We start from the raw sequence: 60,948 nt of genomic DNA on the forward strand, positions 1-60,948 counted from the left end.
GGCACCTCTGTTTGTGGTATATGGCCAATATACCACAGCTAAGGGCTGTATCCAGGCACTCCGTGTTGTGTGGTGCCTAAGAACAGCCATGGGCCGTGGTATGTTGGCCATATAACACACCCCATCGGGCCTTATTGCTTAAATAACACATTCTCAATGACCAGCTCTCTGGCCAAAAATGTCAGCCTCTTAATCGTGATAAATGAGTTAATGGATGGTTGAAATAGCCCAGACAGAAACAAAAGGACAGCCTATCCAAAGGCTAATTTCTCAGAATGTTCCCTCTGTCTGTCTGTCTGAGTTCTGTTGTGACTCTGTCAACATCCGTTCCTGGTCCTGGTCAGTGGGAAGGGCAGTGATAAGGCCGTCTAATCTCAGGGGAGTACTATTGTATTACTGACTCACCACCACAGACACAGTGACATAGACACAGAACTATATCAACACATGTTCCCTAGCAACAACAGAGGTGAAGGTGGAGACAGACCTGGGTCAAATATGTGTGATTTCTGAGTGGACACAAGGAGCCATTTTGTCAACAAGTCTGAACGTGATCACATGCCCACATCCTCATCTCGTAACTAGACATGACACTGACATGATATCCACGTCCCACTTGCACACAAAGGTCACTACCCCTTAGACAACCACTCATTTATTCTCGGTCCTATGTGTCAATCGATGGCAACAGTGTTTCCAAACAAGAGGGGGTGTGGGGGGGGATATGTGTTTTTCCATTCACCACCCCCCCAAACCCTCCCTTCCATGACATTGAGCTCCACACACAAACACAAGTGCACACACACTGATAAGGATTTCACAGTGGGCCAGCCAACACTTGGAGCTCCCATTTCTTCTGCATGACTCACAGCTCTCTGAATCTCTCCAGAAGTAAACTGCTCCAATAGCTCAGTCTGTTCTGTTCATAAAGATAGATTGAGGAGTCTGTCCCCAGTATACGTCAAGTAGGACGATGGAAAGAGCTCTTAAAGAAAGACAGACTCACTTCATCCCTCCCTATAAGCCCGCAGACCGCCCTTAAAAAGTAGTGAGCCCCAAGTTGCAAAATATGGTTACATTCATAGTCATTTGGAGAGTCACACAGTACTTCTGCCAATTGGAAAGAGGGTCTGGGAAAGGGTTATGAGCTCTCTCTCTCTCTCTCTCTCTCTCTCTCGCTCTCTCGCTCTCTCGCTCTCTTTCTCTGTAACAACAACACAATGAGGTGTGGAGATGGGTGATAGGTACCCTAGCAGTTAAGAGCGTTGGGCCAGTAACTGAAAGGTCGCTGGCTTGAATCCCCAAAATCTGGTTTGAAATATGTTGATGTGCCCTCGAGCAAGGCACTTACCCCTAACTGCTCTTGTAAAGTCGCTCTGGATAAATGACCAAAATGTAAAATGTGTAAGGCAGGGAGGTACAGTTTTGCCTCCACTGGAGACAATGTTGCTTCCCTCACAGCCAGCCGGTCAGTCAGACACACTACATTGCCTAATTAGGATCTACTCCGCAGTCAGCTGGAAGGCTAGTGAGCGTGCTGTATCATTATTTCATAAGCTCCACTCATCTACACATACTTCAAATCACATTTGAATTGTCACATGCGCCGAATACAACAGGTGTAGACCTTACAGTGAAATGCTTACTTACAAGCCCCTTAACCAACAAGTACACATAGGCGCAAGCCTACACACACACACACACACACACACAGTGAGAGCAAACAGAGGACACTAATGCTCCAGAGGCTGTCTTCTTGGGCAGAAGGCCAGGTGTCCCTGGGACTGATGTGGACCATACAGGAAACACAAGGCCCTCCAGTAGCTGAGCCCTCTGATCTAACATAATCAATGTCACAATGTGTTCCAATGGGCATTATGTCTGCAAACATTGGGTCCTGCTGCTATTGCTGGTGTGCCACGCTGGTATTTCATTATATGACTGGTTGATCAGATTAAACTTTGCATGAACACATTCTTCACGAAGGCACAAATGCTCACATGGACTGAAACAGGACTGAATCAATTAGTCTGGTTAGAGACAATGAGTGTACTGTAAAGTACCATATAATGAATGTACCATATTATGAAAAGTTATGGGCACTGAACCCAATCCAAACAAAAAATAGTTTGGGCTTTTATTGCCTAAAATGGTGATGTCATTGGCACAATGAGAGCCAGTCACACTAGAGGAGGAGGGGCCTTCCCAGGTGTTCTGAAGCTGCTGCTGGGAGAAAATGACATCATACATTTGGCTTGGCAGCTGGCTTAACCAGTAAAGTGTAGCAGGGCTGAGGGCAACCTATTGTACAGTGTGTTTTGTAAAGCGTTTTTGGGCTGACCTTGAATAACCCGCTGGTGGGAGGTAGGCTTCTGTTGTTATGGTATTCTTGAGCACTGTTGATGTAGACATGGGGTCAGGGCCCTATTCAATTAATACTGGATACCACATTTTGACTATTGGATATGTCCAAAACAACATTATATACAATACAGTTTTTTGTGAGTCCCATTGTACACAATATTTTGCTTGAGGAAGACAAATGCTGCTTTTGACTTATGCCAGAAAGCTGGTTTCAGGGTTTGATTGAATAGATTACATCATCAGTGTACAGAACACAATAAAATGTAAATAAAATGGTTTTCAGTTAGTTATTTTTCCATATGTCAGTAAACTTTAAAACTTGAAATTAAAAGCACTAGTAAATGTACCAAACGGCTCATTTTAAACCATTAAAACTGACCACATAGGCTTCAGTATTTTACCAAGCCACACAATAACCATATGCATATAGACACTCACACATCTTTAGTTTTATCTGAAAATCTATACATTTTCAGTCTACAAAATGTACTGCAACAGCTTCTTAAAAAAATATACTTGAGATGAATAATTGCCAATAGGCTAAAATGCACTAAGAATAAAAACATCACATGCCTTCAGGGATGGGACTTTAGTTCATATCACTGACTATTCAAATTCCAGCCTTCCTTATCAGACCTCTTTAAAGCAACTGGTGCCAACTACGTGGAATTTAATTATGTACACCAGCATTCAATGTGCCCAAATGCACCTTGTGTCCGTTTTTTGTTGTTGCTTGGACCCAAAGTCAGAATTGAATAAAAACACAACAAATGTGATTTAAACATTTACTCATGTCATAGACATAAAGGGGAGTAAAGAAATATATAACAAAAAAAGTCAAACTTTTTCGCATAAACAGTCTGGTCCGCTGGAATTTTCCCAGTCAAAGATAAACTTTATCCCAACACTAAAAACGAATATTACTAGGTTTGAAGTTGTTTTTTAATTCTCAAAATGTAATTTGACTCACCTATCTCCAAGCGTAAAATATGCAACCTCCTCTCTCCACAGTGATGCGTCCAACAGTAAGTTTTTAGCCGAGGTACCAGACGCGCCGTTGACGCTCCTTAAAAAGCAAGTGGAGCTCAGAAGAAAAAAAACACAGCAGGATATGATCCAAACCTCTATGTTAATATCAACAATGACCTCATCCAGGAATTTATAAGATGTAGCTGTTAGGATCTCAACTTCTCACTCGTTAACACTGGAGGTCATGGAAGCAATACTGTAGAATTCAAAAGCATCAAGAAAGGGCTTCTGCTTATCAACATGCTGCTCTTTGAGATCAGGTATATGAATCAAGCAATCGCAATATAAGTTTGTAATGTTTTAGTATGGTGTGCAACTCTTAGCGTAGCCTAAGCTATTTTCATTACATATATCGATTTAATTGCATTCAGAGGAGGATGTCTTGTGCTGTCCAGAAAATGTATTTAGGATGGAGATGTTTGACGTGACATTTATATGTCATCTATGTTATCCATATGTATGCTAAGTATTCCCCAGTGCATGCTCACCTCCTTCTTTGGTAATGAATATCGTTTGCTGAGAGAGATTGCAACAAGATGAGTCACACTAAACCAAAAGTAAATACAGTACTTGTATCCATACTCACCCTCCTTAAGCCTGCAACTGTTACTACTAAGGAATAACACAGGTAAATAATATTGATGATACATTAAAACCACAGACGTTGTATCTTATCAAACTGTAAGGTGTCAATGACATAAGAATAACCATATTTTCTATTATTTTATATCAAAAGCACAATTCTAGCAACAAAGATCGAAATGGCTTGGCTATACCATTGGCATAACTAACAGTACATGGATGGGAAATCCCTGTTGAGCAGACACCCCTCTCCCAGTGGGGAAATGTTGGGTGACCACATGTCCCGGATTTTGCGGACAGTCCCGCATTTTGTCCCTTTGTCCCAAAAACAAACAAACATGTCCCGCATTATATCAACAAATTCAAACACCACTCATTTAGAAAAAAGGTCGATTTGTTCCGTATTTCAGACAACCAACCTGTCTCTTGCGGTCAAGTTTCGCGAATGAAAACATATATCATAAGGATGTGGTAGTTTCTCATTCAACATCTTTGCTGCTACTTCACTCAAACTCAATCTTGTTTGAAAAGTCTCCCTTTCCAACTATTTGACATTCCCTGAGACCAAACAGAAATGTTTCCTTGGCCAAATATTCCCCGATTTTCATAAAACGTCCACACCTTGGAAGATCACATAATGATTCATTAGTATTCCACAAAACATAACCAAATATTAGCATAATATAACGTTGCTGTAACATCAAAAACACCACCTAATTTCCTCTGAGATTTTAGGATGTTTAGATGAATAGTTCCAAAAAAATCTCGCGCGGCCAAAAATCAAAACAGAGTGCAGCTAAGCAGAATGTGCTTTGATTGAAACAAAACACAGGAAGGCTCAACCATTTTTTAATACCATCTGCTCTAATTTGCTCACGAAACAGTAATTCAAGAAGATGTAAATGCATATTCCCATGAAAGTGATGGAGATCAAATGTTCACCAATCACTGGGGGATTTTAAGAATGTGAAATGTCAGAATAATAGTAGAGAGAATAATTTATTTCAGCTTCTATTTCTTTCATCACATTCCACTGGAAGTCTACAAACACTCAATTAGTATTTGGTAGCATAGCTTTTAAATTGTTTAACTTGGGTCAAACGTTTCGGGTAGCCTTCCACAAGCTTCCCACAATAAATTGGGTGAATTTTGTCCCATTCCTCCTGACAGAGTTGGTGTAACTGAGTCAGGTTTGTAGGCCTCCTTGCTCGCACACGCTTTTTCAGTTCTGCCCACAAATTTTCTATGGGATTGAGGTCAGGGCTTTGTGATGGCCACTCCAAAACCTTGACTTTGTTGTCCTTAAGCCATTTTGCAACAACTTTGGAAGTATGCTTGGGGTCATTGTCCATTTGGAAGACCCATTTGTGACCAAGCTTTAACTTCCTGACTGATGTCTTGAGATGTTGCTTCAATACATCCACATCATTTTCCGTCCTCATGATGCCATCTATTTTGTGAAGTGCACCAGTCCCTCCTGCAGCAAAGCACCCCTACAACATGATGCTGCCAACCCCCGTGCTTCACGGTTGGGATGGTGTTCTTCGTCTTGCAAACATCCCCCTTTTTCCTCCAAACATAACGATGGTCATCATGGCCAAACAGTTCTATTTTTGTTTCATCATACCAGAGGACATTTCGCAAAAAAGTATGATCTTTGTACCCATGTGGAGTTGCAAACCGTAGTCTGGATCTTTTTATGGCGGTTTTGGACCAGTGGCTTCTTCCTTGCTGAGCAGCCTTTCAGGTTATGTCGATATAGGACTCGTTTCACTGTGGATATATGTATACTTTTGTACCTGTTTCCTCCAGCATCTTCACAGAGTCCTTTGCTGTTGTTCTGGGATTGATTTGCACTTTTCACACCAAAGTACGTTCATCTCTAGGAGACAAAACGCATCTCCTTCCTGAGCGGTATGACGGCTGCGTGGTCTCATATACTTGCGTACTATTGTTTGTACAGATGAACGTGGTACTTTCAGGCATTTGGAAATTGCTCCCAAGGATGAACCAGAATTGTGGAGGTCTACAATGTTTTTTCTGAGGTCTTGGCTGATTTCTTTTGATTTTCCCATGATGTCAAGCAAAGAGGCACTGAGTTTGAAGGTAGGCCTTGAAATACATCCATAGGTATACCTCCAATTGACTCAAATGATGTCAATTAGCCTATCAGAAGCTTCTAAAGCCATGACATCATTTTCTGGAATTTTCCAAGCTGTTTAAAGGCACAGTCAACATAGTGCATGTTAACTTCTGACCCAATGGAATTGTGATACAGGGAATTATCAGTAAAATAATCTGTCTATAAACAATTGTTGGCAAAATTACTTGTGTCATGCACAAAGTAGATGTCCTAACCGACTTGCCAAAACTATAGTTTGTTAACAAGAAATGTGTGGAGTGGTTGAAAAACAAGTTTTAATGACTCCAACCTAAGTGTATGTAAACTTCCGACTTCAACTGTATAGTAACAGACATGACCTACAGCATGGTCAAGCAAGTTATTAATGTTTCCAACATTTTCAGACCACTAAACAGCTATTGATTTAGAACCACAGTAGATATGGGAGTTTATCAAAATTGGGTTTGTGGATCTATGTAATCTGAGGGAAATATGTGTCTCTAATAGTCATACATTTGGAAGCTCAGTTTCCACCTCCTTTTATGGGCAGTGTGCACATAACCTGTAAGCTGAGCTTCTCATTCATTTTTTGTTCGCCTCACAAAAGTCAACTAATTCTGTTTTTTGAATATCCATTGCGAATGATAGTTCCTCAGTATTTAAAAAAAAAACATTCCAACACTCCTGGCCTCGATAATCACCAAGCCTCGGTGTGAAAGAGCAAAATATCATGATCTGATGATCCTATATATCCAGTGGAAACGTCATAAAACATTTGTCTGTCCTGAGCTCACTGGCACAGGAAACTCTGAGGGTCCGAAATAGGCTCGTTGATACAATGATGCAAGTTCGCTAGCTACAGCTTCAGGCCGGACCCAGTTGATGATTTAATACAATGTTGCACTTCACTCGCAATAGCTCAAGTCAAAACAGATAGAAAGAGAGGCGTAGAGAGATTAATGTGGAACCAGAATTTTCATCAGGATATTTTGTACTGTTTTTATGTGTCAGCTTTAGGCCTATGTATTTTACTTAGTTGATGATGGAAGTTATAGGCCTACTGCTGCATTGGCCAATTGGCAATCTCTGAGTTCTATGCTCTCATTTCTTTAGCCTCTAATGGGTCACAGAATATTAATGTGTCCATATGACAGAGGGTAGTGCTCTTGCCATAGTTTATTTTTAACTTTTAGACTTGTATCATTTTACTTCCGACTTGTATGATTAACCACATGACAATGATTTTGAGAAACTAAAATGTAATTATTGAAATGAAACTGTTCCACGAAAATGCGTATATCAAAATAATCATAACTGGCACACAGATGGGTAGAAATGGTAAATTGCAAGCTTCCCCAAACTTGAAACTCACGAGCAGCCTATGGTCTTTGCTATTACACCCATAAAAACAAATCTAAATGCAAGCAAGTGCACACATAGGAGGGCCCGTGCAAAAACATGCCCCGCCTATGGAAATCAAAGGCCCGTCCAACTGATTCATTCTGTCGCCGGCCCTGGAACCTCGTAGTCCCAAGCACTCGTTTTGTCAGGCTTTACTAATACTAAACCCCCTTCTCTCTGGAATAACTAAAGTATCCAGAGAGACAATCATTGGCAAATAGGATAAGAATGAAATGTTCTGTCAAACAATTGTTTCATAACTTGGTTTGTTTTTGTTTATATCTCTACTCTTAAATCACTCATCTAACCATCTTTACTTTTTAGAGATTTGAGAGTCACAGATGGTGGTTGACCCTTCTGAAATGTTTACTTTTCGCTGAGAGAGAGGAGATGAGAGAGAGAGTTAGTCTACTTGAGTCTAGTCTGTAATGTTTTATAGGTGTCTGGGTCTTTCAAACCTCAGACCAGAAGTATGTGAGCTGAGCTTATGCTGAGCTGGTGTTCATTTCTACTGAAGGGGAGGGTGAAGGCTGCCACACTGATCTGGTTACTGCCGTCTCACACACACGCACGCACGCACGCACGCACGCACGCACGCACACACTCTCTCTTTCTTCCTGTCTCTCTCTGTCTCTCTCTCTTGTAAGCAGACACATTAAACACGCTATATAATGGAGAGAATGCTCCCGTCCTCTACCCTTAGAGAGATTAACATCTGAATGAATTAGTTCTAAACCAGCACCTACAGTAGTAACACAGCACATGAGAGTAAACACATATCTCCCTCTTGGCATGGCTAACAAGAAACCATGACACGTTCCTTTCATAAACTGATGATGATGAGACCCATTCATTTAGCCTCCTCTGTATGCTAATGAGGATGATGAAGGTGAGGGTATTGTCTTCCTGTATACCAAGGGCATCTGTATTGAGATTCTATAACATTTATAGCCCTAAGCATGACAGCTGTTCCTGCCATACTGCCAATTAATCCCACAAATCTAGATGCAAGAGAATCTTAGACAGGTGTGCTATGTCTTCCATTTAGGATGACACATTTAAAATACCCAAATGCAGGACAAAGGGATGATTTGACATTCACGGGACAGTGTAGCCTACATTCATAATTTTTGGGGGCAGTACCGCCTCAGTTTAATCACCTTATATATACTTTCAGTCTAATACGGCTATTTATTTACTTTTGTAGCTCTTCGTCAGAAGCATGTTTTTTTTAACTGTCCTCCAAATTTAGCTGGAATTTTGTGATTGGTATGACATTGGCCTACATCTCGCCTTACACTCCACAGAATATCAGATTTCAACAATGATTGGAGAAGTGTTTAACATCATCAGTGGCACATCCTTATGATATATAAATGATATATAAAAGAGCAACGTGACTGTAAACAGAGATCTGTATATAATGACGAGATGCTCATGTCTCCGTCCTAACAATGGGTAGTCGTTGGCCCAAAGGTGGGAAGGCAGGCGAAAATTTTAGGTCCAAAATAAGCCCATAGAAATGCAATGGGCTTATTTTGGACAAATTTTGGCGAGTGAAACCCCTCGCATCGCCTCTTCCTCTCCGCTGAATGCCTAACAAATACGGAACAAATCTACCTTTTTTGTAAATTAGTGGTGTCAGAATCTTTTGAGAAAATGCACGACAGGATTTTTTGACTTGCAGGACGTGGGACAAAGGGCCAAAATGTGGGACTGTCCTGCACAAACTGGGACATGTGGTCACCCTACTTTCATTGTCATATGAGGGTCTGGCTGGCTAGCAGAGTTGGCTAGCTGTGTTGGCTAGCTATGACATTTAGCTTTCCTGTCCCCGGTTCAACCTGGTAGGTGATGAGTAGTTGCTAAACCACTGCTCACTTTGAACACACATATACTCTCCAAATATAGGAGATACGTTTCTGTTAGAGGTGTATGTTTTTTAAATGTTTTTATTTTTTATTTCACCTTTATTTAACCAGGTAGGACAGTTGAGAACAAGTTCTCATTTACAGCTGCGACCTGGCCAAGATAAAGCAAAACAGTGTGACAAAACACACAGTTTACACATGGGATAAACAAAAGTAAAGTCAATAACACAATAGAAAAATCTAGATACAGTGTGTGCAAATGGAGTAAGGTGATAAGGCAATAAATAGGCCATAGTAGCTTAGTAATTACAATTTAGCAAATTAACACTGGAGCGATAGATGTGCAGATGATGATGTGCAAGTAGAAATACTGGTGTGCAAAAGAGCAAAAAAAGTCAATAAAAACAATATGGGGATGAGGTAGGTAGTTGGATGGGCTATTTACAGATTGGCTGTGTACAGCTGCAGTGATCGGTAAGCTGCTCAGATAGCTGATGCTTAAAGTTAGTGAGGGAGATTTAAGTCTCCAACTTCAGCAATTTTTGCAATTCGTTCCAGTCATTGGCAGCTGGAAGGAAAGGCGGCCAAAAGAGGTGTTGGCTTTGGGGATGACCAGTGAGATATACCTGCTGGAGCGCGTGCTACGGGTGGGTGTTGTTATGGTGACCAGTGAGCTGAGATAAGGCGGAGCTTTATCCTAGCAAAGTCTTATAGATGACCTGGAGCCAGTGGGTCTGGCGACGAATATGTAGCGAGGGCCAGCCGACGAGAGCATACAGGTTGCAGTGGTGGGTGGTATATGGGGCTTTGGTAACAAAACGGATGGCACTGTGATAGACTGCATCCAGTTTGCTGAGTAGTGTGTTGGAGGCTATTTTGTAAATGACATCGCCGAAGTCGAGGATCGGTAGGATAGTCAGTTTTACGAGGGTATGTTTGGCAGCGTGAGTGAAGGAGGCTTTGTTGCAAAATAGGAAGCCGATTCTAGATTTAATTTTGGATTGGAGATGCTTAATGTGAGTCTGGAAGGACAGTTTACAGTCTAGCCAGACACCTAGGTATTTGTAGTTGTCCACATAAGTCAGAACCGTCCAGAGTAGTGATGCTAGTCGGGCGGGCGGGTGGGTGCAGGCAGCGATCGGTTGAAGAGCATGCATTTAGTTTTACTAGCATTTAAGAGCAGTTGGAGGCCACGGAAGGAGTGTTGTATGGCATTGAAGCTCGTTGGGAGGTTTGTTAACACAGTGTCCAAAGAAGGGCCAGATGTATACAGAATGGTGTCGTCTGTGTAGAGGTAGATCAAGGAATCACCTGCAGCAAGAGCGACATCATTGATATATACAGAGAAAAGAGTCGGCCTGAGAATTGAACCCGGTGGTACCCCCATAGAGACTGCCAGAGGTCCGGACAACAGGCCTTCCCATGTGACACACTTAACTCTATCTGAGAAGTAGTTGGTGAACCAGGGGAGGCAGTCATTTGAGAAACCAAGGCTGTTGAGTCTGCCGATAAGAATACGGTGATTGACAGAGTCGAAAGCCTTGGCCAGGTCGATGAAGACGGCTGCACAGTACTGTCTTTTATCGATGGCGGTTATGATATCGTTTAGTACCTTGAGCGTGGCTGAGGTGCACCCGTGACCAACTCGGAAACCGGATTGCACAGCGGAGAAGGTACGGTGGGATTCGAAATGGTCAGTGATCTGTTTGTTCACTTGGCTTTCGAAGACTTTAGAAAGGCAGGGCAGGATGGACATAGGGCTGTAATGGTTTGGGTCTTGAGTGTCTCCCCCTTTGAAGAGGGGGATGACCGCGGCAACTTTCCAATCTTTAGGAATCTCGGACGATACAAAAGAGAGGTTGAACAGAATAGTAATAGGGGTTACAACAATGGGGGCAGATACATTTTGAAAATGAGGGTCCAGATTGTCTAGCCCAGCTGATTTGTATGGGTCCAGGTTTTGCAGCTCTTTCAGAACATCTACTATCTGGATTTGGTTAAAGGAGAAGCTGGGGAGGCTTGGGCAAGTAGCTGCGGGGGGTGCGGAGCTGTTGGCCGGGGTTGGGGTAGCCAGGAGGAAAGCATTGCCAACCGTAGAGAAATGCTTATTGAAATTCTCAATTATCGTGGATTTATCGGTGGTGACAGTGTTTCCTAGCCTCAGTGCAGTGGGCAGCTGGGAGGAGGTGCTCTTATTCTCCATGGACTTTTTGGAGTGAGAGCTACAGGATGCAATTTCTGTTTGAAAAAGCTAGCCTTTGCTTTCCTAACTGACTGTGTATATTGGTTCCTGACTTCCCTAGAAAGTTGCATATCGCAGGGACTATTCGATGCTAGTGCAGTACGCCACAGGATGTTTTTGTGCTGGTCGAGGGCAGTCAGGTCTGGAGTGAACCAAGGGCTAAACCTGTTCTTAGTTCAAAATTTTTTGAAAGGGGCATGCTTATTTAAGATGGTGAGGAAATTACTTTAAAAAAAAAAACAACCAGGCATCCTCTACTGACGGTATGAGGTCAATATCTTTCCAGGATACCCCGGCCAGGTCGATTTAGAAAGGCCTGCTCGCAGAAGTGTTTTAGGGAGCGTTTGACAGTGATGAGGGGTGGTCGTTTGACTGCGGACCCATAGTGGATGCAGGCAATGAGGCAGTGATCGCTGAGATCCTGATTTAAAACAGCAGAGGTGTATTTGGAGGGCAAGTTGGTCAGAATAATATCTATGAGGGTGCCCATGTTTACGGATTTAGGGTTGTACCTGGTGGGTTCCTTGATAAATTGTGTGAGATTGAGGGCATCTAGCTTAGATTGTAGGGGTGTTAAGCATATCCCAGTTTAGGTCACCTAACAGAAGATGGTGGGGCAATCAATTCACATATGGTGTCCAGGGCACAGCTGGGAGCTGAAGGGGGTCTATAACAGGTGGCAACAGTGAGAGACTTATTTCTGGAGAGATTCATTTTTAAAATTAGAAGCTCGAACTGTTTGGGCATAGACCTGGAAGTGTGTGTGTAAGTGAGTGAGTGAGAGAGAGAGAGAAATTGTGAAAGACCCTCAGGAGAACATGACGTAGTCCCAGTCGCCCTTTAAAGTTGATATTCACACCAAACAAAAAAATTTTTTTTCGAGAGTTGTGACCATATTAGGAAAATCATCTTACCAGATCTGCACTGAGGAAATGTGCTGGAGGGAGAATGCCTAACACTCCGGCGGTAAAGAGAGCTGCCTCCCATCCGAAACACATCTCCTGCCTTGAAAGGTGAATGGGAAATGTCCATCCCTAGTCAAATGGTTAGGAGTGTCCTGACAATGTGACCTAGGCAGAAAAAAAAAACTCTGGAGTCCTAGTTATTCTTTATCAGGAACAACTCCTGAACGTATAGCCAGAGAAGGAAGTACTGAACACCTCCCTATACCTACATCTGCACAGGGAGGAAACCTTACCCCACCTCAGTCTGTGTGTCAGTCCAGGTGAAGGATGGACCAGTCTCTGCTGAGAGGATCTGGAGAGGTAGGTTTGAGACTCAGGCTGTCCATCCTAGAGGGTCTTGTGATACAGCACTAAAGGAGATTTTTTATTTTTACCTTTATTTAACTAGGCAAGTCAGTTAAGAACAGATTCCTATTTTCAATGACAGCCTAGGAACAGTGGGTTAACTGCCTTGTTCAAGGGCAGGACGACAGATTTGTACCATGTCAGCTCGGGGATTCAAACTTGCAACCTTTCGGTTACTAGGCCAAGGCTGGTGGATAAATGACTGGCATGATTTAAGAGTTTTTTTTGTTCTGTTCTTATTCCAGACAAATCTTAGGGGAAGGACTGGAGAAGTCCGCATCAGAGACTTGATCTGGTTAGCTATAAGCTAACGTTACATTCTCAGAGGCCAACTAGATCGTGTCTACATCATAACGTTGATGTGAAATCAGCAAGTCAATAAGGACACGATTACAGAGGGGTTTAATCCAAAACACAGGATTCTGTTTATTGAACATTTTGCACGCAATTTGGAACAGGTGAGGAATATTTACAGAGATGTAAACAGTCAGTACCTGCAACACTGAGGGAGCACAGTGTGGCACACACACGCATTAGCAGACACACACACGCATAGGTGTAGACAACATGCGCACACACACAGCGAAGTAGCAGTATAAACACAGAGTGGACAGTCTGAAAACAGAGTACAACAAGCCCCTTTGGTCAGCTACTTCAGACTAGTGTCAACAAGTTAATTACAAGTTACCATTGACAGTTCAAAAAAAAAAATGTAACACATACTGTAAGAACAGTACTGGCAAATATAAGTAGACCTACAAGGGGCTTTTTTGACCTACAACATTAGATCTGTCAGTGGTAGACTGGTACACACTCCTGATTTTTGACCTTTTTGTTGTTGTGAAGACAGTCAATGGCATGGAAAAGGAATGAGGCAATGAGGCCAATCTTGTTTCTCTTGGTAACATAGATCAATTTATGTACAGGTTATTATGATCATATTTCACTGGATTCATGTGAATTCCTTTTCATTTCATTATATGTAATTCAAAGCCAGTTAAAAAGCAGCTCAAAAGTATGACAAAATGTCACATGCAAGACAATCGAAGCAAAATGAAACAAACGATTCTCAAAAGACAAGTGCAAAAATGCTGCAACATCCTCAATGCTTTCGCCTTATTTCCCTTCTTCATCAAGAATAAAAAATATAGAGGGAAACGGAACAGAAAATAGAGGGAAAAAAATGATTAACCGCACATTGTGTCGTCAAGAGGCATGCCTGATAAAAACGAAGAGAGAAGACACGTGCAGTCAGAGGTTCCTGCACAGCAGGAGGTAACCCTGAGGGGAAGACCAAGGCATGTCTAGTAAACTGCCTCCCTTCCTCTCCTCTTCATTCCTCCCCCCCCTCCCTTCGACTCTCCTCCACCCCAGGTGCAAAGTTAATAGCTTTGACTATAGGAAAAAATGGACACAATTCAGCTCTACCTCCCTTTCCTCAGCTCCTACCCTGCCTCATTCTCTCTCCTACTCCCTCCCTCGGCTGTAGTGTTGTCTGGCACAGTGCCTGATTCCATCCATATCAACAGTGCGTTGCCAGGCAGGTGTCAGTTCCTGCTGCACCACATTAACAGCCACCGCTGATCCCAGAACAGTCACAAGGGTAGAGCAGATGAAAGCCAGGTAGCTCAGAGGAGCTACTCACTCTGATCGCAGACCAGTCACAGGGCAGAGCCCATATAGACAAGAAGCTTAGAAGAGCTACTCAGAGGCCAGGCATCAGCTATAAAATCAGGCCAAACCCCATACAATATACAGCGAGGCATATAGGATACATTAGACTAGTGTAAGTCTAATGCAAACCGATTGTATAGTTATTTTACACAAATAAAGATTAGCACAAATTCCTTTTGTACAACCATTCTGTTTTCTTCTCGAAAGATCTATTCTGAATCATTTAATCCGAAATGTTACCCCAATTTGCCTATTCAAATTGTGAAGGGATTTCTACATACTATCCGAGACATCACAACGTCATACAGTATCAGGGACAATGTAGTCAATAGGGCAGTTAACAGTTGAACTACGGTCCAGTACATACAGTGCAACTCCAGTAGCAGCCCCTCGATCTTTTGACATGGCCATTCCCATAAATAATCCCAAATGAAGCAAATTCAATTTGAAATAGAATTGGATAAGAAATGATGAATAGATTAAACATTGTTGATCCACAAAATGTCAATTCCAGACAAATTTGACAAAAACAAAGCAAATTTGACCCTTGATCAAGAGCTACTGTAGCATGTTCCCTGTATACTACTTCAACGCAGTGAATAACCAGATAGATCTTAGCCAGTAGGAAGCAAGAGCTTAGCACAGATAGAAAGTCCACAGTAGGTTTGATAATAGTAACATCGCAGTCCCTAATATCAAATATTCACCATGTTACACATACAGTATAGTATAATTACAGTGACAATGAGTTATGTAGCTAAAGTACTTCTAGTATGTTGCAAAATACATACAAAGTATTTTGAGGCTGTCTGCACTCTTTTCATAAAATGTCAATGCAGGAGAAATGGCACTAGCTTTCACCGTACAGGAGATTTGGATCTGGTATTCAAAACGACAGCCCTTCTTTCTGCATCTGTGGTGAGTGACATCAGCTTCTAAAATAAGGTGTCAAACCCTCCCAAAGTCACAGTCTAAGGTCGTTGTGGGAAGTCCAAGACGTGTGCCAGGTTACACAGAGTGAGCGGAATTACATTGTTAGCCTGGCTAAACCAGACTGAACTCTGTCCTTCCATTGTCATTCAACCAGGCTTTAACATTGTAACAGTCCACAGCCCAACGGCTCAAACGCAGACAGCCTGTCACCCATAGAAAACGTCGCCACCCTGTGGACGGAGGAGTGTATAACTTCTAAAAGGGAAAATAAACTACAGTGGTCACTGAGGCACTTGATTGTAACCGTATTCACATAGCAACAAAATGCAACGCAGAGCCATTAAATCAAGTCAGCATGCCTTGGATCACACAGAGAAGGCAGTAACATTCAGGATCAGACCCAAAAACAAGGCTACAAACTCAAATCAGCACCTCAACCTTCTCACTCCCCACGCATAGAAAAAGGATGCACAATTTAGCATGCACAGTTAGCATGTCACCGTTATTATACACCTTGTGATACAGAGACAAACGAGCTGTTGTACTGTGACCTCCACATAGACTAATGCATGCGCATAGACTCGTATTGAGTCCTCTACAACGCTACTGTGACAAGACTGCCACGTGATTTTAGTGTGGTCCTATTAGAAGACAAACTGAGAAAAGCTATCGGCTTAACCAAGTCAAAAGAAAACATGAATAAATACTTCATATTACAGTGATGGCGACAGGAGTAAAAATGAGCAAACAAGAATGAGGTAGAGATATGGATTAGCCACTTGAGAAACTCAAAGAGGAGCGAGAGTGAGAAAGAGATGAGCGGTATGAGAGAAAAGGAGAGAGAGAGAAAGACAGTCAGAGAAAGACAGACAGGCACAGTCAGAGAGACAAACAGAGAGAGAGAGACCAGTCTCTTGCTGATCTTTGATCTCATTCCTGCAGATTAAGGTGAGCAGGAAGTAGAGTGAATTGGTCATCTGGCTAGCTGGCCTCTCTTTCGCCTCACATCCGCATACGGTGTCGGGGGTCCGCGAGGGGGGGCTCGGAGTCGTCCATGGGCAGGACCAGGCGGGTGCCCCTCATCACCAGCTCGTGGTCACCGTACGTCAGCTCGCGGTCCAGGTCGTCAGCGGAGATGACGGCGGAGGTGGTGCCCGCGGGCCCGGCGCTGGTGTGGGCGCCGCTGGCGTCCGTGCTCACCGTGATGTCACCGTAGGTCAGGCTGATGTCCCCGTCCGTCAGGATGAGGTCCGAGTCGTCGTCCTTCAGCTGGCACTCGTTCTGGTGGCAGGAAAGAGAGAAAGGAACATTTAAGACTAGGTCAACACTAGTTCTAACTGATCAAACACTCCTGTTATAACTCAACTAATTCTTTAGCTTTTATGAAATAGGCAACTCTTCATTTGAGTCCATTCGTTGATACGTGATCCATTGTGATACTCATTAAGACAAAGAAGAAAACACTACATGTCATCGCTATTACCATAATCCCCCTAACAGGGTCACAGGGTTAATAGGAACACATGGTTTGTGGGGACTGACCTCGTAGGCCTGTGGGCTGGTGAGGCATCTGGCCAGTGGTCCACAGCAGGCAGGCATGGTGACGGTAAGAGGAGGGCCGCTGTGGGTCAGGATGGGCTTCAGGTAGCTGGAGAGGGGTTATAGTCAAGGCCTCAACTGTATCACAGAGAATCAAAACTAACTGCTCAAATACGGAATGGAGATTTACTATAGGTGAACCATACTCCTCTTCCTCAATACACCAGCCTCCACTGCTGTAGGATAGTATGTTATTGCAGTAATTGCACACATACTGTATACAGTGCATTTGGAAAGTATTCAGACTACTTTACTTTTCCCACATTGTTACATTACAGCATTAGTTTTCCCCCTAATTAATCCACAAATAATAGCCCATACTGGGGGTCAAAATAATACCCCATACCCCGTACCAGTCAAAAGTTGACACACCTACTCATTCAAGAGTTTTTATTTTTACTATTTTCTACACTGTAGAATAATAGTAAGTACATCCCCCAAAAATATATACACTGCTCAAAAAAAATTAAGGGAACACTTAAACAACACAATGTAACTCCAAGTCAATCACACTTCTGTGAAATCAAACTGTCCACTTAGGAAGCAACACTGATTGACAATACATTTCACATGTTGTTGTGCAAATGGAATAGACAACAGGTGGAAATTATAGGCAATTAGCAAGACACCCCCAATAAAGGAGTGGTTCTGCAGGTGGGGACCACAGACCACTTCTCAGTTCCTATGCTTCCTGGCTGATGTTTTGGTCACTTTTGAATGCTGGCGGTGCTTTCACTCTAGTGGTAGCATGAGACGGAGTCTACAACCCACACAAGTGGCTCAGGTAGTGCAGCTCATCCAGGATGGCACATCAATGCGAGCTGTGGCAAGAAGGTTTGCTGTGTCTGTCAGCGTAGTGTCCAGAGCATGGAGGCGCTACCAGGAGACAGGCCAGTACATCAGGAGACGTGGAGGAGGCCGTAGGAGGGCAACAACCCAGCAGCAGGACCGCTACCTCCGCCTTTGTGCAAGGAGGAGCAGGAGAAGCACTGCCAAAGCCCTGCAAAATGACCTCCAGCAGGCCACAAATGTGCATGTGTCTGCTCAAAACGGTCAGAAACAGACTCCATGAGGGTGGTATGAGGGCCAGACGTCCACAGGTGGGGGTTGTGCTTACAGCCCAACACCGTGCAGGACGTTTGGCATTTGCCAGAGAACACCAAGATTGGCAAATTCGCCACTGGCGCCCTGTGCTCTTCACAGATGAAAGCAGGTTCACACTGAGCACGTGACAGATGTGACAGAGTCTGGAGATGCCGTGGAGAATGTTCTGCTGCCTGCAACATCCTCCAGCATGACCGATTTGGCAGTGGGTCAGTCATGGTGTGGGGTGGCACCATGTGCTCGCCAGAGGTAGCCTGACTGCCATTAGGTACCGAGATGAGATCCTCAGACCCCTTGTGAGACCATATGCTGGTGCGGTTGGCCCTGGGTTCCTCCTAATGCAAGACAATGCTAGACCTCATGTGGCTGGAGTGTGTCAGCAGTTCCTGCAAGAGGAAGGCATTGATGCTATGGACTGGCCCGCCCGTTCCCCAGACCTGAATCCAATTGAGCACATCTGGGACATCATGTCTCGCTCCATCCACCAACGCCACGTTGCACCACAGACTGTCCAGGAGTTGGCGGATGCTTTAGTCCAGGTCTGGGAGGAAATCCCTCAGGAGACCATCCGCCACCTCATCAGGAGCATGCCCAGGCATTGTAGGGAGGTCATACAGGCACGTGGAGGCCACACACTACTGAGCCTCATTTTGACTTGTTTTAAGGACATTACATCAAAGTTGGATCAGCCTGTAGTGTAGTTTTCCACTTTAATTTTGAGTGTGACTCCAAATCCAGACCTCCAGGTGTTGATAAATTGGATTTCCATTGATTATTTGTGTGTGATTTTGTTGTCAGCACATTCAACTATGTAAAGAAAAAAGTATTTAATAAGATTATTTCTTTCATTCAGATCTTGGATGTTGTTTTAGTGTTCCCTTTATTTTTTTGAGCTGTATATATATATATATATATATAGTGTTAAACAAATCAAAATAGATTTTATATTTGAGATTCTTCAAAGTAGCCACCCTTTGCCTTAATGACAGCTTTGCACAGTCTTGGCATTCTCACAACCAGCTTCATGAGGTAGTCACCTGAAATGCATTTCAATGAACAGGTGTGCCTCGTGTTGTGACAAGGTAGGGGCGGTACACAGAAGATAGGGCTATTTGGTAAAAGACCAAGTCCATATTATGGTAAGAACAGCTCAAATAACCAAAGAGAAACGACAGTCCATCATTACTTTAAGACATGAACGTCAGTCAATCATGGAAAATGTCAAGAACTTCGAAAGTTTTTTCAAGTGTAGTCGCAAAAACCATCAAGTGCTATGATGAAACTAGCTCTCATGAGGACCACCACAGGAAAGGAAGACCCAGAGTTACCTCTGCTGCAGAGGATAAGTTCATTAGAGTTACCAGCCTCAGAAATAGGCAATTAACTGCACCTCAGATTGCAGCCCAAATAAATTTTTCACACAGTTCAAATAACAGACACATCTCAACATCAACTGTTCAGAGGAGACTGCGTGAATCAGGCATTCATGGTCAAATTGCTGCAAAGAAACCACTACTAAAGGACACCAATAAGAAGAAGAGACTTGCTTTGGCCAAGAAACACGAACAATGGAAATTAGACTGGTGAGTCCAAATTCGAGATTTTGGGTTCCAATTGCTGTGTCTTTGTGAGACGCAGAGTAGGTGAACGAATGATCTCTGCATGTGGGATTCTCACCGTGAAGCATGGAGGAGGTGGTGTAATGGTACTTTGCTGGTGACAGTCAGTGATTTATTTAGAATTCAAGGCACACTTACAGATGAAGTCGGAAGTTTAAATATATTTGGCTAAGGTGTATTTAAACTCAGTTTCACAATTCCTGACATTTAATCCTAGTACAAATTCCCTGTTTTAGGTCAGTTAGGATCACCACTTTATTTTAAGAATGTGAAATGTCAGATTAATAGTAGAGAGAATGATTTATTTCAGCTTTTATTTCTTTCATCACATTCCCAGTGGGTCAGAAGTTTACATACACTCAATTAGTATTTGGTAGCATTGCCTTTAAATTGTTTAACTTGGGTCATACGTTTTGGGTTGCCTTCCACAAGCTTCCCACAATAAGTTGGGTGAATTTTGGCTCATTCCTCCTGACAGATCTGGTGTAATTGAGTCAGGTTTGTAGGTCTCCTTGCTCGCACATGCGTTTTCAGTTCTGCCCACAAATTTTCTATAGGATTGAGGTCAGGGTTTTGTGATGGCCACTCCAGTACCTTGACTTTGTTGTCCTTAAGCCATTTTGCCACAACTTTGGAAGTATGCTTGGGGTCATTGTCCATTTGAAAGACCCATTTGCGACCAAGCTTTAACTTCCTGACTGATGTCTTGAGATGTTGCTTCAATATATCCACATAATTTTCCGTCCTCATGATGCCATCTATTTTGTGAAGTGCACCCGTCCCTCCTGCAGCAAAGCACCCCCACAATCATCACCTTCCGGAGACACCTGAAACCCCACCTCTTTAAGGAATACCTGGGATAGGATAAAGTAATCCATCTAACCCCCCCCCAAAAGATTTAGATGCACTATTGTAAAGTGGTTGTTCCACTGGATATCATAAGGTGAATGCACCAATTTGTAAGTCGCTCTGGATAAGAGCGTCTGCTAAATGACTTAAATGTAAATGTAAATGATGCTGCCACCCCTGTGCTTGGTGGTTGGGATGGTGTTCGTCGGCTTGCAAGCCTCCTCCTTTTTCCTCCAAACAGTTCCATTTTTGCTTCATCAGACCAGAGGACATTTCTCCAAAAATTACGATCTTTGTCCCCATGTGCAGTTGCAAACCGTAGTCTGGAATTTTTATGGCGGTTTTGGAGCAGTGGCTTCTTCCTTGCTGAGCGGCCTTTCAGGTTATGTCGACATAGGACTCGTTTTACTGTGGAGCTAGAGAGAGAGATGTATGTATGTATGTATACACACACACACTTTTGTACCCGTTTACTCCAGCATCTTCACAAGGTCCTTTGCTGTTATTCTGGGATTGATTTGCACTTGTCGCACCAAAGTACGTTCATCTCTAGGAGACAGAATGCGTCTCCTTCCTGAGTGGTATGACGGCTGCGTGGTCCCATGGTGTTTATACTTGCGTACTATTGTTTGTACAGATGAACGTGGTACCTTCAGGCATTAGGAAATTGCTCCCAAGGATGAACCAGACTTGGAGGTCTACAATTTCTTTTCTGAGGTCTTGGCTGATTTCTTTTGATTTTCCCATAATGTTAAGCCAAGAGGCACTGAGTTTGAACTCCAATTGGCTCAAATGATGTCGTCTGCTAAATGACGTAAATGTAAATGTAATTAGCCTAACAGAAGCTTCTAAAGCCATGACTTCATTTTCTGGAATTTTCCAAGCTGTTTAAAAGGCACTAAGTCAACTTAGTGTATGTAAACTTCTGACCAACTGGAATAGTGATAGTGAATTATAAGTGCTTATTTCCCTCATTAAAATGCAAAGCATTTTATGACATTTTTGACATGCGTTTTTCTGGATTTTTTTGTTGTTATTCTGTCTCTCAGTGTTCAAATAAACCTACCATTAAAATTATAAGACTGATCATTTCTTTGTCAGTGGGCAAACGTACAAAATCAGCAGGGGATCAAATACTTTTCCCCCCCTCACTGTATACTGGATATTGAAATGAATGAATCTGTCACTGGAGTGCCATCTGCTGTGTGCTGATGGGAGTGACACCAAAGGATACTTGTGGTCAAAGTTGTACCAGATCCTGAAGAGCCAGGCACTCTCGTGTTTAGTGCTCCGCCGCTCTGATCCCTCTGTAATGCTCATCTGAGGAGACAGAGTCACAGAAAAGACAGATACAGAGATCCACTCAAAACAACAGCACTACATTCAATCAGATGATTACAGCATTCAAGTCAAATAACTCAATATTCATAGGCTTAATACTCACTGAGTTATCTGCATCCGAATCTACACCCACACTGTTAGAAATGCAGAAACACAAATGAGTCTACCAGATCATTGTTCACAGACGATCATACTGAAACTGGACAGACAACTCTACGTGCTGTGTATATCCTAAATTAGAATAAACATCAAAAGGTTCAGTTTGAAGGCAAAAAAAAAAAAAAGACATACACCAACAACCCCAAACTTTGACTTTCGACCCCCACGGTGGACCTACCGTATGTGCTGGCATGAAAGCATCTGGGTGGTTCCGCCTCCACAGACCCATACAGTGAAGAAGACGATGAGGAGGGTGGTTGTGAACATCATCTGACGGGCGTAGGTAGCCGTGTCCCGGATGGAGAGGGCAAAGGTCATCGCCCCACGCAACCCTAGGGAGGACAAGGAGGGGTTATTTAAGCAATAAGGCACGAGAGGGTGTGGTATATGGCCAATATACCACAGCTATGGGCTGTTCTTAAGCGCGACGCAACGCGGAGTGTCTGGTGGTTCCTTATTGCTATTATTAACTGGTTACCAATGTAATTAGAGCGGTAAGAAGAAATGTTTTGTCATACCCGTGTTATACGGTCTGATATACCACGGCTGTCAGCTGATGGGTATGGATTTCTGAACTTTAAATGTTATTAATCATTAGAGAGACCTGAGGGGTGCCATAGCTGAGGGGCTACACCAGAGGTTAATGGTTATCTGTAGGGGGAAGGTATATGGTGGGTGCAATTATGCTTGGAATGTACTGAGTATGGAAAACGATCACGTGGCAGGCATTGATAAAGGGGAGAGAGCCATGGATTAGAGATGAAGGGGGTCGAGATCAGGTCACGTTAAGGGAGAAGGAAAGGTTTCCTGCCTGTATCACTTAGTTTCCCGCCTAGCCATAAAGATACAATGTTTAGCGAGAAGGAGGAGACTCCGTCCAAAGTGGGGTACAAATACCACCACTATTGTGAACATGTTTTTGTCGATTCAGCTCTTCGATCCTTTGGGAAGAATAAAACTTGGTTTAAGATTTCACAGTGTCCGTCGAGTTCTTACTCGACTATTTAGAACCTAAACAAAGCCAATCAGCATTCAGGGCTCGAACCACCCAGTTCGTATGTGTGCGCACAAGTGACAAGCAGCGTGTCTCTCTCCACAAGTCATATCAATTAAAATAGCTTTTTGTTAGATAACGTCGCAGGTGTGGGAACTCTGTAAACAGTCTCAATCGTCATCACATGACAATCAGTTAGTACAGTTACATAGTGGTCAATACAACACGTTCTGGTATGACTTGTTTTTTCTATATTTATAGTTAATAATAATAATAATAATATTGAATCAAACTGACTGTCCTGGCGTTGCAAGCGCTTCTCTATCAACTGAGCTTCAGAAGACTAAGGATGTAATGGCAGGACAGTGACTCCTAAAAATCACTGGACACAAGAAATCAGACTCATAAATCAACATAGTTCAAAAAGTGGCAGGATATCCCAGCCTCTGCACTTTTTTAAATTTCCCCCAAAAACGTTTTAAAATAATAATAAATATAAACATTGTGGCAGATATTTCATTAATTGAAACCCAGAAACTGGACAGAAAGCGATATGTTATCATCACCTTTTCTCTTCAAGTAAATACAATGTTGTCTAATCTAGTGATTAAAAAAGGAAAAATGGTGGCGCCTGATCTCCGCCTGGCCACATTCCAATCTTTATTTCCACCAATTAGTCTTTTGACAAATTCCAACAGCTCTTTAGACAATAATTGGGAAAATGATCAGAATTGGGCTGCCTGTGGAAATGCAGTACCTGCAAACATCATCATGTGCTGGAAGTTGGAGCTGATCTTGTTCCTGCGTCCCAGGTTGAGCAGGAAGGACAGGGGGTAGATGTTGGCTGCTCTGCCCAGGAACACTGCCAGCTGGGAGTGATTGTTGTCAAGGAGAGGTCCATAGAGGGTAAAGAAACTAGCAATGTCCTGAAAAAAAACATTTCAGTCTAGTGCCTTCCCAGCATTACAAACAAATTCTGTACTTAGATGACCAGTAATGCTACTTACTCTGACTACAGTGGTTAAATAACAGTTAAATAATGCCCAGTTTGTCATTGATTATGCCATTCCCACCCAGTCTTACAGTTTAACCCCTATACTCTACTCTTAGACTAGGGTTGCCTGCTCTACTCCCATCATCTCATTGCATTATGAGGGAGGATACAAAAGCGCCCACGATGAAGGTGGGGTTGAAGATGTGGTTCTGGAAGGTGAACAGGGCCAGACCCATGTAGGAGAAGATGAAATTCTCTGCCAGGAAGTTCAGCAGCTCAAACAACTACAGGACAACACAAAAACAACCTTTTAGGGACCATGATGGAACGTCAATATTTAGCAGATGACATTGCGGTCCAGCGTAGCTCGCAGTAAATAAATGCAATGGCAAACGTGGTCCTCACCTGTTTGGTCCTGTCCTGTGATTCAGGGGACAGGTTGTTGAAGGTGTAATGAGCCTGAGTGATCCCGCAGAAAAGCACCGCCACCACACCTGCAGAGACAAACAACAACCACCAGACACACCATAATAAACTGGGTCATGAAAAATAACCTTTGGGGGGGGGGGGCGCCATGACCGGTTCAGTAAGATGATTGGTTACCTGTGAAGCCACAGGCCTCTGCCATTAAGAAGGTGCTCCAGGACATGAGGAAGAAGAGAGCCGTCTCCAGTAGCTGGAAGTCCCTCAGCTTAGTGAACTTGGTGACGTGAGGATAACAGTCAAGGAGAGAATGCGTCATGAAAACGACCACACTACACAACTCACCAAACACTGAAAAGAACAGCTTAGACTCCAGAGCAATGAGGTCAATATATAGCAACTAGCAAGTTGACAATACCAAAAACACTTTTACATTTTAGCCATTTAGCAGACGCTCTTATCCAGAGCGACTTACAAGAGCAATTAGTGCCAAGCTCAAGGTCACGTCGATAGATTGTTTCCCTCGTTGGCTCTGGGATTCAAACCAGCGACCTTTCGGTTACTGGCCCGACGCTCTTAACCGCTAGGCTAAGAATCTACTTCATCCATTCGAATACAAGACCAAAGCATTTCCATCTGTTTGTAACCTTGCTGTTACTGTAATATCAATATTTGCAAAATCTAGACACTCAAAATCACACAAAGGAAGTACATAATTGACTAAAGGATATGAGCGCCGTCATGACCCCGGTGGCCACTCCCAGGGCGAAGGATCCACTGAAGACACCAAGGAACACCCCAAAAGACTTCAACATGGCCATCACCTCAAAGGTGTGACTGTTGTCCCCCTCCGGCTGGTACGACACGATGGACCTGGTACACACACACACACACACACACACAGTCAATCCCAGAAAAGGTGCAAAATAATAGAGTAGCTCAAGCGGCCTATGTGGATGGATGAAGGGTTACGAGGGTGGAAATGGAAATTAAATACCGGTATTTACTGTATCATTTCTGGGCATGAGAAATGAACGAACCATAGATCATTAGTACGGTTAGACCTAGAGAGCTGGTTAACAAAATGTGCTTCCATCCTGAAAAAGGTTGAACCATCTTGAAAAATCCCCAATGATATCCGAACTAAGGTATGGTGTACCAGGTATATCCCTACAGACCAGGGGAGGCCTTCATACAATGACTCTGATGATCCTAATGACCCAAGAGGCACTGTACAGCACTAGCACTAACATCTGCATGCCCGGTCTGTTTGAAGTGCAGATGACTCTCTTATGCAAATATATAGTGGCTCGCTGTGTCAATATCTACAATGACTATCGTAGTTTCACATGGAAAACCCATTAAGAAATTTTACTACAGTATGTGCACATCAGTGGAGGCTGGTGGGAGGAGCTATAGGAGGATGGGCTCATTGTAACGGCTGGACTGGAATACATGGAACGGAATATGCTTTCCATGTTTCCATGTCTGATACCGTTCCATTGATTCCATTCCAGCCGTTACAATGAGCCCGTCCTCCTATAGCTCCCCCTACCAGCCTCCACTGGTGCACATATTTGTGTATGGACATCCGCTAGTAAGTACGGTCCTGTGTATGAAGTGATACCATCCTCTTAGCAGCAATGTTCTACACTGGAGGGTTCTATGGGACTACTAGCTACCCAGTCTTAAGGTATCTCTCAGTACTGACTGTAGCAGAAATACTTCCAACAGCTTTCCATTCAAGTCAGACCAGAGGGACTATTGGGCATGGGTTTTTCAACTCAGATATGGGGAACCACTCGTGAAAGATTAGCTGAAGCTTGGAATTAGTGATTCTGGATAACATGGTTAAATCCAAATTCCAATAAATCCAACCTCTTTATACAATTCCGGCTCATGCGGCAGCAAAATAAATCTGTGTTAAACTTATCAAATAAGAGGGTTATCAGTATTCCCTTAAAAATTTTACAATTCTCTTACATAACATCATTACGAGGGCATAAGTACATGGCTGAGAGAAAAGCAGTGAGTGAGAAAGCGGTTTGACCGAGAAGACAGAGAGAGGAAGGGCAAAGGGGTTAGAGCCGAGCAGCAGGACCATGCAAATTGGGGACGTAATAAACACCTGTCACCCAAACAGCAAATCACCAGGATTCTACACCACGAGAACTGGCTTCCATTTTGAATTGAGGACTCAAGAGTTGACCTAATGCATACCTCAAGATCCACAAAACAGATGCCATGAAATATAGGCTCAGCACTATATAGCTTTTAAGTTACGCAAACATCTGACACACTTTTGATGTCGGCGTGAACTATCCGCATAAGGGATGTACTTGTGCTGCCTAGCTACTATCTGGGGTGTAACGGCTGGTCATTTGCCGTGCATGTTCTGACGATGCAAAAAGAAGCCACCGCAAAAGCACTCTGAGCAAGCACACCCGTTCAGGGGAGTGTCTCGCGTCGCCGCCACGCCCTCTACCCACTGATTGGCTGATTGATTGGCTCCAGGGGCGTGCCGCACCCCCGCGCTGAGCCGACCATAATACATTAGAATTCTGAAAATAATCAGAGTTCCCGGGCAGAGGGAAGGTACTGGTTAGGGTTACCAAAGGGTCAATCTCACACAATCCACAACATTAATAACAGTTATTGGTTTAGTACAACCAGGTCACACACTGGATAATCAATACCGAAGAACATTTGGTTGAGGGTGTGTGGGGTGTTTGTGTGTGCATGTCCATGTGCGTGTGTGTGTGAGAGACTAGGACAAACCTTCCACCTTATCCAGCCCAAAATATCTAAAACAGTTCCAAAAGCACAGCTGTTCGAAAGATGAGGTTTGTCAGCCAAAGCTTCACAACAATGGATCACAAAGACAAATACCGAACTTCACAACGTGAGTGTGTCAAGGAGACAGACAGGCGGTAGACAGGTGTGTCAGGTTAAGACGGAGGACTCACGAGGACAGCACCACGGCCACGGCGTCGTTGAGAACGCTCTCTCCGAACAGCAGAGCGTACAGATCCACGTCCACCTGCAGCTCGTTGAAGATGGCCAGCACCGTCACTGCAGGACAGGAGACAGTAAAGTAAAGGCTTCCACATGCTTCAGTTCGGCTGCATACTCCCTTAACAGACCTTTGCTTGAAAAACTAGAAAAAAAAGCAGCAATAGTACTGTTTGTTCATTTTGAGACACCGTAGCCTCAAATACGTTTTTGCAGCTTGTGAATCAGGAAAACCCCCTTTGGATAACAATATATGACTAGGCATATTACTGCTGAAGCAAGCGGTTGAACCATTACCGCGTGGTCCGTTATTGAGTGTCCTAAAGAGGTGACTGAGATGAACAGGGTCTGTACCTGGGTCAGTTGCAGAGACAATGGCTCCAAACAACAGACAGTCTGTGAAGAAAAAGTCCCCGTCAAGCTGTCCCACCTGCTTCATCAGCGTGACACAGCCGTACATCAGCAACCTGCACAGAGGTAGAGATCATATTACCTCAGTTCAGCATTTCTCTGACAGGTCACACCAAGGACTAAAGGTGTATGAACACGCAAAGATGTAACGCATACATAATACAGTATAGCTGGGTGTAAACTTGCAGGTTGGCATTTGTTGTCATGAATCTTGCCCTGGAGGCAGCTCCGCAGAGTGGTCAGTAGCTGGCACAGCCACAAAGTCATAATATCAGATTTTAAACCTAAACCTAACTCTAACCTTAACCATACTGCTATCCCTAATGCCTAACCTTAAGATCAAAATGCAAATCTTTATTTTAATGAATTTTGACTTTGCAGCTGGCCCACCTAGCGGAAATCGCTCAGTTCGGCCTCCATGGCAAGACTCATGACAATAAAAGTCCAGCTGCTATGAACTCACCCAATGATGAAACATGATATGACTGTTCCCAGAAAGGCGTAGGCCAGGATGGACCCCATGTTCCTGAAGAAGTGTCTCTGAGAGATAGAGTTATGTGAAGTATTAGGCCTAAATATTACCGACAAACAAATCCGCACTGTGATATTTAACTATGGATTCAACTTTTAAACTAACCAACCACATGCCTTACCCTCTTCAGACTGTAGCCGGCATGGAAGATGATAGGGGGCAGGAGGATGTTGAAGAACACCTCAGGGTCAAAGGTCACCTGAGAAAAGAAGAAAAACTCAGAAGGGTTATATTACATCACTGTACAGTACAGTGTCCCACTGACTATAATAAAATGTGATTTTTGTTGTTGTTATAACCCAATTATAAATGCATGTAACAATAACTAACTAGGGTCCATTTTCATTTTCCATCATTGTTGTTACCTTAAGAAAACTCATGAGACCATAGGCCTACTGGTAAAAGTTACATAAGGGAGTACTCTGGGCAGCGCAAAAAAATCTATTGGTGGTACAGTAACCAAAAAAGGTTGGGAAACCACTGTCACATAGCCACAGGAAGTATGGATGCTGAGGGTCCTGCAGCACCCTCTGAAAAATCTGAAGATTTATATTATTTGTTTACATTTTCACAAAAGTAGTTGCATTGAATAACAGTGCTCTGTAGGCTACCTCGGGACAAGACTGATGACCTATGTTGTGCACCGAGTTAGACACAGTGTGCATGTGTATTAGACAGTGAGTACGTGTGGAAAATGCCTAGGGAACGATAGAAAGGAAATATGTTAAGAAAGGCAACCAATTTGTCTGAGTTGTACAAAGCCTCCCAAACAGCGGTTTAGATTTGAAGAAAAAAAACACATTTAGACAATATCCACGACTTATGTGGAAGCAGCCACTTTTCTGGTCAGTCAAGCCATCATTTCATGTTTCATAATTAATAAATGGCCACGTGTTTGGGACTCTACCTTGCGAAGCATCTCGTTGTCTTGTACATCACTGATCTCAGAGGCGCTGATCTCGCCCTTCAGCGTGTACTCGTAGAACTTGCCGCTGACGTTGACGAGCAGCGTGGGCGGGCTGGCGTTGACATGGCAACTGAGGGTGACGTTACTAATGTCACGGGGCACGTGGATACCATAGCGCAGGACCACCCCAACCAGCACGCCTGGAGGGAGAGCGAGGGAACAGAGTGAATGAACTTGGGTTAACAAATACCGAATTGCATCTATCAGTTGTCCTCTCTGCCCTTCATGCCGGAACACCACCATGCGCAATGTAAATAAATAACCAGCTAACATTCCATTGAAGAATGCAAGGTGACCTGTGGGACTTCAGGAAGTGCATGAAGTGTTCAGAGCAACTAAAGAAAAATACTTAAAGAAAAAAACACTGCTAATTAAGTTGGACCTTGCTGGGTGTGTGACATTGAACGGTATGGGTTTAGTACTAGCACACAGTAGCAAAACTGATAAGGCATAAATATTATTCCAAACACCAACAACAGAGATCTAATTTAGAGATATGGCCATTGTAGGCCTCACTATTGCCGGAGACTTGTGTTGTCCCGACAGCATCCCTATTCGAATGACAACAATGTTACCAGATTTCCAGCAAATGTCAATAAACATACAATGCGTGACCTGTAGCTACATAAACAGTATGACGTAGCTTCTATGCAACCAATAGACTTTTGACATTGTGCTGGACTCGTCAGAGACTATCGAAAGTCCAGCATTATCACAGAAGTATCTTGGTCGCATCGCAACGAAGTATGACGATAAGTAATGACGACATCATGCAGTCTCCTGACATGGAGGCCTCTCACCCATACTCACCATAGATCATAGCCAGTCCCGTTTCATGCAAAAACCTGAAACGACGGTGCTTGAATAACCATATTGTTAAAATCGTGAGGGTTAGGAGCATGATGAAAATCAGCAGGTCGGCACTGTCTTGTCTGTGGTTATCCTCAACCTTCCTCTCTGTTACCATGTTCTCCATGGCACTATCCTCTGCCCTGCAAACACAGATGCAGAACGACAAACAGGCTAGAACAGTCAGAGCTAACGTCTTCGACATCTTCCGAGTAGCGTTGACTCGGAATTTATTGTAACCCATTTTGACGATTCAGTCTTCAAGAAAGTACGTCGTCGTTATTCGAGGTTTCTAGAAAGATATTTCATGCAAGCTAACTAAGCGGAGACAGCAACAGTAGATGGATGATTCCGGAAGGAAAAGTGATTATTTTTATTTCAAAGTAAAAGTCCTTTTGGATATTGGTATGATAAAAAAAAAATGTGTTACCGTATTAACGACTATTGTGCCAAACTATATATAGATTTAGGAACGAACTCTATATGATTCAAAACGACTAAAACCAAATCTAACGTAAACACGGCAAAAGACAACTCAGAACTCGGACATTTCCGACTTGGAAACTCCCTGTAGAAAGGTGTGCCGTGTTAAGGTCCTGACGGAAACTCGGCAATTTTGACTTGCTTACTCGTTATAGAAATAAACTCATAAAAAAAGAAACGTTCCTTTTTCAGGACCCTGTCTTTCAAAAATAATTCGTAAAAATCCAAATAACTTAACAGATCTTCATTGTAAAGGGTTTAAACACTGTTTCCCATGCTTGTTCAATGAACCATAAACAATTAATGAACATGCACCTGTGGAACGGTTAAGACACTAACAACTTACAGACAGTAGGCAATTAAGGTCACAGTTATGAAAACTTAGGACACTAAAGAGGATGTTCTACTGACTCTGAAAAACACCAAAAGAAAGATGCCCAGGGTCCCTGCTCATCTGCGTGAACGTGCCTTAGGCATGCTGCAAGGAGGCATGAGGACTGCAGATGTGGCCAGGGCAATAAATTGCAATGTCCGTACTGTGAGACGCCTAAGACAGCGCTACAGGGAGACAGGACGGACAGCTGATCGGCCTCACAGTGGCAGACCACGTGTAACAACACCTGCACAGGATCGGTACATCCGAACATCACACCTGCAGAATGGCAACAACTGCCCGAGTTACACCAGGAACGCACAATCCCTCCATCAGTGCTCAGACAGTCCACAATAGGCTGAGAGAGGCTGGACTGAGGGCTTGTAGGCCTGTTGTAAGGCAGGTCCTCACCAGACATCACCGGCAACAACGTCGCCTATGGGTACAAACCCACTGTCGCTGGACCAGACAGGACTGGCAAAAAGTGCTCTTCACTGACGTGTCGCGGTTTTGTCTCACCAGAGGTGATGGTCGGATTCGCGTTTATTGTTGAAGGAATGAGCTTTACACCGAGGCCTGTACTCTGGAGCGGGATCGATTTGGAGGTGGAGGGTCCGTCATGGTCTGGGGCGGTGTGTCATAGCATCATCGGGACTGAGCTTGTTGTCATTGCAGGCAATCTCAATGCTGTGCGTTACAGGGAAGACATCCTCCTCCCTCATGTGGTATCCTTCCTGCAGGCTCATCCTCACATGACCCTCCAGCATGATAATGCCACCAGCCATACTGCTTGTTCTGTGCATGATTTCCTACAGGAATGTCAGTGTTCTGCCATGGCCAGCGAAGAGCCCGGATCTCAATCCCATTGAGCACGTCTGGGACCTGTTGGATCAGAGGGTGAGGGCTAGGGCCATTCCCCCCAGAAATGTCCGGGAACTTGCAGGTGCCTTGGTGGAAGAGTGGGGTATCATCTCACAGCAAGAACTGGTAATTTTGGTGCAGTCCATGAGGAGGAGATGCACTGCAGTACTTAATGCAGCTGGTGGCCACACCAGATACTGACGGTTACTTTTGATTTTGATCCCCCCTTTGTTCAGGGACACATTATTCAATTTCTGTTAGTCACATGTCTGTGGAACTTGTTCAGTTGATGTCTCAGTTGTTGAATGTTATGTTCATACAAATATTTACACATGTTAAGTTTGCTGAAAATAAACACAGTTGACAGTGAGAGGACATTTCTTTTTTTGCTGAGTTTATGACACCCGAGTTTCCCACTTGTGTCAGAATCAACCAATCAGAAGATCTACCAATAGGAAGATCTACGCAAATAATTTACGTTAATTTTAATTCGTATGTCCCGAGTTTCCGACATGACGTGAACGCGGCATTCAGCTCAGACTTTCCCACTTGGAAAGTATCAGAATCAACCAATAGGAAGCTCTACGCAAATTCTAACTCGGAGATTTCAGAGTTTCCAAGTTGTCTTGAACGCACCATGAAACTTCGTTCCAACACAATAAACTGCACCTATCTTTTCCTTCCTTTGCAAAAAATAAATACATTACATTTTAGAGTCTACACATGTGTCCACAAGTTAGGTGCTGGTTATTGGCTTTATCATATGATTTCGTGAGGATTCTATCACCTATATATTTCTGATTCACTAAAGTACGTAAGAAAGGTCCTAGGGGTCGGTTTGGGATGCGCGGCCGTCCTGCTCCCATTCCGGCCAGTAGGTGGCGGAATGTGCCCTTAGAATTTTAGGTAAGGCCTAATTAATGAAGACTTTTCCGGTTTGCTGTGTGCATCAGTCTATGTGTGCATCGATAAGGCTCTTTATTTTTCATTTCAAAGTAGTCACCATGCAGAACAAAAATACAAAAAATGTACCTACAAAATAAAATGCACGTTTTGTTAACATGGAATATTAGAAGTTCGTCTTCGGTGAAGCTAACTGAAATCAGTTAAAGTTACTAGAAATTGTCAGACAGCTACAGTAGCTAGCCAGCTAACTACACTGAAAAATATATTCATTATATTATATATTAACTTCAAAGATTGTACTTAGTTACAGTTCATATAAGAACGTCAGTCAATTTAAATAAATTCATTTATTCCTAATCTATGGATTTCACAACTGGGCGGGGGCACAGCCATAGGTGGGCCTGGGAGGGCTTAGACCCACCCACTTGGGAGCCAGGCCCAGCCAAACAGTATGAGTTTTTCCCCACAAAGGAGCTTTATAACAGACACATCTGTGGCTTTGTGTTGTTGGACAAATCGGCACATTAGTGGCCTTTTCTGGTCCCCAGCATAAGGTGCATCTATGTTCTTGAGACACCACACCTGTTAGGTGGATGGAATATCTAGGCAAAGGAGAAAAACTCACTAACTGGGATGCAAACAAATTTGTGCACAAAATTTGAGCGCAATAAGCTTTGTGCGTATGAAACATTTCTGGGAGATTTTATTTCAGCCCATGAAACTGACAATTTACACGTTGCGTTTATATTTTTGTTCAGTATAGAAAGCTACCATTAAAGATGAATATTAATCTGTTATTATACACTGATTTGCAGTGGGGAAGGTCAGTTTGAAAAAAAAACACGATGACGCACCACATGAGCTGGAGAGTGAATTTGTCCTGCGGCTGCCCACAATAAGGATGGATTACAGCAGTGATTCCCAACTTTGGTCCTCAAGTACCCCCAACAGTACACATTTTTATTGTAGTTTTGGACAAGCACACCTGATTCAATTTATCACCTAATCATCAGGCCCTCAATGAGTTGAATCAGGCATGTTTGTCCTGGGCTACAACGAACATGTGTGCAGTTGGGAGTACTCGAGGACAGGAATGACTTTTCATAAGAGGTTAGGAAAGCATTTAATCGAACTCTTTTCCTAGCCTGGGTCATGGCTAGAAGGGATCTAGCCCTTGATCATGAAGGCGTCTCTGTGGGAGGGGAGTTTTGTTAAGATCCCTGATGCTCAGTCTGAACATTAACATGCATCGCCTGCGGTACGGACCATAGCTTTCATATCAGCGAGAAATCATGAAAAAAAACGAAAGGTTAAATTAATACACACCTTGAAAGAGTTAGTGTTCCCACAGGGCCATATCTCCATGTTACAGCTCCTGTTTATAGAAAACAGACTGTAGACAAGAGGTGACCACCTGTGAGAATTAGCTGTATAGCATGCTCCAAACAGTGTAAGCGTAACTCGGGAAGTGTAGTTTTGTCAGATGAAGGCACCCATACCTGTATGATCTATGCAAAACTGCTACAATAAGTGTACACTATATATACAAAAGTATGTGGACACCCCTTCAAATTAGTGGATTTGACTATTTTAGCCACACCTGTTGCTGACAGGTGTATACAATTGAGCACACAGCCATGCAATCTCCATAGACTAACATTGGCAGTAGAATGGCCTTACTGAAGAGCTCAGTGACGTTCAACGTGGCACCGTCCACAGGAGGCTGCTGAGGGGAGAACGGCTCATAATAATGGCCGGAATGGCGCAAATAGAATGGCATCAAACACCTGGAAACCTTGTTTGATGTATTTGTTACCATTCCAGTCATTACCACAAGCCCGTCCTCCTCAATTAAGGTGCCACCAACCTCCTCTAGTACCGTCATAGCATGCCACCTTTCCAACAAGTCAGTTGATCAAATTTCTGCACTGCTAAAACTGTCCCGGTCAACTGTAAGTGCTGTTATTGTGAAGTGGAAACGTTTAGGAGCAACAACGGCTCAGCCACGAAGTGGTAGGCCACACAAGCTCACTAAACGAGACTGCCGAGTGCTGAAGCGTGTCATCTGTCCTTGGTTTCAACATTCACTACCAAGTTCAAAACTGCCTCTGGAAGCAACATCAGCACAATAACTGTTCGTCGGGAGCTTCATGAAATGGACGAGCAGCCGCACACAAGCCTAAGATCACCATGCGCAACGCAAAGCGTCGGCTGGAGTGGTGTAAAGCTTGCAGCCATTGGACTGGATCAATGGAAACGCTTTCTCTGGAGTGATGAATCATGCTTCATCATCTGGCTGTCCAATGGACTAATCTGGGTTTGGAGGATGCCGGGAGAACGCTTCCTGCCCCAATGCATAGTACCAACTGTAAAGTTTGGTGGAGGAATAATGGTCTGGGGCTGTTTTCCATGCCCCTTAGTTCCAGTGAAGGAACATCTTTGCGCTGGCTACAGCATACAATGACATTCTAGATGATTATGCGCTTCCAACTTTGTGGGAACAGTTTGGGGAAGGCCCTTTCCTGTTTCAGCATGACAATGTCCCTGTGTACAAATCGAAGTCCATACAGAAATGCCTTGTAGAGATTGGTGTGGAAGAACATGACTGGCCTGCACAGAAACCTGACTTCAACCTCATGGAACACCTTTGCGATGAATTGGAGTTGACTGCAAGCCAAGCCTAATCGCCCAACCTCACTAATGCTATTGTGGCTGAATGGAAGCAAGTCCCCGCAGCAATGTTCCAACATCTAGTGGAAAGCTTTCCCATAAGAGTGGAGGCTGTTATAGCAGCAAAGGGGGACTAACTCCATATTAATGCCCGTGATTTCCGAATGATATGTTCGACGAGCAGGTGTCCACATACTTTTGGTCATGTAGTGTATCTTTTTTATTTTATTTGAAGGATTCTTTATCGCTGAAGAAAGATAAGGCCCATATGTTTCGAAATCACAGCGAAAGTGATGATTATTATAGTTTCTAAATGTCAAAACGCAGCGTCGGGATTGTAGTTGACATGAGGCAGTCATGGGTGAAGCTAATGGCTGAGAACTGTAAAGGCGTAATGCCGCCCAGAGTTTGAGAGCTAGGCGGGATCTAGTTTTTGTCGGTAATGGATGTCTTTCTAATTTGCATTATCTCTGTCAAAAGAATATGCCTCAACGATAAAACGGATTACCCAATCTAGCAGCATGAACCTCAAAGACAGATTTGCCATAGAACTGCACGGTAGGTCAAGCTCTATTCAACTCATTCAATTCATGTGTTGCTAGTTCAAGTGTGCCTTGTTGTCCTAACTGTTCACTCACACCATTACCACACTTTAATGTAGAAAGTTAGGCTTTGTAATTTGCAGAATTCAAATCAAAGATACTGTAAAGTGGCCTCATTAATCATGCTGATTAAGCCATTTCAAACTAAACTAGGAAGAACCTTGTTTAACCCTAAAGCCTATTTGAACATTTTGGTCCATATGAGGTTATTCAATTAAATCTCCCAGCATCACATCAGAGAATGTCCATTCCTTACCAGGCATGTAGGACATTTAGCATATGCATCTATAGTATAATATCAATAGACATAGCTAATAGGCATAGACTGTGTTGGGTCGCGTCAATTCGAATCTGGTATCAGAACAAAATAGTCAGCACATAGTAACTTCTGATTTCTTTGTACTTTAATTAATGCAAACACTTGAATGGTAAATATGTTGTTTCGTATATACGGGCTCACTGTAACACCACGCAGGGCAAAACAGAGAACTGGTATGACATCACAAGTTCTTCCTTAAATACTGGATAGACTTAGTTCCCTCTCCTTGAGGGCCTGTCATAGTAGAGGCTAGAATATGGTTTAGACTTACTCCAGCCTATCGTTGGCGTGCAGGTTGGTCCCAACCTCTAGACGCACTCCTGTTTCCTGTCCTAGCTATTGTCTCTGGCGGATGTCTCATCTTGTGACTGCACAATGCACAGTTCTCTAAAACCCTTACACCCCCCGCATATACCTTTCACCCATATTCTGTTCTTGCTGTTGTTCAGCAAAAAGCTCTTGCAAAACCCTGTTTTAAAGCATCAGCATTCTGTCCACATGACCCACCATCACATGAGCCACTTCCTCTAACATATAGCAGTATTCAATTATCTATAGTTTAGATACTTATTATTATAGCATAGCTGCTCTGTTATTTTATATAGGTTATGCTAACAAATAGTTGGTTAAACCCTAACAACTGTGACATAAGCGTGAAATGACATGCTTCTCCCTCTCCAGGTGATGGTTACCATGGCATCGTGAGAATGGACCGCATCCCCTACTGGTGGATCTGTCCTGCATCCTAGAGTTTCTGAAAACAGTCCTTCTAGAAGACAGGAAGGATGCGCTCATAGAAGTGAGTAGGATTGTGTATAGACCAGTTGTCAACAGCTGCAGTGTCTGCTCTATGACTCAGACCGTTCTATTCTGTATTGATAATGACCTCGCATATTACCGTTTTTTTTTGTTGTAGACTTTTCAAGCATTCTAAAAGGTCGATTTTTCTTTGGTCTATAATGAACTGATATTCATTGACCTTGTTCTGTGTGTGGCAGATGCTGGTGTGCACTTTGGATGGAGACCTCTACCCTCCCCTGGAGGAGCCCACTGGTACTGTAGACCCCAAGAAGAAGACGGTCAAAGACAAGGTCAAGGACTTTGTTTGGAACCATGGCAGTAAGTAGAACTATATCCCCTCTGTATTGAAATCTGCTGAGTTTAGCACTTTGTAGCCCGGCTGCCGAGACTTAACTTCAAGCCTCAGCAGGTCTAGAAGTTTGCTTTTTGATTGAGCTGTTAACTTAAAAAAAAAAAAGAAGAGAGAGCTACTGACATTCGTTTCCCCTTAAGCGCTCTCTCCCTTCTTCTCGTGAATATTTTCTTAAGATGATGCCGGGATCTTGTCCCAGGCCCTTTATTCAAACAACATAAAAATAGCAACAGCAGTGGAAGTAAACTACGATTTACATATATACTGAACAAAAATATAAACACAACATGCAACAATTTCAAAGATTTTACTGAGTTACAGTTCATATAAGGAAATCAGTCAAATTAAATAAATGGATTTCACATGACTGGGAATACAGATATGCATCTGTTGGAAGCAGATACCTTAAAAAAAAGTAGGGGCGTGGATCGGAAAACCGGTCAGTATCTGGTGTGACCACCTTTTGCCTCATGCAGCACGACACGTCTCCTTCGCGTAGTGTTGATCAGGCTGTCTGTGGAATGTTGCCTACCCTTCTTCAATGGCGAAGTTGATGGATATTGGTGGGAACTGGAACACGCTGTCGATCCAGATCATCCCAAACATGTTCAATGGGTGACATGTCTGAGTATGAAGACCATGGAAGAACTGGGACATTTTCAGCGTCTAGGAATTGTGTACAGATCCTTACGACATGGAGCTGTGCATTATCATGCTGAACCGTGAGGTGATGGCAGCAGATGAATGGCACAACAATGGGCCTCAGGATCTCGATACAGTATCTCTGTGCATTCAAATTGCCATCGATAAAATGCAATTGTATTTATTATCCATAGCTTATGCCTGCCCATACCATAACCCCAAATTAAATAAATGGATTTCACATGACTGGCATCAGCAACCCACTTTCCCACATGACGCCATACACGTGGTCAGCGGTTGTGAGGCCGGTTGGACGTACTGCCAAATACTCTTGGAGGTGGCTTATGGTAGAGAAATGAACATTACATTCTCTGGCAACAGGTCTGATGGACATTCCTTCAGTCAGCATGCCAATTGCACGTTCCCTCAACTTGAGACATCTGTGGCATTATGTTGTGACAAAACTGCACATTTTAGTGGCCTTCTTTTGTCCCCAGCACAAGGTACACCTGTGTAATGATCACATTAATCAGCTTCTTGATATGCCATACTTGTCAGATGGATGAATTATCTTTGTAAAGGAGAAATGCTCGCTAACAGGGATGTTAAGATTTGTGTACAACATTTTAGAGAAATAGGCTTTTTGTGCGTATGAAACATTTCTGAGATCTTTTACTTCAGCTCATGAAACATGGGACCAACACTCTACATGTTGAGTTTATATTTTTCTTCAGTGTAAATAAAGGCCTATCTTCATTTGCCCCAAAGATATGTATAAAAGCAATCTAACTACGCTTTGATCCAAGTGACTGAGAGCGAATGAGAGAAAGGATTCCTACTTTGTCTTTTGAATAAATCATCTTTAAGGTGCAGGGCCATATCGATTTGGCTCCCTGTTTTATTCAAAATGTGTTTGCTGGCATATGGCCAGATGTTCGCTCTGAGGGCAGGTGTGTGTGTGTGTGTGTGTGTGTGTGCAGTAGTGTTGTGTGCCGAGGCGGTGTGCAGTAGTCTGATTTCCTCTGCAGTACATCGAGTCTCCCGACGTGGAGAAAGTAAAGAGATTGCTAAGCACTGACGCAGAGACCGTTAGTGTCCGTGTCCTTTTATCTCACGCACTGGGGCAAACACACAAACACACACACACACATATATATATATATATATATATATATATATACTCGCTCACCCTCACATCCCACACTCACTCTCTAATGCTGTATCAACCCGTCCCTAAGTATCAGTATCCCTTGGATCAGGGGTGTCAAACTCATTCCATGGATGGATGGTGTAGTGTCTGCGGGCTTTTGGTTTTTCCTTTCGGTTAAGACCTAAGACACCCAGGTGAGGGGAGTTCTTTACTGATTTAGTGCCCTTAATTCATCAATCAAGTACAAGGGTGGAGCAAAAACCCACAGACGCTCGGCCCGCCGCAGAATGAGTTTGACACGTGCCTAAGGCATACGCCGTCAATGAAACGCGACACCCTGTGGCCGTTGAGAGACCAGCGAGAGCCTAGTCTCTGCTCTGCTGGGCCTCACCTGAACTGACTCCTGCTAATGTCTTAATGTCCCCTGCACCAACACCTTCTGGTGTTAGCACTGTAATGAAACGATAAAGCAGCAGGAAAGAATAATAGCACAGAACAGGGTACCGAGGGGGTAGGCAACCCTGTTCCTGGTGTGCCGCAGGATTTTGTTCCAAGTAGGCACCACACCTGACCAACTGAGCTAATTGATCAGTTCAGTGGTCAACTAAATTGAAGACACCTGGTCTTCAAGGTCGGTTAAATCAAAGACATGAAGTGGCTGCAGCGCTCCCGGACCAGGGTCGCCTACCCCTGGGGTACAGCGTCAACGGCTCCCTGAGTGTTGATTTAAGTGGACTCTGGAACTTTTAATATATCATTGTTGGCCCATAGCGAAGCCAGTATGTTTGTAATAGTTGGAACATGACATAACTTAATGAAAGCAGTGAGGTAGTGTTTGGTGTACAATGTTTCCCTGACCTGGTGTTCAGGCTGGGAGGTGATAGCCGAGGGTGAGACCAAGGAGGCAGACAGCAAAGGCTGTCTGGTCAACCTGGACTCATCAGATGGGGCATGGCTCCTCTGGTAAGCACCATGGAAGTGGGCAAAAGAAGCTCCTCTCGCATAATACTTTGATATTGTCATCTAGCAGATGCTTTGGTTCCATACAGAGTGGCTCACAGTTAACGTAATACATGTATTCAATATGTGGCTGATGTTTGAAATGAGAGCCATAACACGTTCCACTCTCCCACCACCTGAGAGCCACCCCACTGTTGAGGAAAACTCGTTCCAAGGATCAGGCAGAGCTCATTATCCAGTTAATAAGAGTTTATTCAAGCAATTGCAAGGGAGATCACACAGGATAAACCGGAGAGGAACTCAAAGGTTACGGATTCACAGTCATTATATACCTCTACACAAGGAGCTGCTTGCCTCTCCTAACGGGAGGCAAGGTTAGACGAGAGAGCGGGACTTGGCTCCACTTCTTTAAAGCATTGTCAAACAAGACCAGGTTCTAATCAGTTCTCAAGGCCTACGCAACTAAGTGAAACAAGTGTTTTTCCACTCCAGTACGTACAGTAAGTATAGTACTTCAACATTTATAAAGAATTAGACTGTAACATAACCATTTCCCCCCCAAAAACACCCATACAGAAGTTGGAACAAACGGTATGTCACACAGCCTTACACTGTCCCACTCCCAGCACAGTACAGTAGGCCCTAGTGGGTCCATAACTGTCCTACAGGGAAGACTGTTTTGTTGGTGGAGAGTCGTAAGAACACTGAAAACAGAAAAAAATATATAATTTAAACAGATGGAAGGGGGAGAGAGAGAGAGAGAGAGAGAGAGGCCGTACATATTCAGACGTTGGCATCCTGTCTCCATTTTGGCAACAAAATGTTCCTTGGCAATAACATTTTCATATCTATTCTAACAGGAGAGTGATTGTCTTGTAATTGGTATCAACGTGGCACCTATCAGAATTATCTGTCTACGTTATTGGAATAGCAGCCAACGTGAGAAGAGGATGAGCGGGGGTGGGGGGCTGATATGTGGGCGTAATTTCAGAACAGAAGCACCGCCTGAGGACAGACAAAAAGATCGGACATCAAATCACATTAACCACTCTATATGTACCCCTTGTCAAAATGGAGGACGGCAATACCCTACACAAATGAGCTTAAGTTAGAGTAAGACTGAGTTTTCTAGGTCAGACAGACGTCTCCATCCCTTCATCTCCAGTTATCTCCCCACTCAGAAGACTGACAGGTGCTCTCTCTCTCTCTCTCTCTCTCTCTCCTCCTGCAGCCTGGTTCAGTCACAGCTGGGCTAGCTCTCTGTCTCTCTGACAGCTCGGTGCACCTTCACTGGCTCACATGGAGCTGTCCGTCACACAGCTAATGCTGCACCCTAGTCCTGCAGCTTTCCGTTAATCTGTTGTGGGGCCTGCCTCTTTTAATGGGTCAAAGTCTGGCTGTGGCTGTCCACACACATGCCTGTGAAACTGGTGTCTTTAATGAGGAGCCCATGATATCTGTAGCACGGTTTAAAAAAAAAATCAATACTCTTTGATTGAATTCAACGGATTCCACGTAATGTGTTTTCAGGCCATCTCCCTACTAATGAGAGCCAATGTGGGCCAGAGAACAGACAGCTAACATTAACCTCAGCCTGGTCCTGGTGTTGGATTCACTTTAAATTGGCCTATTGCTGAATATACAGTGCCTTCGTAAAGTATTCAGACCCCTTGACTTTTTCCACAATTTGTTACGTTACAACCTTATTAAAAATAAATCCTCAGCAATCTACACACAATACCCCATAATGACAAAGTGAAAACAGGTTTTTAGATTTTTTTTCCAAATGTATTAAACTGAGGAATCGGGGAGAAAGGCCTTGGTCAGAGAGGTGACCAAGAACCCAATGGTCACTCTGACTGACAGAGCTCTAGAGTTCCTCTGTGGAGATGGGAGAACCTTCCAGAAGGACAACCATCTCTGCAGCACTCCGCCAATCAGGCCTTTATGGTAGAGTGGCCAGACGGAAGCCATTCCTCAGTAAAAGGCACATGACGGCACGCTTGGAGTTTGCCAAAAGCGACCTAAAGTCTCTTAGACCACGATAAACGAGATTCTCTGGTCTGATGAAACCAAGATTGAACTCTTTGGCCTGAATGCCAGGCTCCACATCTGGAGGAAAGCTGGCACCATCCCTACGTGAAGTATGGTGGGGGCAGCATAATGCTGTGGGGATGTTTTTCAGCGGCAGGGACTGGGAGACTAGTCAGGATCGAGGCAAAGATGAACGGAGCAAAGTACAGAGAACCTGCTCAGGACCTCAGACTGGGCCGAAGGTTCACCTTCCAACAGGACAACAACCCTAAGCACACAGCCAAGACAATGCAGGAGTGGCTTCGGGACAAGTCTCTGAATGTCCTTGAGTGGCTCAGCTAGAGCCCGGACTTGAACCCGATCGAACATCTCTGGAGAGACTCTGAAAATAGCTGTGCAGCAACGCTCCCCATCCAACCTGACAGAACTTGAGAGGATCTGCAGAGAAGAATGGGAGAAACCCCCCAAATACAGGTGTGCCAAGCTTGTAGCGTCAAACCCAAGAAGTCGAGGCTGTAATTGCTGCCAAAAGTGCTTCAACAAAGTACTGAGTAAAGGGTCTGAATACTTATTTAAATGTGATAATTAAATTTTTTTATAACTTAGCAACAATTTACAAAAACATATTTTAGCTTTGTCATAAAGGGGGATTGTGTGTAGATTGAAGGGGGGGAAACGACGACGATTTAATCGATTTTAGTATAAGGCTGTAACATACGAAAATGTAAAAAAATGTAAGGGGTCTGAATACTTTCTGAAGGCGCTGTGTATATACCCATTGATTATTGAAGAATATCACTGATAAACGAGCTTAGTTCAAATGTCATACCCCACTGGAACCCAAAATATAAGCTTGGTTTACTCCAATGTTTGTAAACAAAGTAAATGTAAACAAACACTATGTAGCCCCAAAACATGTTAATTTTGATAACATGGATGGTCAGTCCTTGCATCCATAGCTCCATGAATTAGAGCGTGGTTACATTTCTCCAGCCCCATCCCTCAGCTTTTCACCGAAACGGGCGGGGGAGTATACGTCGTTATTGTTTATACTGCTGATTCCTGGAGGCAAACTACCTGATTGCCACGTGTTTTGATGGAAGAAGGAAGCATGTCCTTTGTGCGTTCTGATTTGTGCAAGTCAGAGGCCCTTGTTGGTTTATTCAATTTCAGTTGGCGTGTAGCAAATGGCCGTGTCTTGGTGCTGCTGTGTGCGGAAGAGTCAGTGGGTTGAATCTCCATACAAGTTGTCACCTTTTAACGTTTCCTTTCCCTGCTTCATACGCATCTTAAAGAGGATCAAAATGACACATGTCCAGCTTATTGCTTTCACTCAGTGTAGATATTAAGAGTGGAGATGAGGAATACTCTCGGCTCCATTCAGCTATTGAGAAACCTGTGTGTTTTGAGGAAACCCGACGCTGTAAATGGTTCTTCTGTGCCTCCTCCTGTAGTGATGGAGTACCAGGTGCAGGTAGACGGTGTGAAGGCCAAGCTGAAGGAGACGGGCGCCCGCAAGAAACAGCAGAAGGACCTCATCATGAAGGTGGAGAACCAGGTGCTGAAAGTGAGCTATAGACAACTTTTACATGACATTTGTGTCATATAGCAGAGTGAGATGACCACAGACTGATTTCATATAGGCCTTCAAAAAGAAGTCTTGTACTCTTTCACGCAAACGCGCACACACATACATACATGCACACATACACACACACACACACACACACACACACACACACACACACACACACACACTGACGCAACCTCGGAGGGAGAAGTATTTATGTGGAATATAACCACTCTAAACTACTGCGTGTCAAACTTCCCAAACTCCGACCGCAGGGCAACTTGAAGATGTAATTTTTTTAGAAGGCATAAATATTACATTTCTGCCATCAGCCCTTTGTGCGTTCCTCACGGGGGGGAAAAAAACATAAAAATTCATAGTTCCACCAACAGCTCTTCGGGGCAGATTTAAACGTGTGAGACACGGGCAGCCTCGGCTTGTTTTACCAAGACTTTTCAGCTCTCTGCTCGGCTGGCCTCGCCTGGCTGAGTTCTCTATCTTTCACCATTACTGTCCCAGCCACAGGAAAATGTCACGGGCATCTGACTGCCATTCCAAATGGCCTTTCTGCCAGGTGAAAGATACGCTCACTACGAGCAACGGCACAACGGCAGGCTCCAACTTCGAACATCAAAACAAGCTAAGGGAACTGTCTAATGCCGAGACGGACTAAACTCCGCTCTTATTTAGCAGAACCGCTATCAGGCTCTGCTCAATAAAGTCATTTATCAGGAGGAGAGATGGAGCAGGTAAGGTTGGCTGAGCAAGACAGGAAGGTCCAATTTAAAACCACATCAGTTTATATGCTGTTGTTGGTTATGATTGATCATTTCATTTGGTATTAAGCAGAATTTTCTATAAAGGAATGCAAAGGGGAAAGTATAGTGTCGCTACATTACAGTGCAAATTAAGATGCTTGAATTGAATAGACAAACAAGCACACCAAAACACATTTTGTTTTATAAGAAGCACTTTATTGAACTGCCATTGTCTTCATCTAGCAACTGAACATCCTTACACATCCAATGGCGAGGGTTCTCTTTGTATTTCTAAGTCAATTCTTTGACTCAATCTAAATCAATCTTAATTGGAATTGTCAAGGACTCTTAACACCAGTCCAAGGATCTGTATTCAAGTTGTGTCTCTGTCTTCACATCAGCTTGTTTTGCTGTTTGTATTGACAAATGAATGGAAAAGGAATAATGTTGGAAGACGTGTTAATCATTATCCACTTAGCCTACTAATTACACCCGGGCATTAGGCATCAATCAACCCTCCCAATCTCTGCTCCAACAGCTGGCCTCGCTTCAGGAGCAGCTGGACTCGCTGATCGAGAAGTGGCCCAAGTGACCACCAGGGGGCAGCCAAGTGTCAAATGGGTGCTGTGAGACCGACTGGGGAATAGAGAAGAAGCATCTGCCACCACTGAAAGAGCCCTCTTTTACATACTGTTTCATTCCATTATATATTTTCCCTTTTGCCTCCAGACATCATGGACTTGTTGGAGGATTCAGTGTTTCCTGTTTTTGTATTCTTCCTATTTTATTTAATAGGTTGGTAGATCTCTGTAAATAAACTCTTTGTTAAACCATTGAATCGTTTGTGTTTGACATTTCCTAGTGACAGATCAACACTGTCTCACCTCATTTGACCTAGGAATGGAAACCACTGAGTCTGACCATACCAATTACAGAGGCAGAGTAGTTAGTCATCAACCCCTGTTGAGTAGACAATGGTCTCCCACGTCCTCGAGGATTACCTTCCTACCTTCTAGAAAGATTTTCTTCCACAGTGATCTCTCTCTGCCTCGCCCTCACATGTTCCTCTGGTCACCCACCTCTTCAACTTCTTACAGGGGATTATTCTGAGGATTTTGGGAGGCAGGGCAGGGATAAGCATGCCCAGATTAAAGTGGCCATCTTCAAACCCTGGTAATCTAGCCATCTGTCAGAGAGCAGGAGGACTGCACCGGGCTGCCTCAGGACGCCAACACACTCCCTCCTCACTAGACTAATTAGGGAGAGCAGGAGAGAGAGTCTAAAGACACACACTGCTGTTTCTTCCCCAGAGCCTGCAGTGTAGCCCCAGGGTTTAAAACACACCTTTTTACCTACCCACAGTTTAGAGAAAAGGAAGTTTGGTAGCTAAAATGGAGGAGACGTACCTGCTGAACTATCCAGGGGTCAAGAAGAAGATTCTGGCCGGAGGGAAGGGCCCAATGCCCCACTTTGCACCGGGGACCAAGGTAAGACATAACACCCTCGGACATGACCGTGTGCGTCTGTGATTGCATCCTATTTCTTATATAGGGCAGTACCTTTGACCAGGGCCTGTGTAGGGCTGTGGTTCAAAAGTAGTCTCCTATATAGGTAACAGGTTTCCATTTCAGAAACCGCTGAACTCTAGATATGCCTAGGGTTTAATGTGTGGAGGAAATGATGCAATGTATAATTAGCGTTGTGTAGCAATTAATACTTTACAGAGCGATGTGCATTTTCAGAGTATCTCTCTGCCCACCTCGATTAGAATAATTAATGCGAGGGAGTAAAATATTCTGTATCTGGGTGTAACACACCGCGAACATTGGGTCAACACAATTGCTACACGGCGTATTGGCATCTGTGGGGATTGAACAGTCACGGATCAGTGTGTTCATGCATAGGCTTTGTGGTGCTGATGACGTCTCCTAACCACACACACACACACACACACACACACACACACACACACACACACACACACACATCACCTGATCATGTCCAGTCATAAGGCCCCAGGTCTGGAGTCCAACGATGACTAACATTTTCCTGGACAATGACATGAATATCTGGCCCATTCAACAGCTGTGTTCTGTGTTGCTCCCATTCTGTCGCAAGCCTCAAACAAATGACTCCAGTTAAAAGAGAGCAAAAGAAGGTTAGGGCCATACCATACCCAACACACACAGAGTGGAGCAGAGGGTCAGCCAGAGTCCAGACACCCCCCAACACACACGAACACACTCCATATGACACTATGTATGTGTAGGTGCAAGTGCGTACGTGTGTGTGTGTGTGTTGACAATGGAAAGCTCTGGAACATATGACCACAGTTAATCCCCACTCTTTCTATATCCGTCCCTTCCCTCCTCTCCATCCAAGCTGGTGTTCCACTTCCAGACGCTGTTAGACAACTTTGAGCGCACGGTGATTGACGACAGTCGTAAAGCCAAAGCCAAGGTGCCAATGGAGATCTTTGTGGGGAAGATGTTCAAGATGGAGGTGTGGGAGACGCTGCTGACCTCCATGAGGATCGGAGAGGTGTCCGAGTTCTGGTGCGATGCCGTTGTGAGTCCAGGGACCAATTAAACACACACACACACACACACACACACACACACACACACACACACACAATAGACACACACAGACGTCTCCACCTCCCGATGCAAAACAGAAGCGAGAGTCAGGAGATCCAGGGACCCCAAATTGTCTGGTAATTAGTGTTCACTGGGGTGGCGGGGGAAGCTTTGCTCTCCTCACACTTCTGCAGATGAACCTACATCTGGTGGCCTCCTACGTACACAATTAAAAACTAAAACAGAGAAATCTTTTTGTCTGCAACAATTTCTCTATTTCTCCTTCTGGGAAAAGCAAAGAATAGCAAACATTTGCAAGTCAAATGGTGCTTGTGATTCGTTAGTTTAGGGCCTCTAGTTCAGCAACCGGCAGGGGTGAGGTGAAAAAGTACTTCGGAGTCTATTTTAGTCACATCGATATTGTGCGCGTTTGTTTCTCAAATGGACTCCATTTGTGTCACAACGGAGTTGTTGTTTGTGTGTGTGCGTGTGTTTGTGCAGCCTAGTCTCAGACTAGACATAACATAATAAACGTAAATCCAGGACACTCAAATTAGTATGATACTGTATGTTACGTTTGGTATGGTTACGTAAGATAGAAGGCTACCTAAAGCAAAAACGAAAGAAGGGTGGTTGGTCGGGGTGGAGGGGTGGGCGTATAACACGAACATTTAGCAACCCAAAGGTTGTGTGTTTGAATCATCACAGACAACTTCAGCGTTTTTGCAACTACCTAGCATGTTAGCTAACCCTTCCCCTAACCTTAACCCTTTTAACTAACCCCTCCCCTAACCTTAACCCATTAACCTAACTCCTAACCTAACCCTTAGAGCAGGGCTCCTCAACCCTGTTCCCGGAGAGCTGCCGTCCTGTACGTTTCGCTCCAACCCTAATCTAGCACAGCTGATTCTAATAATTAGAACAAATTGGAATTCGTGACATATCATCCGTTTTGCAAATTCGTAACATATCATACAAGATGGATGATGGACATCCACAAATGAACACATACCATACAGAATGAAATGTAACATCATACTAGAGTGTCTCGGATTTACATACAGAATAATATGAAATTGCTCTGAGGCCACGTTGGTTTGTCCCTCTGACTCTATTTGAGTCATAGTGGTGTCTTTTTCCCATCTCAGCACACAGGCTTGTACCCTATCGTGTCCAAAGGGATGAGGCTGATTGCCCAGGGCAAGGACCCCCTAGAGGGCCAGAGGCACACGTGTGGCATGGGGAACATGTTCCACTACAACACTACTGGCTGGCCTGAGCTGGATGAACTGATGAGGACACCTCAGGCACTGATCTTCATCATGGAGCTCATTCAGGTAACAAGCTGTTACACTATCGTCATCATTTTAGTTATTAACCCTTCCCTGACCTGGTAAGTTGACAGTGACATTTACATTAAAGACCTGGGGAGGAGTTGCAGGAAGAGGAGAAGGGTTAAATGTGTTACACACGACACACATGTTAAGTTAGCACAGAGGGAATACACATGCACCAGTGGTTATACACTTACTCCATTAGAAGTACACACCCCTCAGTTTATGAAAACATCTCCCAATGTGAACAGCAACACACCTCTGTCACTCACACACACATCTGTCCAAACAAACACATCTCGGCGCCCATAAACAAACCTCCAGACAATCCTTTCCACCCGTTACATTACAAGCCGACTCCAAACACAGCCTTCTCTCTCTCTCTGTCTCCAACAAACAACAGCTCATCCTACCTCAACCACTCAATTCCCAAACGAAACGGTTTATGTAACCAGCCGCTAACCACCGGGGGGACTAGCGGAGTTAAAGGCAACACATTCAATCCTCAGCCAAGTGGAGGTGGGTTGTGTTCAGTTGGCACCAAACAGAAGAAAACAGGGAGGGACTAACAGGTCTTGTCCAGTTTCCGTTGCAGAAGATTTTGTTGCCGTGTGTCTGAATGAACCAGACCCTGGATGACTTTTTACATTTGTTCTGCCTGTCGCCCCTGATCTCCCCAGGTGGGAGACCCCTTCTCGTACAAGCGGGAGTCGTGGATAATGGACAAGGATGAGAAGATGAAGGAAGTGCCCTCGCTCCACCTGCAGGGCAATGCGCTGGTCCGACAGGGGCACTTCAGAGAGGCTGCCAAGAAGTACCAGGAAGCTGTGGTGCTACTCCGGATTGTACTGTCCAAGGTGAGAGGAGGGAGGGAAAGGGAGTAAGGAGACGAGTAAGGATATGGTCGGGATGGAGGGAGAGAAAATAACAGGAGAGAAGGTTATGACGAGTGAAAGAAAGGGGGCATGGAGGGAGGGATTGGAAAAGATAAGTGTAGGGAGCGAAGGGGGATGTGATGGGAAGGAAATGAAGGGAGAAGGAGGGAGAGCATCCATGACATACAACGTGAGGAGGGAGGGAGGGGTAATGTCAACATGCTAAAGAAACGGGTCACAGACACTCATTTCCCACCTGTAGGAGATGCCAGGTGATGAGGACTACATAGCCGTGGACAGGCTCATCACCCCCCTAGTGTTGAACTACTGCCAGTGCATGTTGGAGCTGGAGGAGTACTATGAGGTTCTGGAGCATACCAGTGACCTGATACACAAACACAAAGGTAACACACACACACATGCAGGCACAAATACAAACAAACAATCATGCAATCCCGGGTTTTGTATCCAAAAAGGACGTATTGAGCGAATCTTTTTTTTAATGGGAGTCATTAGTTGGAGTTGGAGCATGATGGACAACAGTGATGATTGTCCCAAAAAATGTAAAATAATACTTGTCTGTCTTTTTACGTTTACTGCCTATATTCTTTGTATAGCCCTTTTTGCGTGTACAAGCCAGCTGTTTCTTCAGCAACATTACTGACACCTTCACTTCCTGTCCTGAAGTCTGATTTGGTGTGCACTGCAGTTGACATACGTTTCTGCTTGATTCAGGGATTAGTGCTGTGCTGCCTTCTATGTGTGTCTCCACAATCCTTAAGGAGTCCCCATTCTGACATGTACGTAGCTCAGTGCCCTATGACTGGACCCTGAGACACTGTCCATAGGCTGTTTTTGTCTTCACTCTCTGTTCTGTTCCTCTGCTTCAACTTATAGCGATGGCTGCCTTATATGAGCGAGAGAGAGACTGACTTCCTCTCATCTCATTCGATGAGGGCATCTCCTCTCCTGTCTGTCCTTTCCTCTGCTCTCCTGTCGGTCCTTCTCTCCTCTTTATTTTTATTTAACCTTTATTTAACTAGGCAAGTCAGTTAGGAACACATTCTTATTTACAATGACGGCCTACCCCGGCCAAACCCGGATGATGCTGGGCCAATTGTGCGCCGCTCTATGGGACTCCCAATTACGGCCGGATGTGATTTAGCCTGGATTCGAACCAGGGACCGCTTTGACGCCTCTTGCACTGAGATGCAGTGCCTTAGACCACGGCACCCCTCGCCACCCTCTCCTATTCTACACTCTCTTCTCCCCTCCTTTTCCCCTTCTCACTCTCTCCAGAGCCTCTTTACTCTTGTCATTGTTATCTTGTCGTCTCTATCACTTCCAACCTGGCATTCAACCTTTCATTAGCATCTCCTCCATCCCTCCTTCCTTCCACCTGGGAGACATCTTCTTTCTGAGAGGGACTCTGAGTCGGTGAAGGTTCTCCGTGGCGCACCGGCTCGGTTATTCCCAGAGGCTATGAAGAAATCAATTTAAATGTTGGCAGAATGAAAGATTTTGAGGGGAGTGGGGATGAAATGGAGAGGAAATGAGAAGAGGAGAGGAAAGCCATCAATGGGGATCTAAACCAGTCACTGCAGCCCACTCATCTCCGCTCCTCAGAGAAACAGGATTAGGTGGTGTGCGTGTTCTGAGACAGGGAGCCTGAGTCAGGGGGCCTCTCGTTTTTCTATTGAAATATTATTCTCACTCACTCACTCACTCACTCACTCACTCACTCACTCACTCACCACTCACTCATTCACCCTAAGCGGGTATCTTTTCTCTCTATGCCGTGTTCTCCGCTGATAAGAAAATACAGTGATTGGAGATGTCATTTTCAAGCATGCACAGCCCTAGATGAGTAAAAATGGAAATCTTAGCTACTGTGTATTGGTTAGTGTCAGTACACTAGCGCATCCAGTCTAATGAAGCCTTACTTTCAAAGATGGTAGTGAATATTGATGAATATCGCTCTCTCGCTCTCGCTGTGTCTCTGTTTCTCCACCCACCCTCCCTCCCTCCCTCCCTCCCTCCCTCCCACAGACTGTGTCAAGGCATACTACAAGAGGGCCAAGGCCCATGCTGCAGTGTGGAACGAGAAGGAGGCCAAGAGAGACTTCAACATGGTGGCCCACCTGGACATCACTCTGGCCCCTCTGGTGCACAAAGAGCTGAGGTTCCTCGCTGATAGACTGAAGGAGAAATACTGGGAGGAGAAGGAGAAATACTGGAACTGCCTGGAGCAAGAGGAAAAAGAGGGGAAGAAAGAGGAAGAGGAGAAGGAAGATGAAGAGGGCGAGAAAGAGAAGGATGGTGAGAGCACAGTGACCAAGGTGAAAGATAAGGAGAAAAGCAAAGATAACTCAGCCTCTTCCAAAGAGGAAGTGAAAGATGTCAAGGATGACAAGCAGAATGAGACAGGGTGGAAAAAGGCTATAGAGAAGGATGGAACAACCATTACTGCTACAGTGAAGGATAAGGCTAAAGTGAAGGATAGAACTGCCAATCAGGCTACAATGAAGGATGAAACAGCCAATAAGAGGACAGAGAGCACCCCGGAAACCCAGCCAGAGACCAATCAGAGTGCTCATATAGAGGGGATGGACTGGCAGCAGAAATTACGACACATCATGTTCCTGGAAAAGGAGGGTAACTTCCTGCTTACAGAACAGAAATACAGCGAGGCCACAACAAAGTTCAAGGAGGCTCTGGAGTACGTGGACTTCATTCAAAACAAGGTTAGTGTCCATTAATTGGCAGCTTCATTCAATGGTGTGTTATTTTGTTCAGTTGTCAGTTCATTCAATGGTGTTTTCTTTCAATAGTGTGTTCATTTCAATAGTGGAATGTTCATTCATTCATGGGTGTGTTCATTCGGTATTAGGTCTTCATTCAGTGTGAAACAACCAATTAATCTAGCGGTCACAGCTGTTGAATGTCAGAGATACTGATAATACAGAGATAAAATAATTATTTATTGGATTGACAGGCTGGAAATAAAACGTTATGAAATAGCTAAGAATGACAATAAAGGAAGGCAATAGGACATTTGTTGGGTAATGTTTGTTTTGGATAATCTTTTGAACATACAACTGCCAACTTTGGAATGTTGGAGTTTGTTGGTCATTGTTTGAGCAGTGTGCAAGCGCCTCAAGAAGACTCCTCTATGATACCTGTTACATAAGAGCCATTGGTTCTCGGCCTCTCACAGGCTCTATGCATTTTGCATTGTTGCCACTCCAGTGAAGAGAGAAGAGCAAGGCTATAGGGTTGAAGGTACACTGGCAGAATAGAACAGGAACACGAAGAGGAGAGCTAAAAATAACAGAGCGAGACCCTTGGAGATCTTAGAGTGACAGCGCTCACCCAAGCATCTCTTTCTCTAACTCCTACTCTGTCATTCCCCTCTATCCCACTTTCCTCCATGTATCTCTCTTCGTCTCTTCCTATTCCTCTCTCTCCCCTCCATCTACTGCTCTCTTCCCCCCTTCCTCTCTTTCTCCCCCTCTCCTTCTCCCTTCCCCGATCTCTCCCTTCCTGTCCCTTTCTCCACTCCCTCTGGCTATCCCCCCTCTCTTTCTCCCTCCATCTCCATGTGCAGGAGGTGTGCTATAAAGACAGGAGGGAGGACTGGGACTCTCTGGAGAAGGTCCGTGTGCCGATCACTCTCAACCTCAGCCAGTGTCTGCTGGAGCTCAGGGACTACCAGGAAGTGGTGGCGCTCAACACCAAGCTGCTCAAGAAACACAGAGGTACTTTCTCACACACACTACCTTTCTTTTTCTCTGTCTGCCTTTCTCTTCCTTTGTCTCTGTCTCTTCGTATCTTTCCTCTCCCCACCTCTCTCTCGGTCTTCCTCTCTCTTCTCCCTGGACCAGTCTCCTCGTTGTCTTTTTTTCTTCTCATTCACTTCCCCCTCACCCCCTTTATACATTTTTATCCCACTCTATCTCTCTTCCCTACATCTCTTATTCTCATGGTTGAGAAGCAGCTGCCATTGCTCTCGAGAACCCAAGGCATTCTGCTTTATCCCAAGGGTTCTCAGAGCACCGCTTACAGGTGGGACCATGTAAACTACAATCAAGACACTCTGTTTTAAAGTTTAGAAACGTCAATAATCATTGCATGCGAAACGGCCTTCGAAACATATGGAACTTATCTTTCATATCAGTGAGAAAGAATCTTTCAAATAAAAAAGATACACTTACCCCAGCTAGCACATTTGATTCCTTGGAAGCTGTGGGAAAATATGTTTTTGGTTTCACATTGGTTGTGGGAACGAAGCCATACGTTTCCTGACCCGTAAAACGGAACGTTTTTTAAACGTTCTGAGATCAGAAGTGAATATTTCACCTGTTCTGGGAATGTTTATTTGTAGGTTGCAGGGAGATTCTGATAACATTTTCTCTGGTTCCTTGAAAGTTTTCCAGGGAGGTTTTTATTAACGCTCTGAGAACAGAAATGATTGGTTATTTGGAGGTTTTTGAATAAGTTCCTTAACATTTTCACTGAATGTTTCAATAAGACTTTTAATAACACTGCTAGCTTATTTTGGGTTAACTTTTTTGAACTCCATGCACCGATGGGCATTATTCATGGGAAAACACATATTTTTTTTTATTGTAACACAGCATCAGTGAGATTCAAACCTATACTCTTCTGCTCTCTATCCATGGACTTAGTCCACTGCCCCACCAGGATGGCGCTAAAATGCCATGCTTTTTTATGCATACAAAGCTGTTCATTTTCATCTATTCAAATAGACCACATTTCAAAGGAATCAAGCACTCATTAAGATCAGGTGTGGCCAACTAGTGGGCACACCTGAACATACTTAACAAGATAGAGGATGGAGAGTTTTGTTGAAGCTGAGAACGGAATGTGTATGTTTTTAAATAACATTCTTATAACGTTCTCTGAACGTTACAACTATTTTCTTTTGGTTTTTATGGAACGTTTTAACGTTCTCGGAACAATGAAAACATGACTTTAAATAGAAGCATGAGGAAACCTATAAGAAACGTGATGCTGAAATTCCCACAGAAAAACGTTTCTTAACATTCTGGAACAATTTGAGAACATGACTTTAAATAGAACCACGAGGAAACATTATGCTGAAGTACTGAAATTCCCACAAGAACGTTGTTTCTTAATGATCTCGGAACTATTTACGAACATTCCCAGTGTCAAACCAGTTGGAGAACATTTCTGGAACATTATCAAAATTGAAATGAAATGTAACCATGTTTGAACTTTTAGGAAATATTCTGTTAAAGTAATGAAATACCAAGAAAATAACTATCCTGCACCATTCCCAGAACGTTGTGGGAAGGTTGTATGCAAAGTAACCATAGGACAACCACGCTCTCAGTTGGAGAGCTCTAAGGTTCTCAGAACATTATGTGCTAGCTGGGCTCTGTTTTGGAGTTGAATGCTCGACATCTGTAGTACAAATGCTTGTCCTTATGCGGACCTCGCCCTTGTGTTGCTCACCGACTTGATTTTTCAATCTTTCGCTCTCCCTTTTTTTTCTGGAAGTTTCAAAACCCACTTGCATCATTCTCCATTATTGTGGTTCTTCATGGGTACTGTGCTCTTAACACAACAGTCAGGAGTGAAATTCGTTGTTTTCTTTTTACCTGAATTATTTATCGCAGAGTAGATGTGATATGCTACTGATCATAGCCTTCTCCTTAACTCTCTCTTTTCTCTCACTCCCTTTGTATTTTTCATGTTCTCTCCATTTCTCTCTTACCCACTTTTTTGGTCTATTCCTATCACTCACTGTCTAACTGCACATCTTTTACTGTCTCTGTCTCCCTCTCCCTGTCTCTTCTAATCTCCCTCTCTCTAATTCATTTCTCTCTTTTCTTCTCCCTGCTTCTTCTCCTCTCTCAATGTCCCTCCTTACTTCTTTCTATGTCTCTCCTCCATCTCTTTCCCTCTACAAATATATTCCTCTACTGTACCCTGTTTCTCTCCCTTCTCTACCTCCCTCCCTCCCTCTTTTTATCTATCTGTAGATAACTTCAAGGCAGTGTACCAGCGGGCCAGAGCCCACTCGGCTCTGTGCAACGAGGAGGAGGCCAGGAATGACTTCCAGAAGGTGGAGCGTCTGGAGCCCAGGTTGAAGCCCATCGTCAATCAGGAGATGAAGAGGCTGGGCGAGAACCTCCGGAACAAGCACATCCTCGACAAGAAGAACTACTGGGAAGCTACAGAGGAAAAGTGGGGCCTCGAGGGCACCAAGGCCAAGACCAAAGCCAGGAAAGTAAAGAAGACAGTGAAGTTTCAAGAGGAGAAAAAAGTAGAGGGGAGCGTTCAGAAAGAAGGGGAAGCAGGGAAGACTGTAAAAGAGGGAGGTAGTGATGGAGTGAGAGAGGAGAAGAAGCCAGAGGGAAAAGGAGAGGAGGGGAGTGCGAAGAGTGCGGAGAAAGCAGCCATTGCTGAGAAAGGGGGAGGTAGTGGGGGAGTGGAGAAGGATAGTGGGAAAAGAAGAGAGAGTGTAGAGGTAGAGAGAGATGGACAGGCGGGGGTAGTTAATAGAGCAGGAGATAAAGAGACAGATATGGCACAGACCAATGAAGGCAAAGATAATGTAGCTACAGAGAGATCAGGGAAGGATAAGGCTGTGAAAAAGGGCAAATGTCACTTAACTGCCGCACAGGAAGTAACCAAGGGAAGCACAGGGAACAAAGGCACCAATGAGAGTACAAGAAGCAAAGCCATTCAATCCGAATCGACCAATAGGAGTCCATTAGCCACCGCTGACCTCCCTAACCCACAGGCCACAGAGGTACTTTCAGATGTAGCCGAGGAGAGAGTCAGGTTAGACACACAGATCAACAGACCCAACAAAGGAGAGGCAGAGGAAAGCAAAATGAATGACGGGAGTAAATCAGAGGGAAAGCGTTCTGACGAACAGCCGTGTCCATCGGAGGGGGCGAGCCACACCAAATCTGGGGTCTCGACTCGAAATCCGTCTTTCAAGTCCAAGCGTAAACACAAGAAAAAGAAATGAAGGATACTCTGGCATTGATATGATCATTAAGTATCATGTGATGATTCTCATAATTCAATTCAGGATCATCGCTTGAGGCGTACACACACACACAACACAAGCAGACGTTCTGTGTAACAAATACAAATTTTATTTCTCCTTTTGTACACAAAGAGTAGAAAGCAGCCAGTAACCCACTCGTTATTAAAAAGGCATTTCTTTCACAAACGTTTTATACAGATTAAAAACCGACCGGGAGGACAGCAATAGGGAGGAATGTTAGTACAGTACATAAACAATGAAATAAATGGCATTGACGCATTAGTCAAACAAATCATCACGTAATGAGGCGTGGTAATGTTAATTAAAAAAAAATTGACTTCAGATCGACATTAAAATAGAGACGATGAGTGTTTTTTTTTTTTTGCGGCAGCGAGGCATCTGCCTGTGTCTTAGCACAGGCTAGTGTATGTTGTCATAGCTCTGATTCCCGTAAGAGTTCAGGCGATTCATGGCCCTGCCGTGTTACAGAGCGCCAAACAACCCTCGCTGTGTCTCGTACACAATGCCAGAGTGCACGGGACTCAAACATGGAAGGTCTCGCAGCTTACATGTTGGGGAAAAATGAGCGCGCTCGTTAACGGGTTGACCCCACCATATATAGCAGGGGGCACCACCCCCGTTGGCCATGTTCTCTAAACTGTCTCTGCCTCGCTCTGTCTCCAGAGAAGAGTGCTTCTCTTCAATCCCACTGAAGATGGTGGGACTGGTTCCCCAGCGTGCGGTCGCGCCACGGGGAGTTACTGGTTCTGTTTTTTTTTAGAACATTAGATGCCTCAGATGGATAATCACATGACTACAGAGAGACGTGGTGTGGGCAGTATAACTCATTGTTAACACTCCCTCAGAGAAAAAAAAAGCCTTTTGATGAGTTAGTCTTCAGAGGACCACTACAAAGAGAGTATTGGCTTCTGGGAGTTTGAGTAAGAAGGGTACAGTGAAGAGCTACAGCTCTGCTGCATTACAAACAGACCATAGGAATATACAGTGGCAAGAAAAAGTATGTGAACCCTTTGGAAATACCTGGATTTCTGCATAAATTGGTCATAAAATTTGATCTGATCTTCATCTAGGTCACAACAATAGACAAACACAGTCTGCTTAAACTAACACACAAACAATAATGTCTTTACTGAACACAGTGTAAACATTCACAGTGCAGGGTGGAAAACGTATGTCACGTTTCGATGGCAGGAAAAGGGGTGAAGTCAAGCGCAGGAGACGGAGGTCCGTTGAACAAAACATTTAATAATCCATAAACAAAATGCCGCAACAAGGCAGGGTGCAGAGTCCCAATATGGCAGGAGAACAGCTCCAAAATCCAAAATTGACGGGGCGCAGCCCGGCAACCCTAAAACCTAAATAGTACGCGGCGTAGTCTAATACATATATATATCCTGGCCACAACGTAAAACATTACAAGCAACAATCCCCAAACAAAACAGACAAACTAAATCCCCCCCCAATTACAAACGACCGCCGAGCACCGCCCGACCGGAGAGAGGCGCCACCTTCTGTGGACGTTGTGACAACGTATGTGAATCTTTGGCTTTAATAACTGGTTGACCCTCCTTCGGCAGCAATAACCTCAACCAAACGTTTTCTGTAGTTGCGGATTAGACCTGCACAACGGTCAGGAGGGATTTTGGACCATTCCTCTTTACAAAACTGCAAAAGTTCAGCAATATTCTTGGGATGTCTGGTGTGAACTGCTCTCTTGAGGTCATGCCGCAGCATCTCAATTGGGTTGAGGTCAGGACTCTGACTGGGCCACTCCAGAATGCGTATTTTCTTCTGTTGAAGCTTTTCTGTTGTTGGTTTACTTCTGTGTTTTGGGTCGTTGTCCTGTTGCATCACCCGCTTAAATCGGCGGACAGATAGCCTAACATTCTCCTGCAAATTGTCCTGATAAACTTTGGAATTCATTTTTCTGTCGATGATAGTAAGCTGTCAAGGTCCTGAGGCAGCAAAGCAGCCCCACACCATGATACTCCCTCCACCATACTCTTCAGTGGGGATGAGGTTTTGATGTTGGTGTGCTGTGCCTTTTTTTCTCCAAACAGTGTTGTGTGTTCCTTCCAAACAACTCAACTGTAGCTTCATCTGTCCACAGAATATTTTGCCAGTAGTGCTGTGGAACATCCAGGTGCACTTTTGCAAACATCAAACGTGCAGCAATGTTTTTTTAACAGCAGTGGCTTCTTCCGTGGTGTCCTCCCATGAACACCATTCTTGTTTAGTGTTTTACGAATTGTAGACTCGTCAACAGAGATGTTAGCATGTTCCAGAGATTTCTGTAAGTCTTTGGCTGACACTCTAGGATTCTTCTTAACCTCATTGAAGTTAAGAAGAACTAGACTACCTGGGGCGGCAGGTAGCCTAGTGGTTAGAGCGTTGGGCCAGTAACCGAAGGTTGCTAGAACGAATCCCTGAGCTGACGAGGTAAAAATCTGTCGTTCTGCCCCTGAACAAGGTAGTTAACCCACTGTTCCTAGGCCATCATTGTAAATAAGAATTTGTTCTTAACTGACTTGCCTTGTTAAATAAAGGTACAATTTTAAAAAATGGAGCATTCTGCGCCGTGCTCTTGCAGTCATCTTTGCAGGACGACCATTCCTAGGAAGAGTAGCAACAGTGCTTTCTCAATTTATAGACAATTTGTCTTACCGTGGACTGATGAACATCAAGGCTTTTAGAGATATTTTCGTATCCCTTTCCAGCTTTGTGCAAGTCAACAATTCTTAATCTTAAGTCTTCTAAGATCTCTTTTGTTCGAGGCATGGTTCACATCAGGCAATGCTTCTTGTGAATAGCAAACTCAAATTTTGTGAGTGTTTTTTTAAAGGGCAAGGCAGCTCTAATCAACATCTCCGTCTCATTGATTTGACTCCAGGTTAGCTGACTCCTGACTCCAATTAGCTTTTGCAGAAGTCATTAGCCTTGGGGTTCAAATACATATTCCAACCCACACTGTGAATGTTTAAATGATGTATTCAATATAGACAAGAAAAATACAATAATTTGTGTGTTATTAGTTTAAGCACACTACGTTTGGGGCAGCAGGTAGCCTAGTCATTAGAGCTTTGGGCCAGTAACCAAAAGGTTGCTAGATCGAATCCCTGAGCTGACAAGGTAAAAATCTGTCGTTCTGCCCCTGAACAAGGCAGTTAACCCACTGTACCTAGGCCGTCATTGTAAAATAAGAATTTGTTCTTAATTGACTTGTCTACTTAAATAAAATATAACGTTTGTCTATTGTTGCGACTTAGATGAAGATCAGATCAAATTTGATGACCAATTGATGTGGAAATCTAGGTAATTCCAAAGGGTTCACATACTTTTTCTTGCCACTGTATATACAGTTGAAGTCGGAAGTTTAAATACACCTTAGCAAAATGCATTTAAACTTAGTTTTTCACAATTCCTGACATTTAATCCAAGTAAAATTCCCTGTCTTAGGTCAGTTAGGATCACCACTTTATTTTAGGATTGTGAAATGTCAGACTAATAGTAGAGAGAATGATTTATTTCAGCTTTATTTCTTTCATCACATTCCCAGTGGGTCAGAAGTTTACATACACTCAATTTGTATTTGGTAGCGTTGCCTTTAAATTGTTTAACTTGGGTCAAACGTTTTGGGTAGCCTTCCACAAGCTTCCCACAATAAGTTGGGTGAATTTTGGCCCATTCCTCCTGACAGAGCTGGTGTAACTGAGTCAGGTTTGTAGGCCTCCTTGCTCGCACACGCTTTTTCAGTTCTGCCCACAAATTTTCTATAGGATTGAGGTCAGGGCTTTGTGATGGCCACTCCAATGCCTTGACTTCGTTGTCCTTAAGCCATTTTGCCACAACTTTGGAAGTATGCTTGGGGTCATTGTCCATTTGGAAGACCCATTTGCGACCAAGCTTTAACTTCCTGACTGATGTCTTGAGATGTTGCTTCAATATATCCACATACTTTTCATACCTCATGATTCCATCTATTTTGTGAAGTGCACCAGCCCTCCTGCAGCAAAGCACCCCCACAACATGATGCTGCCACCCCCGTGCTTCACAGTTTGGATGGTGTTCTTCAGCTTACAAGCATCCCCCTTTTTCCTCCAAACATAACGATGGTCATTATGGCCAAACAGTTCTATTTTTGTTTCATCAGACCAGAGGACATTTCTCCAAAAAGTACGATCTTTGTCCCCATGTGCAGTTGCAAACCGTAGTCTGGCGTTTTTATGGCT

The 60,948-nt window shown here is 43.9% G+C and overlaps 4 protein-coding genes across 6 annotated transcripts in view; 2 read left to right on the plus strand and 2 right to left on the minus strand.

The window, feature by feature from the left end:
- Positions 1 to 3,628, minus strand: part of fhl1 (Four and a half LIM domains protein 1) — a 17,027-nt gene extending 13,399 nt beyond the window's left edge. The window contains 2 exon segments of one of the 2 annotated variants that reach the window (NM_001141895.1): positions 2,342 to 2,396; positions 3,335 to 3,377. The gene's annotated coding sequence lies outside the window, so the exon portion shown is untranslated. 2 annotated transcript variants of the gene reach the window in all.
- A 9,688-nt stretch (positions 3,629 to 13,316) lies between these two features.
- On the minus strand, positions 13,317 to 30,964 carry LOC106604751 (sodium/hydrogen exchanger 6). The gene is made up of 16 exons (XM_014199743.2): positions 30,343 to 30,964; positions 29,473 to 29,672; positions 28,687 to 28,764; positions 28,497 to 28,573; positions 27,977 to 28,089; positions 27,577 to 27,682; positions 25,342 to 25,483; positions 24,791 to 24,896; positions 24,593 to 24,681; positions 24,358 to 24,471; positions 23,951 to 24,062; positions 22,378 to 22,531; positions 22,144 to 22,174; positions 21,934 to 22,019; positions 17,071 to 17,176; positions 13,317 to 16,809 (listed from the first exon to the last, which is right to left on the minus strand). Exons 1-16 carry the CDS (start codon positions 30,623 to 30,625, stop codon positions 16,531 to 16,533), a joined length of 2,076 nt encoding a protein of 691 aa, XP_014055218.1. The 5' UTR covers positions 30,626 to 30,964; the 3' UTR covers positions 13,317 to 16,530.
- A 5,048-nt stretch (positions 30,965 to 36,012) lies between these two features.
- On the plus strand, positions 36,013 to 45,697 carry LOC106604809 (transcription initiation factor TFIID subunit 7). 2 transcript variants are annotated; one of them, XM_014199852.2, is made up of 5 exons: positions 36,013 to 36,232; positions 37,277 to 37,394; positions 37,594 to 37,714; positions 43,989 to 44,101; positions 45,401 to 45,697. In XM_014199852.2, the coding sequence occupies exons 3-5, from the start codon at positions 37,594 to 37,596 to the stop codon at positions 45,452 to 45,454; spliced, it is 288 nt and encodes a 95-aa protein (XP_014055327.2). In that variant the 5' UTR covers positions 36,013 to 36,232; positions 37,277 to 37,394; the 3' UTR covers positions 45,455 to 45,697. The 2 variants fall into 2 exon arrangements, with proteins under 2 accessions (XP_014055327.2, XP_045574089.1); XM_045718133.1 differs by having other exon boundaries at positions 43,989 to 44,092.
- A 373-nt stretch (positions 45,698 to 46,070) lies between these two features.
- Positions 46,071 to 58,389, plus strand: LOC106604752 (DNA ligase 1). The gene is made up of 8 exons (XM_014199745.2): positions 46,071 to 46,349; positions 47,245 to 47,430; positions 48,590 to 48,778; positions 49,456 to 49,632; positions 49,913 to 50,054; positions 51,700 to 52,394; positions 53,258 to 53,408; positions 55,680 to 58,389. Exons 1-8 carry the CDS (start codon positions 46,254 to 46,256, stop codon positions 56,675 to 56,677), a joined length of 2,634 nt encoding a protein of 877 aa, XP_014055220.2. The 5' UTR covers positions 46,071 to 46,253; the 3' UTR covers positions 56,678 to 58,389.
- Positions 58,390 to 60,948: the final 2,559 nt, after the last annotated feature.

This window comes from Salmo salar, chromosome ssa05 (assembly GCF_905237065.1).
Source record: "Salmo salar chromosome ssa05, Ssal_v3.1, whole genome shotgun sequence".
Classification (NCBI taxonomy): Eukaryota; Metazoa; Chordata; class Actinopteri; order Salmoniformes; family Salmonidae; genus Salmo; species Salmo salar.

What these genes read in the sequence shown, in the direction of transcription:
- LOC106604751 (XM_014199743.2), bottom strand. Translation starts at nt 30,625, where the DNA reads ATGGGTTACAATAAATTCCGAGTCAACGCTACTCGGAAGATGTCGAAG. An exon ending in CCGGCTACAGTCTGAAGAGG is followed by an intron (nt 28,574 to 28,686) that starts GTAAGGCATGTG and finishes TCTATCTCTCAG; the next exon opens with AGACACTTCTTCAGGAACAT. An exon ending in CCAGCCCACAGGCCTACGAG is followed by an intron (nt 16,810 to 17,070) that starts GTCAGTCCCCAC and finishes TCCTGCCACCAG; the next exon opens with AACGAGTGCCAGCTGAAGGA.
- LOC106604809 (XM_014199852.2), top strand. Translation starts at nt 37,594, where the DNA reads ATGCTGGTGTGCACTTTGGATGGAGACCTCTACCCTCCCCTGGAGGAG. An exon ending in CTTTGTTTGGAACCATGGCA is followed by an intron (nt 37,715 to 43,988) that starts GTAAGTAGAACT and finishes CTCCTCCTGTAG; the next exon opens with TGATGGAGTACCAGGTGCAG. An exon ending in TGGAGAACCAGGTGCTGAAA is followed by an intron (nt 44,102 to 45,400) that starts GTGAGCTATAGA and finishes CTGCTCCAACAG; the next exon opens with CTGGCCTCGCTTCAGGAGCA.
- LOC106604752 (XM_014199745.2), top strand. Translation starts at nt 46,254, where the DNA reads ATGGAGGAGACGTACCTGCTGAACTATCCAGGGGTCAAGAAGAAGATT. An exon ending in ACTTTGCACCGGGGACCAAG is followed by an intron (nt 46,350 to 47,244) that starts GTAAGACATAAC and finishes TCTCCATCCAAG; the next exon opens with CTGGTGTTCCACTTCCAGAC. An exon ending in AGTTCTGGTGCGATGCCGTT is followed by an intron (nt 47,431 to 48,589) that starts GTGAGTCCAGGG and finishes TTCCCATCTCAG; the next exon opens with CACACAGGCTTGTACCCTAT.